This window comes from Lygodium microphyllum, chromosome 17, assembly GCF_053477565.2.
Source record: "Lygodium microphyllum isolate KBCC chromosome 17, Lygodium_microphyllum_v1.1.10, whole genome shotgun sequence".
NCBI classification, from domain to species: Eukaryota; Viridiplantae; Streptophyta; class Polypodiopsida; order Schizaeales; family Lygodiaceae; genus Lygodium; species Lygodium microphyllum.
Window position 1 is genome coordinate 8,835,025 of NC_141151.1, and position 72,089 is coordinate 8,907,113.

Consider the following 72,089-nt stretch of genomic DNA (forward strand, 5'->3'; position numbering starts at 1 on the left):
GATTAAGGGGTTGCCTCTCCCTAACAAGTCCTATTTTGTAGGCCAAATATTTGCTCATGACAATGCAAGCATTATTGAAGAAGACTCTAAGAGTATCAAAACATTATTTGGGTTGTATGATTCATTTGTAGAAGTATCAAGTTCAAAGGTCAATGTTGATAAGATTGAAGTTTTAAGGCTATTCTCATGACGACCCTAATACTCTACATGCTTTCTACTTGAAGATATCGGCTTGGGCAAGACTTTTAGGTATTTAGGTGCCCTTTAGGTGTAGGTGTTAGGCATGGCTTCATATGTTACACTTATCCTTATTATGGTTTATAACTTATTCTTTGATGTTTCTTGATGGGAATAGACTTAGCATGTCGTATGAAGTGTAGTTACTCATGTTGTTACACGTATGGCCTGAAAGGGTATCTTCTATGTGTCATTTTTTCTCGTTACGAGTTGATGTATGATGGGATTCCTCTCCAATAGAATGCTTTTGATAGTTGGTGGGCCATGAACAAACCCTATGTTTTCTATCATCTCTTAGTCGTATTCTCTGTTTTCTATCTTCGTTATGTTGTTACGATTCAATTGTGATGTAATCTTGTAGTCCGATAGCATTATCTTTGAGTTTTTTGTTCATTGCTTAATATGATATGATCTTTTTCTACATTGGCTACAAATAGTTTGTTGTGATATTGTATATAGCACTGCAGTCTTGTTATGTATTTTGCATAGATTAGGGACTCTAACACTTTGGCAATCTTGTTATTGTTGTCTTAAACCTCTGGTTTGAAGCTCTATTAAAAATGACTTTGTTTTATGCAAGAAACCAAAATTCCTATATGTGGTTCAAATGGTTTTCATGTTTATGGCTTGCCACTACTTCCCTAAACCTCAATTTTAAAAACGTAACCAGAAAATGACTCTATTTTGATGGTAGGTTTGACTTTCTTGTAGAACCTAAAGGAGTGATATATTTCTTGAAGCAGGATGTTGTAGTTTAAAGGCTTAATCTTGCATCCCTATGTATATGTCAGCGAATCATCCACACCCATCAAATGCCATCCTTACACAAAGAAATCTTAAAGAATTGAGAGAAGTATGGGTCCAACAATAGCAACAAGGAGAGGATTTACCACCTTGGATGAAGAAGTATTTACAAACTATAAAGAGGATTTCCAGGATGTGGGTATCTTTGCAAGTATCGCTATAGTTCATCATTCTCCTACTAGCTCTACAATGACTCCTAGATCCTCCAAATGAACCTTAGTCTTTGATGTTTCCTAATGGGAATAGACTTAGCATGTCATATGCAGAAGTATAGTTACTCATGCTATTATACGCATGGCCTGAAAGGGTGTCTTCTACGTGTCATTTCTACTCAAGTTGATGTATGATGAGATTCTTGTATAATAGAAGGCTTTTGATAGTTGGCACCACAAACAAACTCTGTATTTTGTGTCATTTCTTAGTTGTATTCTCTTATTTCTATCTTCATTGTGCTATTATGGTTTGTTTATGAAGTATTCTTGTAGTTTCATAGCATTATTTGTAAGTTTTATGTTTATATGCTTGATAAGATATGATCTTTTTCTGCATTGCCTACATTAGTTTACAATGTTCCTGTATACAACATTGTAGCCCTATTATGTCTTTTGCATAGGTTAAGGGTTGTAAAACATTGGCAATCATGCCATTGTTGTCCTAAACCTTTGATTTGAAGCTCTATTAAAAATGACTTTGTTTTATGGAAGAAAACTGTGGTTCAAAGGGTTTTCTTTGTAAATGTATAGCCACCATTGTTTCCTTTAACCTTTGTTTTAAAAACCCAACAAAAAAACGACTCTATTTTGATGGCAGGTCTAGATTTCTTGTAAAACCTGAAGGAGTGACATATTTCTTGAAGCAAAACGTTGCAATTTCAAGGCTTAATCTTGTATTTCTGTGTATATGTCAAAGAATTATCCACATTCGTCAAATGTCATTCTAACATAGAGTAGGTTCAGGGATTTGAGAGAAGTATGGGTTCGACAATAGCAGAAGGGGACATAGAATTTTGTAGCATGCGGGTACCTCTCTAAGTAACACTACAGCCTATCATTCTCCTATTAGCTCTACAAAGACTCCCCCAAGTCCTCCAAATGAACCATAGTCTTTGATGTTTCTTGATGGGAATAGACTTAGCATGCCATATGAAGTGTAGTTACTTATATTGTTATAGGCATGGCCTAAAAATGTGTATTCTATGTGACATTTCTGCTCATTTACGAGTTAACATCTGTGATGATTTCTATCTTCATTATGATATTATGGTTTGTTTATGATGCATTCTTATAGTTCTATAGGATTGTCTCTGAGTTTTTTGTTCATTGCACGATACAATATGATCTTTTTCCACATTGCCTATAAAGCAATTTGTTATATTCATATATACAACACTATAGCCCTATTATGTATTCTACATAGATTAGGGATTGTAATAGTAGGATCAATCAATAAAACAAATATTTATTTGGATTGTAATAGGAGTTACAATAAAACAAATATTTATTTGGATCACATAGAGGATTTCCCAAAAACATTCTTATTAGACCAATTTGCTACTGAGTATACCAAATAAGCTTGTTATTTTAAGGCAGGTATTCCAATCCTTTACATTTTTATAGAAAAGGTTTTCCCTTTCTCTTAATCATTGTGGTACCAAGTTGAGAAAAAATTCAATAGCTTCTTATGGAAGAATGAAGATAAGCACAGTTGGCATGCCATTTCTTGGACACAAGTGCAAGAAATGAAAACAGGATGCAGTGTTGGTCTTAAATCCCTTCATGATAGAGTGATCTAGTACAATATAAAATGGTTATAGAAACTTTTGTATTCAACACAACCATGGGATGTGTTGTTAAGAGAATGGATTTCATTGGCTCTAATAAAAAAGAAGCAATGGCATGGAATGCAGTGGTTCAATAGGCTATTGTTTCGGGAAGAGAAAATCAAATTTGTAGGTCTTAACACTACATAATTGATCTTAAATTATTGGAAAGTTATCCTCACACAAATATTCTGATATTTCCCTGAGAGGGGTGATGCATTGATGAACATATTTGTTTAGCTCTCTTCCTTTGTTACTTAGGGTGGGAAAGCACTATTTTGGTTAAGTCCCCAAAAGGTTATTCAATTCCATTATAAAGGTCTAACTACATGGAATGAAATATGGAATCCCAATCAGTTGGATTGGCTTTCCTTGGATGTGATTCAACAAAAGTTTAATCTCAAGGAGAAGGAGGTTTTATGGCTCATGCAAGCCCTTTCCTTGGTGCAAGATAGTTGGTCTTCTTCTCCAAGAAGAAGGTTGTTGGGGTCAATTTAATATTGAAGATATTCTTGTAGTTAAGTTGCATATCCTCTTAGTAAATCCTAAAGAAGACTAGATATTAAGGTTGCATGGCTTTTGGACCAAGTAAAATAGAACTCTTTCAGTTAAAAAGCTAAGAAGCTTAGTATTGGATGCTTGGAAGGCCACACCCTTTCTCATATGAAATTTTTTATGTGCAGTGTATTGATGAGAATTAGCAATTGGAACCAGATTGATCCCCCCATTGTCCCTCGTGTGGATGCTTTGAAGAGAATCTATTTTGTTTGTTTTGGTCATGTAGAGTGATTGGAAGATTTTGGAAGAAATCCCCAGATTGTCTTGTTAAGACTCAACTGCATGACATTGTCACCTAGAAGCTAGCTTTGCTAGGTCAAATAGGAAGACTGTCCCCTATGATCTTTGAAGTATGGCAAATCATTAAGAGTGCAGGGTTGTCCATGGCTTGTAATTCCATGCTATTTCAAAGGAAAGTTAGGATCTTAGTTGATTTGGTTGAATTTTTTGAAAAATATAACTTTACTCAAAGGAAAGAAAGGAGATGCTGATTGGAAGATCATAGTTGCTAGGTTACAAAGCTCTGTAAGAGCTTATGTCTCTTTGTTTGGTTTCGAGGCACCCATGCCTATTTAACTTCATATAAGGCTATTTATATTACTTCACTCTCAATACAATTTGCATCCCCCCCCCCCCCCCCACCAAAAAAAAAAAGAAAAAAGAAAAAAAAAGAGGGGTAGCTTTGCTAATATCATGCATAGAGTTATTAACATATCTCTATGGCAAAATAGAATATTCTCCACGTCAACAAGCTTCAAATTCAAATGTCATCCTTTTAGCAATACACGTTCTGATTTTTATCCATGTAGCTCTTAAGGTCATCATTGAAACAAAGCTAATATTCTAAAAACCAAGTGCTTATTATCAAAGAGGGGCTTTTGCAGTTTGTGTAGATTTTGAGGCAATTTGAAAAACACAACTTGATCTATATAAGACACTCCTAAGCATGACACTTCCACACACACACCCAAAAAAAAAAAACACATGAAAGTTGAGCTCCTTTTTGTGCATGCCCATATACTCTTTACAAATACACACCAACTATGGCCGAACACTCAATCCAACACCCCCCTTAAGACTCAATCCCAACATGCTCTGATATATACCTACAATTTGAATAGAATACTTATATGTGGGTGTGTATGTGTTTGTACTCACATTGATTCGCATGCATGCATACACAACTCATTTGCATTCTAACACATCCAAACTAGCATCCTTATGTAGACCCTCTTGACCACCCATGCAACACTCACATGAATACCCTACATCCACACCAACAAATAAATATGCACATATTAGCCTCTTTATATATGCTCCAACACTCAAAACAACACACACAATCTGCCATCATGCACACCCATATAAACTACCAAACCCCAACACCCATGTTTGTTTGGAAATATATGTGCAAAATGCATGGCAAGAAAGTTGTGACCAAAATATTTTTAGCAAGCTATGCTTCATTCTTTAGACATGATAACACAAGTTAGAGGCCATTACTTACCTTTAGACACAAACAAACACACTTGCACACATAGTGACCAAGCGAGTGAGTGTGTGTGCATGCATGCACATGTGTGTGTGTGTGTGGGGGGGGGGGGGGAATGGAGGGAGGGATTGCTAATGATCGTACCAAATGATGTTGTCCTAGTGGTCGATGTGTATGAGTATAAAGATGTTTGCATTGGTGGTTGCATGCCATATATATCCACTTGAATAGGAATTTAAAGATTGACATTGAAATGTAGTGTACGTGTCTACTAAAGTATTATCATGAGAGAGAGAGAGAGAGAGAGAGAGAGAGAGAGAGAGAGAGAGAGAGAGAGAGAGAGAGAGAGAGAGAGAGAGAGAGAGAGAGAGAGAGAGAGAGAGAGAGAGAGAGAGAGAGAGAGAGAGAGAGAGAGAGAGAGAGAGAGAGAGAGAGGGGGGGGGGATTAAACACCATTTCTTAACACATGCTCTAAGGACCGACCAGTCCTTGAATGGGTCCTCGCATGGAGCACTAGTTTGAATAAAGAATTATTGTTTGGTACAAGAACCCTATAGATCAGGTTCATTATACACCAAATTACCTTGTATCTAAGTAAATAATAGAAAATCCAACCTCTTTTTGCTTGTGAGATAACAAGCACTTGAAGAATCCTTTCCTAATGAAATAAACCAACCCATAACGTGCTTGAAAAGTAGCATGAAACCATTTCAAAAATCCTACTTAGAAAGTATTCATTCATGAAGCAAAGGAACTAGCCCAATTGTGGCAAAGCAAAAGTATTTTGAGCATAATGACTCAAAATGAGAATTGATATATGCATTGTGCCCTGGGAGAACATGAGGGTTTCCCTCCAACACATTAATATTTGCATGTTTGTTACTACAAGACATATAACAACTTATTAACAAAACTCTTACCTTTGACATAAGATGCAAGCGAATCTAGTTCCATTGAAGGATTTTTAGTAAGCTCAAAGCTTTATGTTGCTGTAGTTCTTTAGACCCCATTCTCGTTGTATTTGCTTTGAGGATGCAATACAAGTTGCCCAATGTGACATGTTGGACTTTCTCCCACCAACTATGTTGGTTGTCTTTCTAAGATGTGGAGAATGTGTTTCGATAGGTGGATTTCCACCATCAATATTGGCCTACATGCTACACTCCCTACGTGGCTCAGATTCACATTTCCAATGACAAGAACCCTTGGATCAACTTTGCCAAGACTTGATTCTTGGAGCTTACATACCACACACAGAGAGATGTCCCACTAATTGAGATGCTGCTCATGCTGTGTCCTAGGCTCTCTTTGACGAGATGTAAGAGAATAGATTTGTGCCTTAGGGGGGTGTGAGTTTGTCGATTCGTGCGTCATGCATCCACTAATGTAAGCATCCCTTTCATGCTCTTAAATTTGTTTAAGGTCAAGTGCTAGGCTAGTTTGTAAGAACTCACACTGTTAAGAATTTTTGCAGAAATTGAAAATCCCTAGAAAAACAGTAGATAGGTTGGATTTTTGATAGGTTAGTTGTTTGCGTGGTTTGTTTGTTTTGTTGTTTTGTAGTTGGATTTTCTATGATTGTCCAGCTTAGGATTTGTTTTTGCCATTTTCTTTGGATTTTTTGAGTGTGGAAATTTGATCTCCTTGGTTGAGATTGGAAATTTTTGGACAGGTTGGAGCTAGAGCTTGCTAGTAGCTCGGGGGTGGTCTCCTAATTTTATTAAATACATCCATGCCATGGGTTGGGTCGATACACAACTTGCACCACCATTGAGCACTAGCACGGCATGAGGCCTGCTGTAACTATATGCAATAAATCTTAGTTGCACATGCACTTGAGAGAGCACCTTTCATTGAACACACACTGTTTCTTGCATGCACAAGAGTTGGGAAATTCATCACTGAGTTAGGAATATCTGGTTGAGTGGGAAAGGAGGTTGGGTGAGTTTGAGAGTTGTGAAGGATGCCACCAATTGTGAGATGGGTTAATTTCTTGGTCAACATCTTGAGGACAATATATTTCTTGAGTGATTGTGAGATATTTGGGTGGGTGGAGCGGAGTATAATATTTTCTTTGCCGAGTGTTGGGAGGTGAGGTTAAGGATTTAATATAATCAAGGAACAATGCTTGCAACTTGCATGATGTACGCGCATACATAGATAGGCTATGCACTATTTTCCAGTGCATCCATGTTTTTTGTATGGAGCATCGCTTCTTTTATTGCATCGCATGGTCTTGATTTGCATATCTTCCTAAATCATATGTATGATTGAGCACATAGTATATTTTCAAAGGAGTTTTCTACTAGGTCATGTTGCATGAAAATCGAAAGCAGGAGGACAAAAAGAGATTATTATCAAAAGAGCAAGAGTAGGTGCTATGAAGGAAACAAAATTGTAGGATATATCAATGACAAGTTTGGAGTAAAGGGAGGTATTTGGAAGCATCAAAGTGCTCATTGTGGAATTAGCACTTATTTCTGTTAGCTGCGGGAGATTGTTTCATCAGCTTTGTAGAACTTATGTTGGTTGTACTAGCAAAGGGAGTTATGGGTCTTCATGCAAAGGGCTTAATGAGTGAAAGGGTGTTATATGGTGGAGATGCCAACATTGATTGATTAAAAAGGATAATATATTTATTATGTTAAACAATAAATCCAAATATCATGTGCTTTTGCTTGAATTATGATTTATTTTTGAGATGGTGGTGGTGATAGTCTTAGCAATTGTGGGGTGGATAATTTTTGCATGTGTTGGCTAGCCGGTCATTAGTGGCTATCTCTTAGTTGGATTGGGCTTAGTTGGATCGGCCCAATCAAACTCAGTGGTTTGAGCTTTGTTAGTAAGCTTGGTCAGGTAGAGACAATAGGCTAAATTTGGCATAGTATTCCCACTATTTGCCTTGGGTTTAGAATTTTCAGCAAGCAAGGCATTAATGAGATTGAAGGTGAAGATGCAAAAGCATTCGATGAAGGACTTGATGAAACAAGCAAAGCAAACGTCACTGCAACTTCCCATCCAAAAGAAGGAAGACTTGCTGACATGATTGATAGTGGTTTGGTTGTCTTGAATTTCTAGTATTACTAACGGTTTCATCAATACTTGGCCATTCTCCTCTTCATAAGAGTATCAATGAAGAGCTTGATTCACATATTGGGACTGTGAGAATATAATGGTAGCATTGCATACATTCCTGCTCTGGTTAAGAAGGTTCAAATGAACTATCCAATGGAGACTCTGAGCTAATCATTAGAGAGTGTTAGAATGTTACTATGACTACTGATAGTAGTGTGCAGAATTTGGATATGTTACCTTGTAGAGATCGAGCAGTTTAAAAGTATTCAGAGAGAAAGACGATGTATTAACCAATAACATCCGATCCGATGGTCTCATGTAAATATTGCCACTTAATTCAATTTATCTTCATGAAAGAAAAAGAAAGAGAGAGAGCAGTGTCGATCGTGCATGATGCGAAGCTTCCATGCGTGGCTGCTGGAATGGCTAGGGTTTTTTCTCGCATTTACTGTTCTCGGTGATCATAAGCTCTTTCCAGCGCGCCTACCTTTGTCGTACCTGTGCGTCTTCATAGCTTGAGGCGATGTCGCAAGTACCAGGTCATGTTTCTGTGCCGGGGCTCGGGCCTGATCCTCTACCTCCTCACCATGCGACTCCCGGATTTTCAAACAATCAAACTGCACTCTTCGGCCAACCACCTTCTTTCGTGCCACCAAGCAACTGGAGCTTTTCCGGAGGAATGCCACCTCCAATGGTGCAGCCAGCCCCCGTGCCTGGCTATAGAGTTACTGGCACTGGCACTGGCAACTTACTGCCAACAGGTCCCAACCTAAGCCAGCCATTCGGTCAAGTGCAGAATGGCTACAGTGTAAATTACAACGCTCTTTTGGTTCCGGAACATACCCACACACCAGGCTCGCAGGATCCCCCTGGGTCCGCACATTTTCCATACAATGTCGAGATTGGTGGACCTCATCCAGATAATCAGGTTCGAGTTGCTAAGGCAGACAAGATAGACTTGACTGCCTTAATTTCCAATTTGCGAGGGCTTATTACACAGACAAAGCAGACTGTGCGTCAAATTGTTGATTTGGCAAAGCTTAAGCCTAGCTCTTTGCTAGTTAAAGGGCCAAATTCAGAACTGCAAATGGCTGCCACAACCTCCAGGGAACCATCTCATTCAGAATCTGAAGGTCGTGTGGTAGGAAATTCTTATGGATCTTCTAGCCGTGAAATAGATACAGGGCCAAAGTCTGTATACAGTGAGGATCGCAAACAAGTGGAAGCTCGCAATGAAGGTGGCAGGAACTCCAATGATCTTGACAATCTTTTCCATGATATGCTGAAAAAGTGCAAGGATAGTTACAGCAATTCGAATGCCTTCTTTTATGATGATGCTCCTGGTGTAGTGCAGGCTTGTACAGTGCGAGATCTGTCAAGGACTGTTGCGACAACTTTGCCAGCCTTTGCCGCACAAGAAGAATGGACAGAATTATTTTCAGAGGAAGATGGTAAAAGATGTATTGATGATTGTAAGCCAATATTGCCATCTACATTTTGGCTTATCAAAAAAGAGATCGAGTCTTGGAAAGATTTTCCTTTTGAATTAAGCTCCCCCCTGCTTCAAGCAGCTGTTGGTGTAGCGAGAGTGAAACATGCTGACCTCAAAAAGTGGCTTTTAGGATCATGTATAGTACGTGGAACGGCCTTAGCCAACCACATTCTTGTTCTGCTGGTTTTTTGCTTGAGAGCAGTTCAGCGAGAAGCTAGAAAAACTTTATCATCAGAGAATTTCCATCATGATGGCAACTCTTCGGTATTACAGATGATAAAATTCAATGTCCTCTTTGTTAGTGGTAGATGGCTGTCTTCCCAGCTCTCCTCTTTTTGTGATGCAAAAGTTAGCAGTAATCTGGTCTTAGATATGTACAAGCAGGCACTGGAAAATGCTGCATACAGCCTTGTTTTCCAAAATTGTGGTGGTAATGAAGTGGATTTAGATAAACCAGTTTCAAGTGCCAACTTGGAAAATATGGCCGTGTCAACTGAAAGAGAAGAAGAGGAAAATGGACCTTCCCTGTGTGCAGAAACAGTATATTCTGAGAGACTTACTGAAGATGCAGTTATTGGTGAAGGACTTTTATGTTTGAAGCGTATAGCAGCAGCACTTGCTGCTGTTCAGCAGCAATCTGCCTTGGAGCAGTGTAGGAAAGCTGAGGATTTCTTCTTCACTGTCTTACCATCTCAAAGGCAAGTTATTTTCCACTCCAGAAAATACTAGGTGAAGCCTGGGAATGCTTTTGATTGGATTCATTTTATTACAGGTCAGCTATGCATGACTCTCTTGTTAAAAAGGCTGCAGAAGTGCGAGCAACTCGTATAGATTACAGAGCAGTATTGGAGCATGATGGGCTTGTTTGGCAGCGGCCACAGAATCAGGTTTGAAATCCAGAGTCGCCATGTTTCCTTGTTCTGCTCCCCTAAAAGTGACTGTTGTTTTGCCAGAACTGTCTTGTCAACTTGAATCGGGAAAACAAAAAATAATTTGCACACTCTTAGTTTCTGCACCAGATCCAGAGGATGTTTTCTAGGGAAGTTTTCATGAAAGGACTTTCACTGGTAGTGTGGCAGGGAAGAGGCCTCCAAGCAAAAGCATGCTATAGGGTTCTGTCTGTGATCTTTTACAGTATTTCTGTTTTCTGTTTTCTTTGCTGTTGTCAGTAAAGAAAAGGTTCTGTGCTGTGTTTCTGTCATTTTGCAAGAAAGAAGCCATGTATGTAGCCCTCTTACCTGTCACCCAGGTGATAATAACTAGCTGAAGGGATTCATATATAACAATTAGGAATAGGTCAATGCACCAAAGTATACCAAGAAACTTAACAGGCTCACCAATAACTACTCACCATAGAGCTGGGTCTATTAGATCCAGAGCAGCCCAAGGTTAGAGACACCCATTCTTCTCTTCTTTGATGCAGAAATTGCAGGTTTTAGCCATGAAATATGAACTATCAGCTCGGATGGAGTGTAGATAGCAGCCAATCTTCTCCTCTTGGCACGGGAATCCATTGGGTAGCTTCATAAGTTTGTTCACAACAAGGTAAGCTGCTCTCTTTTGAACTAAATATCAGAAAAATAGGTTATTACAGCACTACAGGCTGAGATCCTTTATCTTGAGGTCTCAAGCCTAGTGCATTTTTTGGGCAATTTTGTTGTGAAGTAAGTGATGTTCTCACAGTTTCATTGCAAGAAATCCCTTTCTTTTTGAGAGGAACATTGTGGGATTGCATGGGAACTATGCAGTATAGTTGTCTCATGCAAAAAGCAAGACAGTTGCTTTTTGCATGAGACAAGAGCCTTCTTATAGATCCATATGGTTCTGCAAAAAAGTTCAATGTGCACACCATGATTCATCGTGTCCCCCCTGATTTTTTTTGAGTCCTCTAGTTGTCGCCAGCCTGCTTGTAGCTTTCTTTGCTGTGTTTGGACTAGTTGCCCATCATTGGCTGCTGCTGCATCATGTTTGGAGGCTTTCCAGCCATCTGGACTTGATCAGCTGCTGCATCTCATCTTCTCTTAGCTGGTGACTTGCTGCAGACTCTCCATGATCTGTCTTTTGCTGATTCCAGCAGTTCATGATGAGTCTCAACATCATTGAGATCAGAATTCAGTTATTGTCTTTACTAGTTGGCCCTTGGCTATTGTGTGACATCACCCTCAGTTCCAGTCTACTGCATCCACATCAAATTTGATGGTATTGCTACACTCTAAATCCGTACATGGAGAATGTCACTCCTCATTACTCTCCCTTCGCTTGCTCACACGAGAGTCAATTGTTGTTGGACATCTTTGATCCTTGAGCATCTCCAAATGTATCATCTTCTTCACTCATACATTTAAAACATGCATTTGTTTAATAGATACTCTTCTTTCTCCTTTTTGCATTGTGCATTTTTGTCTGAGTGCATTGGGTTTTGGTTGTGCTCATACATTCTGTGTTTTCTCTATGCAATTGCATATCTTCAGAGAGGCAGCCATAGAGAATATTTGGATGTCATCATAGAACATTAGAATTTGTAGAGCATGGTTGGAGACTCGTGTGCTAGAAAGGTTTTATAGAAGATCAAGAAAGTAGCTCATAGATTAAGGCTATTGGATCATTGGAAGATCCATAATGTATTTCATATGAGTCTTTGAGACTCTCTCAAGGAGATGTGCTAGAGGATTTGCTTGATGAGCTTTCATTTGAAGTTGAGGTATTGTATGAGATTTTGATCCTAGAATAGACTTCCACACATAAGGAAAGGAAGATAAAGGAGAGTTTTCCATCGCTATCTAGTGAAGTTTTAGATGTATTCATTGATGGATGCAAAGAGGATGGAGGAGGGTGATTTAGTAGATTCACCTTAGTTGTTGCAACCTTACCTTTAGGCTTTTTAGTTAGAATTGACTTTTGTTGAGGCTCCTTTAAGTTTAGTAGAGCCAGAGAAATTTAGAGCATTGCTTGATGCTTAAGAGGGGGTAGGACTTATAAAGAAATGGCAATGCTTGCAATGAAAACAACCAAGCTTATGATAAACATTAGCAAAGCTTTTCTCGAATGAAATGGTACTAGATCTCAATATGCTTCGTCTGAGTATGAAACACATGATTCTTGGCCAAGGCAATGCAACTCTCATTATCGCACTGTAGAATAGTAGGACTTGTCTGTGGGCAGCCAAGCTCCTCCAGAAGCCTGCGAAGCCACAATGTCTCACATGTAGTAGAAGACGTTGCCTGATACTTTGCCTCTGTTGAAGAGAGGGCAATGGTAGGTTGCTTCTTGCTGCTCTAGGAAACAACACCACCACCCAAGGTAAAACAATAACTTGTGGTGGACCTTTGATGATCCAGATCACTAGCCCAATTTGAATCACTCCAACCTATAAGGACCAAGTGCGTAGTACTTGTACCAGCAAGATTATAGATCCCAAAATCAAGAGTTCCACGTAGGAACCGCAAAATCCTCAGAGCAGCCTACCAATGCACCATCTTGGGTTCACTCATGAACCTGGCCAGAATACCTATAGCATAGCAAAAGTCAACACGAGAATTAAGAAGCTAGATCAATGAACAAGCCAGTTGTCTATAACGGGAAGCATCCGCCAAGGGAGAATCGGAATAAGCGGTAGCCTTTCAATTCGGGTCCATAGGAGTCGTAAGAGACTTGCATCCCTCCATCTCACATGTAGCCAAGAGTTCTTGAATATACCACTGTTGGGAAATAAAGATTCCTCTCGGAGTCTAATGGATCTCATGACCTAGAAAGAAGTGAAGAAGTCCCATGTTCATCATCTCAAACTTCTTATGAAGTGTTGCTTTCGTTTGCTTGACCTTCTGAATATGGTCACCTGTCACAATCAAGTTGTCCACATAAAGGACAAACAACACATGACCTCCACCTGAGATGTGTACATACAATCGGCGGTCGGCTTTGGAACGCCGATACCCTAATTTCTCCTAGAGGAACGAGTCAATCTTCTCATTCCAAGCACGGGGAGCCTGCTTAAGGCCATAGAGAGCCTTCCGCAACGTGTACACCTTATCATAAGAAAAACCAAAGCCTGGAGGTTGCTTAATATAGATCTCCTCCTACATTCAAGTAGGCAAACTTCACATCTAGTTGATAAACTAGCCATCTCTTGTGGCTAGCCAAGGCAAGAACTACACGAATAGTGGCCATCTGAGCTGTAGGGGCAAAAGTATGATGGAAATCAATGCCTAAGCTTTGTGCAAAACCTTTAGCAACAAGGCGGGCCTTGTGCTTGTCCAATGTGCCATCACTGCGGTACTCGGTTTTGAAAACCCATTTGGCTCCAATGATCTTCTTATGAGGAGGCTTTTGCATGGGATAGTAAGCGCCATTCCTCTCAATCGACTCTAGCTCCTGCTCCATTGCTTTCCGCCAATGATCATACTGTAAAGTCTCCTTCACAAAAGTGGGCTCCCGATCCTGCATGACACGAGTCATCAAATAATAATTAGTGAAAACAAGCTTAGTGTGGTGTGCTTGGTTCCTCTGAGAAGGCCGCGGGCCATCTTGCGGCTACCACTCCTCAGGGACCCCCTTAATCCCTGCATCATGAAGAGTGTCACAAGCCCAACGAGGAGGTCGGATCTCGCCTTATCGCTCTCTATCTGTTGAAGTTTCTAGAAGGTCCATGGATTGTGGGGGAGCAATCGGCGAATCCGGTGGCTGGGAACTAAGCTCCTTATCCGAAGAAGAGTCCTCAAGAGGCACAGGCTCCAGAGGAACAATCACTGGGTCCCAACTATCACCAGGATCTCCAAGAACAAGGTGTTCCTCAACCCCCTATGGGGCTGGAACCTCCACGAACCGAACATCATGGATCGTGTAGACATCTCACTTAACATGATCATACAATCGGTAGCCTTGAGATTGCGAGCTATAGCCCACAAACACCTGTCTTTTGGAAGCCGCTTCAAATTTGTCACGCTGTGTCTTCGAGATGTGAACATAAGCATCATACGCAAAAACCTTGAAATAAGAAACATTTGGCTTGGACCCAAAGTACTCCTCATAAGGAGTCATATCAATAATAGTGGAAGTAGGGAAATGATTAAGGATGTGAACTGTAGTAGCCACAGCCTCAACCCATAGACACTGAGGGGTTTGACTATGCTCCATCATGGTATGGGCCATCTCGATCACACTGCGATTCTTCCTCTCCAAGATGCTCCTCTCCTGAGGGGTGTTTGTATTGGCAAACTCTTGGTGAATACCATGGTCTGTACAAAAACGAGCAAACTCATTAGAAACAAATTCTCTGCCCTTATCCGATCGTAAGGTCTTCAGCTTCTGGCCCGATCGGTTCTCCTCAAAGAGCAACCAATCCTTAAGGTTGGAGAAAGCCTTCAATTTCAGCTTCAAGAAGTAGCTTAGGTCATCCTGTTGTAATCATCTACAATTAGCATGAAATTCAAGCTTCCTCTAAGGGACTCCATCCTTATCGATCCACAAAGATCGGTAGAAACAAGCTCTAAGGGTGTTGAAGACCGCCTCAAAGCCTCGCTGGGAACAACATTACGAATCTGCTTCCCACGGATGCAGGATACACAAGGTTGCTGCCTCACCACAATATCTAGCAATCCTCCAACAAGTTGTCTCTTTGACGCCTTCCAAAGGTAATCATAATTGAGGTGGCCAAACCGAGCATGCCAAAGCTCGGAATGAGCTTGCGAGGTAAGAAGAAGAGAAGGCAAGGTAGAAGAAGACCGCAACTTGTAGACTCCATTCTCCTTATAACATGAAGAAAGAACTTGTCTCGATTCTCGATTAAGAATCCGAAAAGAATCCGCATCAAATTTGACCAAAAGGCCGAGGGCACAAATCTTGTGCATTGAAAGCAGATGGTACCCCAAAGCTGGCACATAAAGTACCTCGGAGGTATGAGCACCACCACGTCCATCTGGAATAAGATGCATATTGCCCGGTCCCTGCATAGGTATATACGAACTATTGCCAATGAGAATTTGACCTTGGGAAGGCCACAAATGAGCAACATCTGCTGAAGGAGTCATGTGCCGGGAGGCACCATTGTCTACAATCCACTCCCGAGTGTGCGGGACCGTCAACGCAGCATTAAAAGTTGTCAGGGTCGAATTTTCAACCACCTCCAAATGGAGGAAAGCAGTTGATGAGGGAGTAGCCATTGCTTCGGAATCCTTTGAAGATTTCTCCTTTTTTTCATTCTCCTTTTTCTCCTTGTCGGGGCAATCCTTCTTCCAGTGACTTGTTTTGCCACAAATGTGACAAGTAGACTCCTTGTCTTTGTCCTCCTGCTCCTTTTGGTCCTTCCCCTTCTTTTGAGAGGACTAACCAACCAAGGCCATAGATTTCGAAGCATTGGTTCCTTTTAGTTACTTCGCTTGGTCCAAGACCATAGGAACCGACACTTCCCACCGAAGAGTCTTAGACTGCCGTGAAGCAATCAAGGCGGAATAAAAACCAGTGAAGTGAGGCGGTAACTGTGAAAGAAGAGTTATCGCCATGTCTTCAGAAGTGATTACCGGCACCTTTTGGTCCATGATTGCATGAAAAACTGTCTCGGCCTTAGAAGACATCTTCACCTACAATGCCTGTACAAAACACAAAGAGCAGCCCCCTTTGATTGGGAAAATACAGCATGCTAGGGTTATGCTTCGCTCGTTCTGCTCCTTCTTTACCCGCCGGAGGCAATGAAAAGGTAAGATCTGCACTTGAAGGCCCAAAACACAGCCTTCTTCCTTCTCTAACAGCAAAAAACAGCAGCAGCTTCAGCAAATCTTCTCCTTTCTCGCAGGCCCATGCTCGCCTCAGCCTTGTTTTGATGGGCAGCCCACTTGCTTGCACCTGAACGCTGAAAACGCAGCCTTGTGTGCACTGAAATCTACTCTTCAGATGAGTCCATCCTTGGTCAATCCTTCAGTGCTCTGATACCATGTTAGAGCAAAGCAATGCAAAAGCGAATGACCAAGACAAAGAGTGAATAGAGAGAGAGAAAGAGAGTGAAACACAGAAAATCTGCAATGAAGAATGCTGTATAAGGATGTAGAATTATATAGGGGTAGAGAGGATATTTGCGTATGTCTCCACCTCAAAGATCTCGGTCTCCGTTAGCCCTGAGGGCAGTCTCCACGGTTTGTAGCGTGAAATCTGTGGGGGACAACTAACTGAGATTGCTGGAGACAAAGCCTATAAATAGGCTGAAAATAATGGCCAAAAGAATGCAGGCCGGCTGCAATCAATGCAGCCAATTGCTGCAGTCCGATTGCAGGCCACGTGGTACCTGGCCGACTACCTACCACGTGGCGCCTGCCTGTCCGGGAGATGGACTCGCTAACAAGTCTAACTCTACTTAGTTGGTGGAAGGATCGTTATCTCAACTCATGACCTAAACTAGGTTGTACTTTCACTCTTTCAATTCAATTTAGCAAGTACACTCTACTCTTGTTGCAACTCACTCATTGTCATCGTCTTGTTTCTCTCTCCTCCATTGGTCTTGTTTTCTCATAGTTGGTATTAGAGCAGCTTCTATGCGCGGATTTTGAAGAGCCATCGTTAGCCGATGCTGCTCTGCCAAGATCTTGTTGCAACCAATTGGTGCTCAACCCGAGGAAGAGGAAGAGCCACAAGTTGATTGGTCTGCTCGCACAATTGAGACAGCTTGATCTGGACGTGTTGCCACCACTGGCTGCGAGAGTAGCCACCATAGCTGCAATAGTGCGGCTTGCGGTTGCAATGGCCTATTGCCTGCCACAGCTCATCAGCCCCACAGCGCCGCAGCCCTGCTTCAGCCTGTCACCTTTGAAGCTGTAGGTGCTGCCTGTGCTTGCTCTGGCTGCCAACTGTGTCGCAGCACCGCCTTTGCTACCTGCACCAGCTTGTAAATCTGGCTTGCGCTTCTTTTGCCTTATGTGCCACCCTGATGCGTGCTCCAGTAGCGCGCCGCCACCTGCTGCCCAGTTGCCCCTTTGCAGTACTGTCTGCACCCCTTGCGCCTAGTCCGCCACCCTATGTTTGTTGCTGCCTGTTTGTCACCGCCTCCACCAGTGTGCTTTTGCTCCTTGTGCGGCCACCTGCATCATGTTAGCAGCCCCCTTGCTGCCTTCTGTATCTTCTTTGCCGCCTGCTCTGTTTGGTGCTGCCAGTGCTGCCCACTGATGCTTGTTTGCTGCTGCTGTTATCTGTTTCTCTCTGCCTACTTGTGACACCCTGTTCCTGCTGTCCCCACCCAGTCAGCCAGCAAACAACAAAGGCACTTATGCAGTCTGCGCATGCATCCTGAGGCACCCAACATTTGGGGCTTTCAACCAAATTGGTCTCCTGCATGCGATATGAGATTGAGGAAGCTGACATTGGACGATTCCCACTAGATTTGTGCAACAAATTTGGGGCTTTTTGGCATGGAAGCTTCGGCATGCATTTCGAAGTAGATTCCAGCCTCTGCTCCCTGTTGGTATGCATCCCGAGCTGGAATTCTACAGAAATTCGAGTGGCAAGGTAAAAATTTCCTCAATTTCTTTGAAATTTCAAGAAGAAATTTGGGGCTTTTGCCTTGTATGCATCCAAGGTAGAAAAATAGTGGTGTAGCAGCGTTTAATTGCTGCTACAGTCAAATTGAACAGTTTTGGAGGGAACACATTATGAGGCAAGTGTATTACAGCGGTATAAAGCAGTGCATTTCTGTTATTATTGTTGCTGAGTGCTATTTGAAGTGACATTGTGCACACTTTGGCATTTATGTGATAGTTTGGCACTTGTTTAATAATCCGAAGGGATTTCTGGTACTCTAAGGAGTACACACACAATACTTTAGCATCAAAGTATTTGGCTGCAGATTTTTGCTTATTCCCGACAGCATGGCATGTTAGGGGAATAATGATGAGAGCAGCTCCTTGGTATCCTCACTCAGGAGGACAAGCTTGATGACTCCAACTATGTGTTGTGGAGTTTTATGATCCACAACCTTCTTGTTGTGAAGGGCTTGTGGGACTATGTTATAGGTGACTTGCAGCAACCAGGACGTCTCGCAGCTCAGACACACGGTGGAGGATAGGTTGTTGGTGCTATTGCTACTACTGCCCCCTCCTCCCCTTCCTATGGAGGATTAGAGGAAATGGGATTCGAAGGATGCTCAAGCACTTTCTTTGATAGCATTGTCAGTGAAAAGGGCACACTAGTACCTGTTCAATGTTGATGAGATTATTTAGGATGCTAAATTGGTGAACATCACATTGAATTCCCTTCTAGAGTTGTATCTTGGTTTTTACATCTCTTTGATGTTGTCATTGAGGGGAGGAAGGGCAGCAATGTCAGAAGTGGTGTAATAATGGAAGCATAGACAAGTGCTGAAATAGATTGCTGAGCACAAGACGAAAGAGAGAGGAAACAAAAAGAACAAAAAAACATTGCAACGGAAGGGAACTTAGATGTGCTTGGGAAATGGAATCCATATACATGAGAATTATGCGTACAACAATGAGTCGTTGGCTGTGTGGGCACCGGCATCGGCTCCTCTCTCCATAGAAAAACCACTTGAAAAATGATAATGACTGAATGAGAGGAGGAGGAGCCACTGAATTAATAGACCCAAAATATGCCAAGTATGGCATTGGTCGGTTAGCAATAAATGCCTAAATAATCACTAAAATGACCACTATAAAATGTCTAAAATACCTAGTAATATCAAGCATAGCCTAGACTCACACATGAGCTGACTAGACTGCCAACACCTCTCTTAGATCATGTGTGATCCGATACAATACAATGAGACAATGATAATCATATACAACAAAGAACCATCAGGATAGAACCATGTATACCCAAGTAGTGGGTGATCAAGCCACCACCAAGGTGCCTCGGAGAGAACTCGAGGTCAATGTCGGTTGTACCATCTCCTGAAAATAGAGAAGAGTCGTAACAGATCTCAGTGTTTGTCAACGATGTCTCGCAATAGCATACAAGACTATCCTGTGAAAAATGCCTTTGAACATATGTGACCATGGATTCCCTGCCTTTGGCCAAGGAGAAGAAGAAAGACTCCTCCTCTCATTCAGTCATCATCATTCTTCAGGTGGTCTTCCTGTCGGAGAAGGAGATTGGCCAAGGAGAAGAAGAAAGACTCCGGTTTGATTGTCCAAGAGGCATCGGCAAGTAGATCAGTAGATGGTGATACTTTAGCCAACTTGGTAGAGGAGGATTATGCATTTCTCACATGTAGTCATGATTCTTCTATGATTGATTTTGCATTTAATGCTACTGAAATGCAATAAACATGGTATTTTGACAGTGGTGCTTCAAAGCACATCACTTCCAAGAAGTGTTTGTTTACTTCTTTGCATTCAACCCTTGTTGGGAAGTGTGTCGTATGTGTGAACAACAAATGGTTATGATGTTTGTGGCATTGGGATAGTCATTATTAATGCTGCAGATAGTTCAGACTTCATGCTTCTAGATGTATTGTTTGTGCTTGGCATTATAAAGAACTTGTTGTCTATTTCTACCTTCAATAAGCATGGCTTTTAGGTCATTTTTGAGGTGTTAGCTGTCATGTTAATCATGCCTTATCTCCTGCTTGTGAACCTCAGTTCGAGTCAGACAAGGACTTTAGGAGCTCTGACATGTTTGTCACTTGTTTTGATGGAGGAGGTAGCTCATTCTAGAGGACTTAGTTTATTGTCTTTCGGTGCATTTTCTCCTATTGTCGGGATTTTATATGCATTTCCCGGGCAGTTACTGCTTTCCATAGTCTGCCTACACTTGTCGGACATTGTTATTGTCATCTAGGATTTTTTCTAGGGTCACCCCTATTTTTTGGCATTGAATTTGTCATTGACCAGCATTTATTGCTGATCGGCCAACATTTATGGCCTCCCTTGAGGTAAGTTGGCCATATTTGGGTATTTTTGGTGCCCTTATTGATGCTACGGGTTGTGTGCAGGGATTGATCAGTCTCCCTTTGCTTTCCTATTTATATTAGCATTCTTTCTTGTCCAGTGCGGATTTTATTCTTCTTTTCTTGCAGTCTCTCTTTGTTCCTTTGTCTTTGTGTTTCTCTTTCTTTCTGTTGCGCACTCTCACATGGTATCAGAGCATGGTATCATTGTCTGAGAGAGACACAGAGTCCCTAATTCTTGTAGAGGATGCTATCCACATTTGCATTTTGTTGAAACACAGCTTTCTTCTTGAAGGTGACAACTTCTTTGTGTAGATGATAGTATTTCTCCCCTAGGCGGACCCTCTACATCAACTTCCCTACGATCGTGTAGCCATTTTCTCCTATTTTGGGGCTGTCCATCGCCAAAATGCAAATTTCATGTGGTTGTCTCGGAGGATTTTGAAGATGTCTTACCATTGACTTCCTGGCCTTGACAATACAAAGGAGGAGCTTTCTCATTACTCCTTTGAATGGCAACGAGCTTATTGCATGGATTCTAAAGAACGGAGATCACCTAGCCCATTTGTTCAGGAACTCTCTCCTCCCCGTTCTCTCTATGTTTCACAGAAGGCCTGTTTTGCTGGCCTTCATATGCCATTCATGGCACTCTCTATACAGGTGTCCATACTCCCTTCTTTATTCAAAGAGGACCGGCTTGATGGTAATCTCGTGTAAGGTCGAGTGTATCCTTGATACCTTCGATCTTTGGGAGTTTGTTACCCACCCTATCCCCTATCTTTTGGAGGATCCCACCATTGGATCATTGATAGATCATAGATTGTGCTATCTCCTTGGTTTGATGTCTTCTATACCAACCCTTTTACATTGAGGATTTGTGAAAGGCTTTTATGGAAGGAGCTTGCAGTGCATGCTTCACTTCTGCAATCTCTTTCTCAAGTGTACTTGTTATGATTAGGTCACCAACATAAAGAACAATAACCGCCATTCTATTTTTTGTGCATCTAACATAGAGTGAGTAATCATCCATGCTTTGTTGAAATTGCATGCTACATAAAAACTAGCTAATCCTTTGGCACCAAGTCCTAGGTGCTTGCTTTAACCCATATGAGCATGACAAGCGTGCCCAAGAGGTTGCCAATAGTGGATCCGCCTCCATTAAAGCTTTTGTTGCAGGTCTGGGAGGGGGGAAGAAGAAGAAAGGGAAGTCAAAGGCTAAAGAAGAAGAGAGTTCTTCAAGCTTTGACTCTGACTCGGAAAAGCCTAAATGCCCATATTGTGGCAAGGGAACACATCTAGAGGGGAAATGTTGGAAGAAGTATCCTCACCTTCATTTGAGAGTGAAAGATGGAGCTAAAACATCCGAGCCTTCTACCTTTACTCTAGCGGTTACTAATGAGTAAGTATTCCTTCATATTGTTTAGTTGGAGGAGCCTTCTTCAGTGGTTGCCTTGTCTTTTGAGAGGCCTTGGTTGGTTGATAGTGGAGCTTCTAGTTTTTTAATGAATTAAACCTGCTGAAAAATGCAACATCTAGTGATTTAGATAAAAAGAAAGTGAAATTTCAGCATGATCTGCCACTTGAACAGCCATCAGCCACTGAAAATTTAGCTCCATTCGATGCTGGTTTTGATAATCAGTGTGTTTTTTAATCCACTTGAATAGCCATCAGCCACTGAAAATTGAGCCAGATGAAAATGGGCAGCAAAGGGATGCTGAAAATCAGTTTGGGCAACAAAATCAGTATGTTGAAAATGAATTACAGCAACCTGAAAATGCAGTTTAGCAGCCAAATAATGAGGTCATTGATATTCCCTTAGATGTAGATCCATTGCCTGATATCACAAATCATTGGGTGAGAAGGTCTACATGTGTGAGGAGACCTATACAGAGGTTTGATCCCTCTTTGGGCTGCATTTTACTCATAGATGAGGATGAGTCTCTCACATATAAAGAGATATTATCATGTGAGTTAAAGAAAAAGTGGGAGCTAGCTGTGGAGGAAGAAATGAAGTCATTGTATTAGAATGATACTTGGGATTTGGTTCCATTGCCCAAAGATAGGAAAGCTATTTCTAACAAATGGGTTTATAAAATCAAGTGTGGATGGTAAACCCAAATACAAAGCTAGGCTTGTCACTAAGGGTTATATACAGAAAGGGGATTGACTTTCAGGAAGCCTTTTCACTTGTTGTTAGAATGACCACTCTTTGGGTATTGTTCGCTATTGTAGCATCTATGGATATTGAGCTTGATCAGATGGATGTTAGAACTGCATTCGTGCATGGTAATTTAGAAGAATATTGTACATGAAACAACTAGAGGGCTTTGTTATGCAGGAAAGGAGCATTTGGTGTGCAAGTTTAAGAGAAGTTTGTATGGTTTAAAACAGGCTCTGGACATTGATATAAGAAATTTGATGTGTTCATGCTCTCACATGGGTTTAAAAGAAGCAATGCAGATCATTGTTTATATACAAAGAAGGTTGATTATGGAAGCCTTATTATCCTTGTGCTTTATGTGGATGATATGCTTATTGCTGGTAAGAATAAGAGCCAAGTTAATGCACTAAAAAGACCGCTGAATTCAGCCTTTTCCATGAAGAACTTGGGTGAAGCTGAACACATTTTGGGCATGCATGTGACGAGAGATAGAGAGCAGTAGCTCTTATGTTTTTCACAAGAAAAGTACATTAGCAAAATACTTGATTGTTTTCCTATGGCAGATGCTAAGCCACTTGGTGTTCCATTACCACCATACCTTAAAGCTTAGCAAAGAAAATTTCCCAAAAGATGATAAGGCAACTAGCTCTATGAAGGGTGTTTCTTATGCTTTAGCTTGTGGGTCACTCATGCATGCTATGGTTGCCACTAGACCTGACATTGCTCATGCAGTGGGAGTTGTGAGCAGGTTTATGTCAAATCGTGGTGAAGCACATTGGGAGGCAGTGAAATGCATCTTCCGGTACCTCAAGAGCGGATATATATTTACCTTAATTGGTGGGGCAATTTCTTCGTGCTCTAGATTGCAAAAGATAGTAGCTCTTTCTACCATTGAGGTTGAATATATTTCAGCCACTTAAGCTTCGAAAGTTGTTTGGCTTGGTCGTTTGGTCAAGGATTTTGGGCTGCCCACTAAAACACCTGTACTTGGATGTGATAGCCAGAGTGCTATATGATTGGCTAAGAATGCCATGTTTCATGCGCATACCAAACATATTGATGTGCGATATCACTTTATCAGAGAGGTTCTGGGTGATGGTCTAGTCATAGTGACTAAGATCAAAACACAAGATAACCTTGTAGATGTCCTCACTAAGAGTCTTGCAAAGGCTCAACATGAGCATTGCATTCGACTAGTGGGAGTTGGTTAAAGGTTCGCTCAAGACTTTTAAGTGGGAGGTTGTTGGGTGTAAAGGCCTTTCGCTACACTTTCCATGTATATATTTACTTGTACATGTGATCGCACCCTTGTGGGTGTGAGTATACAGTATCCTAAGTATAAATACATTCTTTTATTCTTTGTGTGTACCACATTGGAACACATCCAACTAAAGTCTCCACTCTCTCTGCACTCTCTATTGCTGAACACACTCCATTCTCCTTACGTACATCACTTGGGCACTCTCATTTCCCTTCACATGTTCTGAAAGAGCTTTGTGGGAAGCTTGATGATAAGGCTGTAAAATGCATTTTTATTGGCTATAGTTCAGAAAGCAAAGGCTATCGCATGTATGACCCATGTAAAAGAAGGTTTTTGTTAGTAGGGATGTCATATTTGCTGAAAAGGCAGCATTTTCTCATGACCAGTTTCAAAGGCCAGCCACACATGACATGGGTGATGTTTTTGAAAGCCTTTTACCACTTGCTTTGGAGTTCGTGCGTGCTGTAAATGGTAGGACAGATTTGTTATAGCAAGCTGTTGCTGCTCCATATACTCCTGAACAGCAGGGTATTGATGAGGGTTTGCCACATGCAGTGGTGGCAGCAATTCAGCATGAAAGGGCTTCTGTAAATGCAGCAAAAAAAGTTCCGATATGGTTATTATAAACTCTCCAGGACAATAGAATGGATGCCCCATTACCTCAGCGTACTAGAAGGGCTGCTAGCCATGAAACACATGATGCAGGGGGCCACATTTGGCTGAAATAATGGAAGCAAATGATTGTGATGAGCATGTGTTATATGAGCTCATTGTTGGATGATGATGAGACTACTTCCTTGGACGAAGCTCAGTAAGATGTACATTGGATGCAAGCCATGCAGGAGGAGTTAGACTCCATAGCCACTAACTCTACATGGGATCTTGTGGATGTACCACTTGGCAAAAAGGCCATTGGCACTAAGTGGGTTTTCAAACTCAAATGTAAAGTTGATGGTACAATTGATAGGTACAAGGCACAGTTGGTAGCAAAAGACTACGTGTAGAAGAAAGGCATAGGTTATGAGGAGTAATTGCGATGGCTGGACATTATGGTGGGAAAGTACATCAGATGGATATTAATTATAACATTCTTGAATGGAGATTTGCATGAGGATATTTATGTGCTCCAATCTCCAGGGTTTGAGATTAAAGAAAAAACGCACATGGTATGCAAGTTGCATAAAGCTCTTTATGGTCTTAAACAAGCTCGTCGTGCATGGTGCTAAAAAATTGATGCATATTTGGCTAGCAACATTGGAGGGTACTACACCTATTCTTTTTGATAGTCAGAGTGCTATTGCAGTGTCATGAAATCTTGTGTTTCATGCTCGGATGAAAGTTGAAACACATTGAGGTGCATTAGCATTGTGTCAGAGAGAGATGCTATGTAGGAGAGATCAGCTTGATGTATGTACCCATCCACATAGGAAAATGTTGTAGACATTTTCACCAAAGCATTACTACGTGAGAAGTTTGAGGCTTTTCAAAAGTCGTTAAAGTTAGTACCCTTTGGTGATTGATCATTCTTATATTTCATGACGTTAGCATTGTAGGGGGGTGTTAGAGTTTGGTAATTTTGGGCAATGTCCAATGTATTTCGTGTTGTGTGGACACTTATACAAGTGCCAATGTAATGCGTTGCCTTTAGACATTAAGTTTGTGACACTAGGAACTAGAGTAAGTTAGCCTAACTCTAGTTAGTTGGTGCAAGGTTGGTTAGGTCAACTCATGACCTAAACTAGGTTGTACTTTCACTCTTCTAGTTCAATTCAGCAAGTATACCCTACTCTCTTGCTATAGCTTACTCATTGTGATTGTCTTGTTTCTATAGAAACATGGAATGGCCATTTCAGCCTATAAGAACGGCCTAACGTGTTCCAAACCCTTAGAGGAGGTGAAACGGCCAGGGAACGTTCCCTGTCGTTCCCTGCCGTTCCCCTTGCCATTCCCTGTTTGAAACGGCCGTTCCAAGCCTGTTGACCAAAAAATGACGTTTTTTTTAGTTTTTTCTTTTTGCTTGTGTGACATTCTTACCACATGTTCACCCATCTCCATTGTCTAATGTGCACACACCACTCTCTCTCTCTCTCTCTGTGGTTGAAGATTCAAAGTGTCAAGACAACTCATCCATTTATATTGCCTAATTTCAAGGGAAATTGGAATAATTAGGGCAATTCAAGGCAATTTGGAGCTATGGGGATAATCAAGTCAATTTTGGGACAATTTGGACCATTGAAGGGTATTGGGGCAATTAGGGGGACATTCTTTGGGGCAATTTGGGTCATGCAGGGCATATTTGGGGCACTTAAGACATGTGCCGTTCCCCTTGTTCCCGTTCCCCGACCTTGGATGTTCCCCCCGTTCCAAGGGGTCGGGGTCTCGTTCCCGTTCCTGTTCCTCGTTCCAGGTAACTATGCTTGTGTCACAAGACTGTGACAACTATTACCTTTTTGTTGATTTCTTTATTACATATTTTATTTGGTTTTTCTTTTTGGAAGGATCCCTCTTGAAATCTAAATGCCTGAGTTGCATGGCCAGTTTGTGAAACGGACAGGAATGTCTAGTGAGTCAAGACTGGACAGTTAAGGTCCAGTATGAGTCTGGAAGAGATTGATGGCACTGTAGATTGACAAGCCTGGAAGAGACTTGTGAAAGTGTATATGGACAAGTGTGTTGAAGAACTAGCTTGGAAGAGACTAGTTCAAAGTGAAGATGGACAAATCTTCAAGAGATTAGTCCATGTGGGGTCATCAGTGGAAATTCACTTTTAGTTGAGCTACATTACAGATTTGGATGTAGCCATAGTCTGCAAAGATGGTCAGAAGACTAGTGGGGATGCAATGGAAGCAACTCCTAAAATTTAGGGAGTTACTATTTTTGGACCCCAGAATCTGTTCGCGTCATCATCTTTGTTTTTGTACGAGGATTAATCCTCTGGTTTGTGCCAAGGTCAAATTTTGAACGGAGGATGGAGAATTTCAGACCGAAAGTTTTAAACAGGAAAATTGTTACATGTATGCCATGTGTCACAATTTGGGCATAAATTCCCAAAAGAAAGAGAGAGAGGGCAGCACAAAACGAGTTTCAATGCATGGGGGGACTCATTTTTTTGGAAAGGGAGATGGATTGCTGTAGATGGAGAGCTCTTGAGAGCTGGTCTACCTTGTCTATGATGCATAGAGGGCTGAGCTTGCTTCCTACTCTCTCTCTCTCTCTCTCTCTCTCTCTCTCTCTCTCTCTCTCTTCCCCTGACAGTACGGTTATGCTGTAGAATCAAGGGCTTTTCTTCTGATTCAGGTACAGCTGTGTGGAATATGCTGTTTTTGCATGAGGCAAGAGCCTCCTTTCTCCAGGAACAGGAGCAATTGTTTGCAGTTCCCAGCAGGGACAGGTGAGGGTGGTTACCTCACCAAGCACTTTAAACCGAAACTGATTCTGGACTGTTCAGAGGTTATTTCAAAGCCCAATTGATGTCAGAATGAAGGGGCACTTGGCCCAGATGATGCAGGACAGTGCAGGGAACAATATGAGCTGAGAACAGGTGTCAGAACAGGTCTGAACCAGTAATTACAGTGGGCTGAACAGTATGGGGAACAGTATGAATTGAAGACAGGTCTCAGAACAGGTCTGAACCAGTAACTACAGCAAGCTGAAATGGTCAATTCTGCATTCCAACCAGAAGTTTCAGTCTGGGGCAGAGTTTCCCCTCTTGGTCAGCTTGTTTTGGGTCAGTAATTGTACTGTTATGCTGCCAAATTTCACCCAGAATAGGTGAAAGACAGCCCATTGTACTTTCTCCTTTTTAAAAATAAAGAAATACCGCAAGGGGCGCCTAACTTAGGGGCCAACAGGGTGTCTGTGTGGCAACAGGAGCATTCTAGCTTCCTGTATTGCTTCTTGATTCTGTGTCTTAAAGTTCAGGTAATGTGGGCGACTGTTAATTGGGTGAAAGCATTTATATATATTTTGGTTGTACACTACCGCCCTTCCCAGTGAAGAGGCCGGTTACATGGTTCCGTTGTCGGGATCGAATCACTTTTTCCCTAAAGAGTGAGCCAGGGTCTGTTTGGGTGTAAGACACAGAATTGTGCATCATGGTAGATAGAAAGGAAGACACCAGAGAGAAGCGTCTTCATCACAGGAGATCCCTGTTGTTCATGAGGTGGGAGAGTCTTCTGGACCTCCACAGTTTGTTACTCCTCCTGTTATGGTTGAGCCACAAGTTCTTACGGCTTCTTCTATGGATGAAGACACTTTCAAGGCTCAGCTGGTTGCTGCTATGAGTATGTTTACTCAAGTGATGCAGAATCCAAGGTTTTTGGCATTTTTGCAGCCCTTCCTTCCTTTACAGCAAGTGGGGCAATCTGCAAAGATTTCGGATTCAGTAGAGGTCCAGGATAAGGGTAAGCATTCTGCAGATTCAGTGGAAACACCAAGGCAGCTTGTGGAGTCAATGGAGACTCCAAGATTGGTTCTGACTGTCCAGGAACAGGTGGCAGGGACGCTAGTTACACAGGCATTGCAAGTTCAGCTCGCCACTTTACAGCAGCCAAATGTTGGTTTAAATGGACAGGGAAACAATTTTCAGGCTTTACCACAGGTTTTCCCACCGACCTCTGTACATCCTGGGTACTTTGGAGGTGGATCTATATTTCAGAGTATGGCTGGTTATGCGCCTGGAAACTAGATTTATGTACCAGGAACAGTGTTTGGGGGTGCACAGGGTTTTATGCCAAACCCCATGTATGGTAATATAGGCATGCAGCCTGGATTTCAGGGAGTTCAGGGCAGTTTTGGCATGCCACAGGACACTTTTGGTATGGCTGGTTATCAAAATCAGCAAGCAAGTATTGTGTCTACAAGGCCTGTAGTCAGTGGTCAGGCAACTCCTATGCCACATGTTAGTGTTTCTATGTTGCAGGCATATCCTACGGATCCTTTGATGGCTCATGAGAAGCCAAAGCCATACAAGGAAGGTGGTGCAGCTGTACAGTTTGACATCTTTTGAGGATTTGAAGATAGGACTAAGGCACTCTCTTTCTTACAGCAGTTTGATGCCGCATTTGCAGGAGGTAATTTTACAGAGCCTTCTAAGGTCTGGAAAGCTACCACTTTCCTTAAGGACAATGCTAGTCAGTGGTGGAGTACACTTTTGATGCAAGGACAGGCTCCTGCTACTTGGACTTACTTCAAGCAAGTATTTGCTTCTGCTTGGTTGACCAATGAATTTGAGATCGATGTTATGTCAGCTTGGCACAATTTGGATGCATCTAAATGCAAGGATCTGGAAGACTATAATAAGAAGTTTTGGAAGGCTTTGCTTCCAGTCACTTCTTACAGGGTTGTGCCATTGACCGAGCAGATAGAGAAATATTGCTGTGGGCTGCCCAAGGAACTTCGGAATTATTGTACAAAGACAAAGGTCACCACTTTGATTCAATTAATTGAGAATGCTACCACAGGAAATGCATTATTGTTGGGACAGTCAAGTGGTTTTGGGGGCAGCATTAAACAGGACAAACCTGAAAAATTTTCAGCAAAGAAGCCATTTGGTAAACATGTTTCTCAGATTTCTCAAAGCACAGGTAAATCTTGGCAGTTCAAGAAGAAGCCAGCCAAGTTCTTTGGACGGCAGCTAAAGGACCAGAAGAAACCTTTTGTGCGCAAGTCTCTTGAAGAGAGAAAGGCTTTAATGGCTGAGAAGAAATGCTTTATCTGTGAGCAGACTGGTCATATTGCGTCTAACTGTCCGGACAAGAATAAGAGATCAGCTGATGATGATAAAGAGGACACGAAAGGAAAGAAGCCCAAACCTTCAGCAGGTTTAGTGCCAGATATGCTGGGAGACAAGCCACACTCGGATGCTAATGAGCTCTGCAGAGCTTGGGGTAAAGTTAGGGATCAACATGTACTTATTTTCTTTGATCCTGGAGCTAAGGCAAACTTTATCTAACCAGAGTTGGCTTCTACTTTGGGCATTAGAGCAGATGAGATGGGCTACACAGCAGAGGCAGGGTTGGCATGTCCTGGTCACTCAGAGTCTGTGACACCCATTCTTGGGAAGCTGCGTCTTCATATACAGTCTTATGTTGATGCAGAAGAATTTTATATCATGCCACTTGAAGGCTGTGATGTCTTGTTGGGAATGCCATGGATGTTCAGAAAGCATGGTGTGATGGATGCCTTTAACAAGACATTGATTTTGGAACATAGGGGAAAGACTCATGTGCTTGATGTGAAGCTTAAAGGAGAGTTTGTACCTGGTGTATCGGCTTCTGCCATTACATCTGTAATAAAGAATCATCTTTCTGCGTACTTGATTTTTACATGTGATGTCAAGGATAATGATGAGTCAAATTTTTCTATGTTAGATAGAGACAGGTCTGCTTTCTTGTCTCAGTTCAGTGATTGTTTTTCTGACTCATTACCATCACAGTTGCCACCAGAGAGGTGTGAGGATCATGCAATAGATTTGGTGCCAGGCAGTAGCCCACCAAATAGACCTCCGTATAGGGTTAGTGCAGCCCAATAGAAAGAGATATTGAGCCAGGTGAATGAGCTCTTAGAAAAAGGGCTGATTCAGCCAAGTTCATCTCCCTTTTGCTCACCAGTGCTCTTAGTGCAGAAGAAGGATGGCTCTTGGTGCATGTGCATAGATTATCGAGCGTTGAACAAAAGTACCATCAAGAACAGATTCCCCATTCCAAGAATTGACGACATCCTTGACCGTTTGGAAGGAGTGTCAATTTTCAGCAGGATAGATTTGAAGAGTGGATACCATCAGATCAGGATTAAGCAAGAGGATGTGCATAAGACTGCATTTAGGACCACGTTTGGTCTCTATGAGTTCTTGGTAATGCCATTTGGACTTATTAATGCTCCTGCTACATTTAATCGAATGATGGACAGGATTTTTCGTCCATACAGGCAGTTTGTTGGTACATTCTTTGATGACATGATTGTCTTTTCAAAGAATGAACAGGAGCATAGAGAACACTTGAAAGCAGTCTTTGATGAGCTTCGCAATAATAGGCTGCTTATCAATGGCAAGAAGAGCGAGTTCTTCTTGGAAGAAATCCAGTTTTTGAGGATAGTGTCAAAGGATGGTGTCCGAATGGATCCTGCTAAGGTTGAAGCAATTAGAACATGGCCAGATTTGAAAACTGTCCATGATGTTAGAAGCTTCTTGGGTTTGTGTTCTTACTACAGGAGGTTCATTCGCAATTTTGCAGAGATTGCTTCACCTTTGGACAAAGAAAGAGATTTCACCTTTTAATCTTCTTAAAGAAAAGATGACTTCTAGTCCAGTGATCATTCTGCCAGATCTTAGGAAGTCATTTGTTGTCCAATGTGATGCCTGTGGCAATAGCATTGGTACAGTGCTAATGCAAGATGGCCGGGTAGTGGCTTATGAAAGCAGAATTTTGCGAGGGCCAGAGAAGACTATGCAGGTCTATGAGAAAGAATTGCTGGTTGTGATTCATGCGCTTTCTTGTTGGAAACACTACCTACTTGGGGCAGATTTTGTTGTCCAGACAGATCATCAGACATTGCGTTATTTCTTAACTCAGACTAAGCTGTCAGAAAAGCATATGCGTTGGGTAAACTTTTTGTCAATGTTCCATTTTCAGATTGTGCATGTGGAAGGCAAAAAGAATGTTGTGGCTGATGCTTTGTCAAGGAAGCCACAAATTTCATTTGTGTCAATTCCTTATCATCATGAGCTTGATGATATGAAGGAACAATATGCTGATGATGAAGATTTTGCAAGGATCTTTGATCAGCTTGTCAATGGACAACATCATGAGCATTATCTTCTCAAGGATGGTTTCATGTTGATGCATGGTAGACTATGTGTGACTATGCCATTGAGACGGAAAGTTATGACAGAGAGTCATTCTCCACCGTATGCAGGCATCGTGGTATTGATGCAACAGTCAAAGCAGTAGAGACATTCTTTTATTGGCCTACTTTGAGAAAAGACGTGGATGCTTTTGTGCGGCAGTGTTTGATTTGCCAGAAGGTCAAGTTTGACAGGCAAAAAGCACCAGGGCTTTTACAGCCATTGCCTATTTTGGATAAACCATGGGAAAGCATAGCTATGGATTTTATCTTTGATCTTCCAAGGACACATACATGAAATGATGGGATATGGACTATTATTTGCAGGTTTAGCAAATAGGCTCATTTCATTCCTGTCAGAAAGAAGATAAAACCAGATCAGATGGCACGTTTGTTTATGTGGAATGTCTTCAAGTATCATGGTATGCCATAGTCTATTGTTAGTGACCGTGATCCACGGATGACAAGTCTATTCTGGAGAGGCATATTTGAGAACATGGGCACAACGCTTAAGTTTTCATCGTCATTTCATCCACAAACTGATGGACAGTCAGAAGAGGCAAATTCTACTGTCTTGGATCTGCTTAAGTGCTATGTGTCAGAGCACAAGTCAAAGTGGGAGCAGTATTTGCCTTTGGTCGAGTATGCATATAATAATACTATGCATTCGTCAACAGGCAAAGCCCCTTTTGAAATTGTTGAAGGTGGTAAAAAGGTTCCTCCCATTTTGCATACAAAGGATAAGATCTTTCAAGCAGATCAGTATGTGCAGAGTATGGGTGAAATGTATCAGAAAGTTAAGCATGTCCTTGAAAGGACTCAGGCAAAGCAAAAGAAAGCTGTTGATCATCACTATCGTGAATTGATATTTTCACTTGGTGATTGGGTACTGTTGCGGTTTTAAAATGCACGCTTAAAGAAGCGGAAAGGCAAGGAAAGTCTTTTCACTAAGCTTAGTATGCGATACTATGGGCCTTTTCAAGTAACAGAGTAGATTAGTGATGTCAGCTATAGGCTGAAATTGCCTGACAATTGGAAGATTCATAATGCTTTCCATGTAAGTCTTCTTAGACCCTATGTGGGTGATGTGCCATAAGATATGCCAGCTGAGGAATAGCCCGAAGTTGAGGAACTTGATGAAATTCTTGTTCCAGAACAGGTATTGGCACACAAGGAAAGGAAAGTGAAAGGCAAAGTTGCTAGAAGGTATTTGGTTAAGTTCAAGAACTATCCAGCTATAGATGCTAAGTGGATGGACGAAGGTGAACTTGTAGAGTCACCTAATGTGTTGGAACTTTACCTTGAAGCATTTCGCTTGCAACCTACCTTGACCCCTTGTATCTCTAAGCTGAAATAGATTGTCAAAGTGACAATTGCTTAAGAAAGAAATTATGTACAGAAACAAATTTTATACAGGTTAACACTTATTGTGTCCATATGGTTTTCTCAGTTCTAAAGAAGTAAGTATTGCTTGCAAGAATACAGTTTTTACTTCTATTGAATTTAATACATGTTGTAACAATGGTTACTCGATCGGGCATGTATTCTGTGAATTGACTCGGTGGGGATATCATTTTGATGTACCGGCCACTAGATCTCTAGTCAGGGTGATGTGGAGTCATCAAATGAGAATCTGCCACTATGGGGATATCATTGTGGTGTACCGGCCACTATATCTGGAAACAGTGATGTGGAGTCACATGATGATAGTCTGCCATGTTTCACAGTTAGAACATACATGTGTTAACAGTGTGTTCAGTTCACAATGTTGACTGATAGCATATATGTGTTGTACATGTGCTGCCAAGTGTAAGTTCACTGGGTTAGCTGGAAGCATGTATGACATTCATGTAAACAAGGACGTTTGCGATTTTGAAAGGGAGGTATGTCACAAGACTGTGACAACTATTACCTTTTTGTTGATTTTTTTATTACATATTTTATTTGGTTTTTCTTTTTGGAAGGATCCATCTTGATATCTAAACGCTTGAGTTGCATGGCCAGTTTGTGAAACGGACAGGAATGTCTAGTGAGTCAAGACTGGACAGTTAAGGTCCAGTATGAGTTTGGAAGAGATTGATGGCACTATAGATTGACAAGCGTGGAAGAGACTTGTGAAAGTGTATATGGACAAGTGTGTTGAAGAACTAGCCTGGAAGAGACTAGTTCAAAGTGAAGATGGACAAATCTTCAAGAGATTAGTCCATGTGGGGTCATCAGTGGAAATTCACTTTTAGTTGAGCTACATTACAGATTTGGATGTAGCCATAGGTTGCAAAGATGGTCAGAAGACTAGTGGGGATGCAATGGAAGCAACTCCTAAAATTTAGGGAGTTACTATTTTTGGACCCCAGAATCTGTTCGCGTCATTATCTTTGTTTTTGTATGAGGATTAATCCTCTGTCTGTGCCGAGGTCAAATTTTGAACGGAGGATGGAGAATTTTAGACCGAAAGGTTTAAACAGGAAAATTGTTACATGTATGCCATGTGTCACAATTTGGGCATAAATTCCCAAAGGAGAGAGAGAGGGCAGCACAAAAACGAGTTTCAATGCATGGGGGGGGCTCATTTTTTTGGAAAGGGAGATGGATTGGTGCAGATGGAGAGCTCTTGAGAGTTGGTCTACCTTGTCTATGATGCATAGAGGGCTGAGCTTGCTTCCTACTCTCTCTCTCTCTCTCTCTCTCTCTCTCTCTCCCTGACAGTACGGTTATGCTGCAGAATCAAGGGCTTTTCTTCTGATTCAGGTACAGCTGTGTGGAATATGCTGTTTTTGCATGAGGCAAGAGCAGTTGTTTGCAGTTCCCAGCAGTTTGAGACCAAGAACAGGAGCAGTTGTTTGCAGTTCCCAGCAGGGACAGGTGAGGGTGGTCACCTCACCAAGCAAGTGCCTGAAACAGCACTAAGCCAGAACTGATTCTGGACTGTTCAGAGGTTATTTCAGAGCCCAATTGATGTCAGAATCAAGGGGCACTTGGCCCAGATGATGCAGGACAGTGCAGGGAACAATATGAGCTGAGAACAGGTGTCAGAACAGGTCTGAACCAGTAATTACAGTGGGCTGAACAGTATGGGGAACAGTATGAATTGAAGACAGGTCTCAGAACAGGTCTGAACCAGTAACTACAGCAAGCTGAAATGGTCAATTCTGCATTCCAACCAGAAGTTTCAGTCTGGGGCAGAGTTTCCCCTCCTGGTCAGCTTGTTTTGGGTCAGTAATTGTACTGTTATGCTGCCAAATTTCACCCAGAATAGGTGAAAGACAGCCCATTGTACTTTCTCCTTTTTAAAAATAAAGAAATACCGCAAGGGGCGCCTAACTTAGGGGCCAACAGGGTGTCTGTGTGGCAACAGGAGCATTCTAGCTTCCTGTATTGCTTCTTGATTCTGTGTCTTAAAGTTCAGGTAATGTGGGCGACTGTTAATTGGGTGAAAGCATTTATATATATTTTGGTTGTACACTACCGCCCTTCCCAGTGAACAGGCCGGTTACAGCTTGTCTCTCTCTCCTCCATTGTCGGTCTTGTTTTTTGACACAAAGACCATCCTAGTAGCATTATTTGCTTAAAAAGAAAAAGTTTTGTATATTTTGCCAGAAACCTGTCACTCAAGAGTCAAGGCCAAGAGTATTAGACCCACATCCAAAATCACATCATCCACAGCTTCCACATCAAAGATGGATCCAATACCAATTTTCAAGCCAACCTTAGCTCCTTTTAACAATGGTAGTGCCACTCCAAGGTGGTTGAGAGGGGGTCTTTTCGAGGGAGATAGCATGGTTTCTCCATCCCCTGGTATTGGTTTTCATCAGTGGTTTGCTACTAGTGCCAGTCCCTTATGTCATATCTATTTGGTTCGATCATTGTTATACCCTTGGACATTTGGATGGGCACTGCTAGCCTTGGTCATGGTGGTTACGAAGTGACGTAGTGCAAATGCGCTAAGGACACTTCGGTTTTAGGACAATTGAGTTTTATAAAGAGGACTCAAGGTTCTATTGTGCATATTCATTGTATGATGACCAATGTTGGACTTTTGGTCCGTTGGTCAACACCTTTGTATAACAAGATGGTTTGGGTTGGTAGTATGGAATGCCAACCCTTGAGATATGGTTGTGACTTGGAGTGTTGCTAGCTCCCAAGCTCAGGGGTGAGCCCATTTGGCTCTGCGGTTGGGAGGTGAGTTTGTCTTGCGTTGTGTCTAGAGTGGAGGTTGGAGATGCATCAGTAATTTTCTTCCTATAGGCTAGTTTCTTAGGAGTCCTAGGTCGTCCTTAGGAACCTTAGGCTAGTTTCCTTTAGGCTTAACCATACTTTTTCAAGACTTGAGCTACACAACCTTTTTTGTTTTTTTTTCCAATTACTTTTGCTGCATTCTATACTTATCTTTCTTTTTACTTTAGCACAACATCCAAAGCATCTCAATATGAAACATTTGCTATCTGGGTTTCTTTCTTGATTGTTTCATAATGGGTTTCTATTTTAGTTAGGACTAACATTGTAGGTATGTTACTGGTCCTACTTGGGCTGAAGGTTTGGTTTTTCAGTTTTTGACTTGGTTAGTATTGCCACCATCAACATGGAGATGGAGATAGATCAGGTCTTGAGCATTCTTATTTCTCTTGGTATTTGTCTTTTTTTCCTTTTAGTTGAGGTGTGTTTGTAATTTAATTGTCATTTACTACACTTCTAGACTTTAGTTTGTTTACTTTTTCATTTAGGTGGATTACTACCATTGGTGGTTGTGCCTTTGCATTCTCGATTGGCATAGAAGGCGTCTTTGGAGGTCAAGTTTTAGACCTGACTACGACACTTGGTTAGCATTGAAGCCATCTTTTGAGATTGAGTATGGGACATGTGGATTGCCTTGGTGGTTGACTCTTCCCTTGCTCTGCTAGTTATGTCTTCCTTCTCTATCCATTAAATCCATTGCTTAGTAGATTGCTATGTTATTGCTTCTCTACTAGCATGGAATCCTCTCGCGAGGTTGAGATTTGGGCTTGCCTATACCACTTGGTTAGCATAGAAACCCTCTCCCAAGATCAAGTACGAGTATGTTGTGTGTACCCAAATGGTTGATTCTCCCTTGGCTATTCCAACTAAGGGGTGTTAGGTCTACCTTTATCATCGGTTTCATTCTTCATCATGGTTCTTGGCACTACACAAAGACCGACATCAGGTTTTTCTCTCCTTTAGCATCAACATCCATGGTTGAGAGGATCTTTCTACTCTTTCATGGTATTTTATAGGTTTTGGCACTTGTCTTCGATATTAACCTCCATTCCTTGTTTGCCACTTGCATTTGCATGATTATCATCATCTTTGTAAAAGGGCACTTTGGATACCATCCAAGTGGCATCTTGCTGCATGCACATTCTCATCATGTAGTATTACTCTTTGCATCTCATTATGTAAAGCACCCTTAAGCGGATCCTAACATGTCTCCATTGACGGTTTGTTTACCACCTTACAACCATACGTCCATACTTCTTCACCCTTTTCTTTCATCATTGTCACTGAGGGGTGGTTGGGTAGCCTTTGTAGATCTTGGTAGGCCATCGGGCAGCTAGGGAGCAACCTTTGTCTGATGCCTCGGCCTCTTTGGGGTGACCCTTTGGCTCTCGATGTAGAGATAATAATTGCCTTGGTAGTCTTGGTAAGCCATTGGACAGCTGACGTGCAACCTTTGTTTGATGCCTTAGCTGCTTTGGTGTGGGATGCACTAGGGTGATTACGGGCTAGAACTACACTTGTAGTCCCTTTCTCGTTCTAGTTTTGGGTGTGAGAGGGGGCCTTGAGCTAAAAAATGCATTATAAACTGATTAGCTCTTTAAAATAGCCCCAAAACATGTAAATCACCTAAAGTTGCATTAAACAACACAATCCTAGAGAGTGTTTGTGTCCTATAAGTCAAATCTTGGAATTGGGAGGATCCACTAATCTATAAATAGATAGGCTACCCACCATTCAGCTCATCCCTTGTCTTGTAGGTTTCAGCCACCAGCTCTCTCTAGTGGCTGTCCAGCCCATCACGATTGCTGCCATGTCATCAACAGCCCATGATGCCATGTCCCTTGCTACTATTGACTGACTCCGACTCTTGATGACCAGTTTTTCTCCCTCTTGAGTTTGAGCAGGCCATCTTGCTATCCAGCCACTTCCAGCGGGTGGCTACAGCTCTCTTTTATTGTGATGTAGACCCAGTCAGCATCGTCTTCATCTTCCTTTGATGTTGTTGTGCCATAGCCTCCGATGATCAACTACCATCATCTTTAGGTGGTTACATTGCTGTGCTTATCAATTCTAACCCCAAAGACTGCTCTGTTTTGGTTTCCAGCCTATTGCCCTTCGATTTTCAGCATTATCTTAGTACCAACTGGTGGTTACAACACTTACAATCTATCTCTTGTGGATGCCACACTTGGGACTACTCCCTGAGCTTGCTCCCACAAGAGCCATTGGCTGCTGGACAGCTCTATCTTTTAGCATCTTGTACACTCTTTCATTAATTTACAACATTCATTCATTCACCAAAGAGTTTTCCTTCTCTGTATGTGCTTTGTGTTTTGCATTTTTGTATTGGTGCTTGAGTTCCCGGTGTTTCAGTTGTGGTGATACATGCAATGTTTTCTGTTGCAAACCCTAGCATATCTCCACATTGACAAGGCAACATATGTATGGCTATAAGCACAAGTGGAAAGTAGGGAGTATAAATCTCAGCGTGTTGTCATTGCATTGCTTTGAGTTCAGCATGGAGAGTTGCTATGCCCATGCGTGTGCTTAGGATTGGGAGAAGCCAATTGGACGTTTCCCCTGTGTTGGTGTTTGATTATGATAGGAATCTCAATGGGAGTGCATCGTAAGAGGTCATTATGATGAGTAGTAGTGGTGATGAACGGTGAGAGTGTAAGAGAACGAGAAAGAAAGAGTTTTATAATGAATTTCTAAATAATCATAACAAATATCCTCAAATATGAATCATAAAGAGGAGTAATAACATGCATTGAAAGATCAAGGAAGCCCGAATCATGATGCATTGGCTTAGACCACGCAAAAATAAGCTAGCTTGCTATATGGAGGAGGATTAACAATAGTAGGTGAAGTGGTAAAATAGAGGAAATCTACTAAAAAAGTGAATGGGAGGAATGAACGTCACTAGGCAAGCTTGTACAGCTGGTTAAATAGCAAAGGAGAGGAGAAGGATGATGGTGTTGAAGAAGGAAAGGGAGGGATAGGATGGATGGGATAACCGTTCACAATCAGGTAGGGAGATTCATCTTGTCAAGTATAGGGCTTCTCATTTTGCGAAGTTTGGAAAATAGAGGTCCCAAGGTAGTCTTCCTTGGAAGAGTACTTGTTAGAGACCATACCTTGACTAGTATTGACCATTGAGGAAGGAGCTTCTAAGTGATGAAATATCATGGGGACGTGAGATTTTAAGATGCTATAATCTTGTCGATAACATTTGATTAAGTTACTAATCAAATGTGCAACGTTGTTTTTTTTACATGTGATGCACATGTCAGTTATTTTATGGTAACAAACTGTCATGAGGACATGTATTTTTGAAACCTCACATAACATCTGGATTAATTTTTAATCACATGGTTAAGTAAATGTAGACATGTGAGGTTAATTGGGGTTAGAGTAAATTTACGAGGCTGAGACTCCAGGCAATTACAGAATGTCAAAGGCAAAAGTTACTATAAGTTATGTTGCACAGGTATTTGGTGGTATCTGGTGCCAGTTGTTGGTCTAGGTCATTAATTTGATGGTCAAAGATGGCGTAGAGACACTCGGAAATGAAAGTTGTCTAGCCAATTTAATTATTGGCCAATTAGAGTTTTTTTCAGGGCATCAAAATAATTATTAGATTAATTTTCAGTATTTAAAAATTGAAAAACCATTTGGGAAGGTTGTCACTTGTCATAAAATGCCCATGCAAGACTGAAAAACGTCTTAGAGGCTGGAGAGACATATTTAGTGCATTCAGCTTGCAAGAGAGGGGGAGGAGATGCTGTTGCTTTGATTTTGCCATTGGAGAACCTTGTGAGGTAGCCAAGGGTAGGAGAAGACCAATCAACAGTAAGTGGTAGCATCTACAGGCTGTTGAGACAAGGAAACAAGAGTAAATGATTGATTTTCTTCAGTTCTTTGCATTTACAAGTTGTTGAGACAGGGCAACAGCAGTTGATGGCAGATTTTCTTCAGTTCTTCACGAAGAAAGTCTGAATTTTTTCTATCCTCAACATTCTCTCTCATCTCCCAGCCTTTCTACAGTCTTGCTCCGAAGATTACAGCATTGAGATCACCAAGGGCTGAGAAATTTCAGATTTTTCTGCTGTAAACCCTAATTTGTAGGCATAAATTAGGGTTTAGCAGCAGCCTCAAGAATCGTGCAAGAAACTGGAAACTCCAAGGCTTCGATTCAATAGGGCTGAAGCTGTTTTTAGCCTATTTAAGTAGAGGGACCAGCAAATCATTGAATTTGGGGTATTTTCCATCTCCATCAAAGCGGGTGAATGCCAATTGATTCCGCGAATCAAGGGGCAAATCAGATTGAAAACTTGCTGGTCATTTTGGACAGCAAGGGGAGTTGAATACGGAAAGGAATTGAGAGAATCCTATTGTACATCAACTTGTTCTTCAATTAAGTTAAATAAATACCGAAAGGAGTGCCAATTTGGGACCAATAGGGTGTCCAATGTCCAAGATTATATGGTAAAGTGTGCATTTCAGTTTTGTGAATTTGTTAATTGTTGTAAATAGTGCTTAATTAGGTTATTTACCACCCTATCCGAGGAGGAAGGTTGGCTACACAGGCCAAGGATCTTGAGGATGCAATGGGTGTCAAAGAAAAGAGTCGTGATAAGTTATGCCAACTAGGTTTGGGTGGTCAGTTGGTGTCAATTTTGACCCTAAGATAGTTGTTTGATCAATAAATGTTAGTGGTGACACTAGGGGCTAGCTTTAATTAATTAAATAATACTTGTCGAAAGGTCAATAGAGATTGGGAACCACTCCAGATTGCAAATGGCCTAGCCAATTTAATTATGGATGAGCACATTTAATTTTGGGTAGGACCAAAAGAGCTAAAATTAGTTTTCAAGATTATTTAATTCTGAAAATTAATTAAATGATTGGATAATGCTGAAAAATGGGTTTAGAAGGCTGCACTACAAACCAGGTCTCAACCATTCAGCTAGTTTACAACTACAACCTATGTGTGTGTGTGTGTGTGTGTGAGAGAGAGAGAGAGAGAGAGAGAGAGAGAGAGAGCTATTGGTCCATTTTTTGATCGAAGAATATCAATTTGCTGCAAAAGATAGCCATTTGGGAGTCTCAGCAGGTAGGGGATAGTAGGGAGGCACCTTCCAGGTATTGGCAACAACCTTGTTAATCACGTGACAACGTTTTGGAGGTTCTTAGTAGTAGGTGACTACATTAAATGCAGGTTGGATCAGGTAGTAGGCAGGTTATAGGGTTTTCTTGTGAAGAAAATCAGATTTCTCTCTCATCTTGGCTTTCTCTCACCTTCTCCAATCCCTTCTCAGGAGATCTCAGATTTCTCTCATCTTGGCTTTCTCTCATATTCTCCAATCCCTTCTTAGGAGATCTCAACATCTCTTAGCCAAATTTGGTGGAGAGTAGATGGATCTCTGTTGTCAACACTTTTTGTGAAAATTAGGGCTTAGTAGCCACCTTGGAACCTGCGCCAACAAGAGAAGACATTGTACACCGAAATCAAGATCTAAAATTCGTGAAATTGATATGGATTATAGATGCTAAGCCATCCATTGTGAATTGGGGCAACATTTGGCCAGATGTGCTGGTTCCATTTGTGCAAATCTTGGGTGAAAATCAAGGGGCAATTGGCCTAAATCGCTTGTGATTGTTTGTACAACAAGAGGCTTTGGATCAGCAAAGGAGATTGTGGAATCTAAACTTGTATTTAATCCATATGCAATTAAAGAAATACCGAAAGGGGTGCTAGTTTTGGGGTCAATTGGGTGTCTATTGTCCAAGATTGATAAGGTAATGTGTGCATTTCAGTTTATGCTCATTTATTAATTGCTATAATTTAGTGCTTAATTAGGTCTTACCATCCTCTCCAAGAAGAAAGATTGGTTTCATGGTTGCCCTCAACAAATAATGTTTGCATGTAGACAGTGCATGGATTACAACCAAGAGCTCTTTCTTATAGACATGCAAATTTTTCTCTGCATTGTGGAGAATCTGGCTCTCATAAGCCACAACACAACCATGTTGCATAATAATAGCCCTAATATTGTTAGCACATGTATCACACTAAACGACGAATGACTTCCTTAGACTAGGATCGGAAAAAGAAGAAAGGAAGAGTGAGATTGTATCCAAAGTTAAGTATGAGATACTATGGGCCCTTTCAAGTGTTGGGAAAGATAAACAATGTGGCATATCGGCTGAAATTACCTCCACATTGGCGGATACACAATACCTTTCATGTTAGTTTGCTGAGGCCTTTTCATGGTGATGTGCCAAAGGATATGTTAGCTGAAATTTAGCTTGAGGTTGAGGAGCTAGATGAGATTTTGATACATGAGTAGATCTTGGCACATAATGGAAGAAAGGTTAGAGGTAAAGTTTCTAGGAGATATTTGGTAAAGTTTCAGAATTATTCACCAATGGATGCAAAATGGATGGAAGAGGATGACTTGGCGGACCATCCTCAGATGTTGCAGCTTTACCTAGTTGCCTTTGAGTTAGAGCCGACTTCAGTTCAGGCTCAGTTAGGTTCAAAGTAGGGGTCCGAAATATTACCTGATGCGCAAGGGGAAGGTAGCACTTCCACTTCTCTAGTTGTGGACTGCTCTCATATGTAGTGGATCTCGGATGTATTTAGCATGCATCCAAGGTATTGTGTTGACAATATGTCTCCCATGAGGAAACTACTTGGTATACTAGTCACTGTGAGATATATACAGATGACCATGGTTGTGATTGTGGCTTTGAGACTATACTTTTGTATTAGTTTGAGATCAGTTCATGATAAGTTGGACATGAGCTTTTCTCTTAGTTTTGAGATCAAATTCTGATTAGTTTCAGCTTTTTGATGAGTTTGAGAAATGTTTATAGGCACGAGCGTTTGTCTCAGTTTTGATATCAAATTTTGATTAGTTTTAGCTTTTTGATAAGTTTGAGAACTATTTATGGTCACTTTTGGGATTAGTTTTGCATCAATTACCGATCAGTTTTTGTAATGAGTTTGTGATTAGTTTGGGGTCACATTTGCAACAGTTTGTGATCAGTTCTCAAATCAACAAATAATCAATCTATGATTAGATTATGCTTAGTTTTCAATGGTTTAGAGCTGGTTCCATGGACATCAGCATGTTAGTTAATGCCATTGATAGTTTCAGCTATGGTTTATGTTGAGTTTATGCTTTACTATGGTTGTGAAGTTAGAATAGTTGAGAAACATGAGTTATTGATGCATCTAATGGGTTTCTAGCAATAGTTTTGGACTTTTTCTCAATATTATTTGATGCTTATACAGGCTGGAAATTTTCAATAAGCTTTGGGGCATATAGCATGGTTAGACAACAGTGGCCAATGTTATGACTATATCGCCTTATGAAAGTTTCAGTACATTATGCTTTTCCTTTGGCACAATGCGATGCAATCAAGAATGATTGCAGGGATTTCAAGGGAGAGGTCTATCACGGGAACATGAGATTTTGAGATGCTTTAATCTTTTCAATCACACTTGATTAAGTTATTAATTAAATGTGCAAGGTTGTCTAGCACATGTGATGTACATGGCAGTTATTTTGTGGTAACAGGCTAAGGACCTTGAGGATGTAGTGGATGTCAAAGGTAAAAGTTATGATGAGTTATGCCAACTAGGGTTTGGTGGTTAGTTTGTGTCCATTTTGATCCTAGGACAGTTGTTTGGCTAATAAATGTCAGTGGTGACACTAGTCTAAGGGTCAACAGAGATTGGGGACCACTTCAGGTTGCAAATGGCTTAGCCAATTTAATTATGGATGGGCACATTTAATTTTGGGTAGGGTCAGAAAGGTTGAAATTAATTTTTAGGATTATTTAATTCTGAAAATTAATTAAATGATTGGAAATGAGTTTAGAAGGTTGCCACTTAGCAAAAATGCCCATTCAAATTGAGAAAGTGTTTTTGGGGGCTGGGTCTCAGCCATTTAGTTAGTTTACAGCCAGAGAGAGAGAGAGAGAGTGTGTGTGTGAGTTAGTGGTGCATTTTCTGATCAAAGAATAACAATTTGTTACAAAAGACAGCCATGTGGGGACTTCAGTATGCGGGGGGTGGGACAACAAGGAGATACCTTCCAAGGGTTGACAATAGCATTGTTGATTAGGTGAAAACATTTTGGAGGTGCCTGGCAATGGGGACGACTGTATTAAATACAAGCTGGAGCAGGCTACAAGCAGATTTTAGGGTTTTCTTGTGAAGAAAATCAGATTTCTCTAACCTTGGCTCTCTCTCACCTTCTCCAACCCCTTCTCAAGATATCTCAGCATTTCTTAGCCATTTTGAGCAGATCTCAGCCAAACTTGGTGGATAGGAGAGGGATCTCTTTTGCAAACCCTAAATTTTTGCGGAAATTAGGGTTTAGTAGCCACCCTAGCTCCCCTTCCAACAAGAGAAGGCATCATCCTTTCATCCCTGAAACGTTTCAGCCGTGAAACATTGCGCTCCACCCCGAAATGTTTCACCTTTGGGCAAGTCCCAAGCGAAATGCGAAGTGAAAGAGTTGAATATTGCATATCAAATAGTTTTCTTTATAAACAATCAATTCAAACTTACACATTTATACGTCGTAGATCCTTTCATGCCAACCAAATTGTCTTTTTTCAGATGCCATCCTATATTGAAGTGTACAAAAAGCCCACAAAAAGCAAGAATTTGTTTTTCCCATTTTTAAAATCATGATTCAGTCAGCAATTTCACTAAGGGTGTTCTGCATTTCAGTGCAACATTTTAGGCGTTTCACGTTTTAGTGCCAGTGAAATGCGTTTTAGGGTTACCCTGATCTTTTTGTAGGTAGAGCATTGCCTTGAGGAGAAGAGGTTCCCATCCAAAATGGAAGATTGGGAGCCAATAGAGGCTGCCTATCCTGTTACCTCAGTAGGTCTCAAAACAACATAATCCCATGAGAGAATCATGCTCCTATAAGAAGCATCAAACTCATCCTGAAGTGCAGATCGGATTGGAAAAGAAGTATCCATCAAGTTGGTACCTTATGGTACCAATATGTAAGGTACAATACTACCAATAGTACAATACAGTATGAACTCTCTCTACATGAGAAGAAGAAGTAATTTTTACTTTTTTTCACACTAGCAAGAGAAAAATGCACTTTGATACATTGTTTTATAATATTATGGCCTAACAATCTAGGCAAAACGGTGTGCTTTGGGGTCTTTTACTCAAAGCTCCAAAGTACAATTTTTAAATGGTATAAAAAGGAACAAGCGAGCTATTGAGTTACTTTTTGTCTAAGATAAATGTAGTTTTTAGCATCTTCTTGATATGACGAGAGGATTTGATAAGGAGTAAGGTCAAATGCAACAACGCATTGACCTTAAGAGCAAATGGAATCAACTATGGGTCAGAGTACCTACTGTTCCCAACTGACCCCAAAAAAAGTATTTACAAAACATACCACTACTTGAATTTGTCTTGGAGGGTTCTCATCTTAGATGCTATTGATTGGGTGAACTACTAATTCTTCAGTCAAAGGGTAGTTGATAGAAGACATTGTCTTGCTCTAGGAAAATCTAAGTTTGTTGCCTATTTTGTGTTAACTTGAAGTATTTGTTAGTTAGTTTTACCATGTGAAATCAGTGGCAGTGAGTGTTGCTAGTAGTTTCTTGTTCAAAGAGTTGCTTTGCTTTGGAGTTTATCATGTTAAACATGAGGTCTGCTTATGCAGGAAGGCAAGAAAAACAAAACAATGGAAGAGCTCTTAGCTGAGGAAAGAGATTATAAACGGCGTAGAATGTCATACCGGGGGAAAAAGGTGAAGCGAACCCCAGTGCAGGTAATTACCTTGATGTCCTTACAAAGTTTTCTGTGGAGGACAGAGGATCTGGTTATGAGCTTGAGTTTAAGCTGTGTTAACCTTAACAGGTGGTTCGTGATATCATTGAAAGTCACATGAAGGATATTGTTGCTGCTGGTGGAATTGGATGTGTTGGCAGGAAAAATGAAGATCTGATAGCTGTACATCCAAAGGCAGGTGTCATTGATCAGGATGTTCGGTCATTTGACATTCTGAACAGTGGACAAGTATTAAATGGAAAGGCATGTGCAGATGGACCAGATGTAAAAGATGTTGAGATGGCACATGAACAGAGCCAGAAAGACAGCTCTTATGTTAGTTCTGGTAGATTCAGAGATGATCGTGATTATAGACAATATGATGGTGATGAGAATTACAGGCATACAAGTCGGAGATCTACATCGGTATCATATAACTCTGGTAGTCATACTTATCATGACCATGCAAAGGATGATTCACATCATGGTCTGCATAAGTATTACTCGCATGATAAATACTGTGCACGCAGGCATGGCTATGATAAGCATGATTCATATCATGATAAGTATGGTGCACACAAGCATGGCTATGACACGCATGATTCACATCATCACTTATTACGGTATGATGTGCACCAGAGGTCTTCGTACAATGGGTCTGATGATTCTGACAGTAGGGAAGTTGGCTCTGAAAGAAAGTATGACAGATGGGAATATAAGTCAGTGAAAGGGACGGATAAAAACAGATAACATCAAAGTAGCAAGGACCAAGATTGATATGAAGAGGTGGTTTCAAAAGCACTGTTTTGCAAACTAATTTTCACAATTTGTGTGAATTGACATTTTATATGTAACCATGGCATATTCCATTGTTTTACAGGCTCAGTAAACGACAAGTTGGTGGTGGAGAGAGATCGAGGAGATGGGTATTGTATCCTTCTCGGTATCCTTGAAAAAAGGGTGCTCTTTTTCTTGCAGCTTGTTTTGACTTTGTGAAACAGAGGCTACAGGTTTCACCATTTTATCAGGGAAAGGCATGGCAAGCTTTTTGGGACCTGTATCCTATTCAGTATCCTTACAAATATAGCCGATTTTAAGATTGAGAGGTGATTGTGTTGGGTGTTCCTTCCCTGAGACAGATTGTAGTTTTTGTTATGATTTCCTTTGCTCTGTTAAGTACCCAATTGCACTAATTTTGTGTCTTGTAAGTTTGCATTATTTCAATGCTGGTTTTGTCATGAAACCTCTTGTTCTTGAATCTCAATAATAATAGTTGAACCCGTGGAATGGCTTTTGTGCTTTTAGGATGCATGTTTATTTTTATTTAGATATAGACATATGTTTGCTGCTCTTTTCTTGAAGAAAAACTTGCACAGTTACAGATTTGCTCAGCTGAAAGGGGGTTGCAAGTCAACAAGAGTTCAAGCAGTGACCTCATAATGTACATTTGTATGTTAGGTTTCTTTGGTGGAGTAAATTCACTAGACTTCATAAGTATAGCTTTTGCACTGACTGTATGCATTTACATCATGAAGTTGATCAAGGTGGCTTAAGTAAAAGTTTTGAGGGACTAATCTCTTAGACTGACTCCAATGAAGTCTAAGGTTCTCTTGGTTAGGCTTTGAGGTGAAGCCACTGGCTGTTCTTTTACTACTGTGGTGGAAAACAAACAAACAGCCCTTTAAGAACTTGTCATTAGCTCAAGTATTCAATGCCTGAAGTCCACCGCGTGGTTGTCAACAGCAATAGGAGTTCCAACTCATCAAGCTGCTGCACTTCAGATTGACTGGAGTCTTGCAGTGTGATAGTTTTTTGGAAATCTTTTGAATTCCAGCAAGGAACATGGACATCTTTCAGAGGAGCGGCTTCTTCTGACTGTATCACTAGCCATGTCTGTTCTAAACTTAGAAGGCCTTGGAAAAGCTTAGATGAAACCAAAAATGTTAAGTGCAGTGAATTTTTGTCAGACGACGGACCTAAAACTACGAGTATAATGTCTTTGGGCAGTTTGGGGCTTGTTATGATGTATGGATCAGTTCGTAAATTGAAATTTAGTAATTGCAAGGTTCAATTGACTCTGAAGATTTGGCATATGAGTACGTTTTGGAGGAAGGAGATGGAAGTAAAAGAATGATAATAAGCCTAAACAATATCTCATGAATTTTAGAGTTCAGAGTCTAACATTGGATACAAGTGTGTTTTAGTGCAGAGTCTAACATTGGATACAAGTGTTTTTTAGCATTCTATTACAGTCGTTAAATCTTATGCATCTGCAAAGGCACTTAGACCATTTATTTTAGTGCAAGGAACACAAAAGACTTGTAAAGGGCCTTTATTCAGGAATACTCTTATTTTTCCCTTGGGTAATAAGATATTTGATATTGTGGTCGGGCTCCATTCCAGTCCTTTTGCCCACTCATTTAAGGCACTATCCAGTCCCCCAAGACACATAATGAAATGAATGGACAATTGCGTTTGTTCCATTGAGTTTACTTCAGTTTGTAATCTATTGGTGCTTCCTGAAATATTGGAGATATGTCTGTCTTTACATGAAGAATTTTGAAGAGCGATAACATATTATGAAAGCATGAACTCCTTTTTGGGACTCTCTAAATCCGGACAGTGTGAAAGTGAACCCATGTACAAATATAACACCCAGGTTGTTAGCAACGAACGATTGGGATTCTATGGTTTTCTACTAGCTATATATTGTATGCAAGGTACAGGTCCACACTTTTGATCATGTAAGATAAGTCCTTTATGTTGACCAAATTAATGTACACCCGTATTAAAATTAATAGTCCATCTTCATCATATGCTCAGTTTGCTAGAATTTGTAATGCAAGAGGGTGAATGATTAAGTTTTGTGATATCAGGGACGATTAAGTATACTTACTTCCCCCTGAAGGTCTCTAAATACACTTCACTGGAGTGGGCACAATTTTGATATCTAAGCGATGGTTAGTGACAAATCTACAATAGATAACTAAAAGTATAACAAAAAGAAAAGTGTTTAACTTGATCTATTTGCTTCCGATATTTGTAATTAGTTCATGTGCCCAGTTTGACTAGATGGAAATTGGGATGTATGTCAAAGGTAATCAAATCTTCAGCCCTGAAGTGCAGCATGCTGTCTTTGTATCATATTAAATACATTCAAATGATCGGATTGGAAAATTACATGAACTAGTCATATAGAAGTTCTTTTGTAGAATTCAAGATGAATCGATAAATGCGCAATGAAGCAAATGTTGGGTTCATGGAGTGAAATGAAATGTAATCAATCCCTTTGCATTAGGAGCTGTTTTAAGTCAAACAAATAGCAATATTAATCAATGCTATTGAAGAAGCAAGCTAAATGTACTATGAATTGCATGTACCTTGGACAAGTCGAGTCTTCTTGATATTAGAGCGTCACTCTCTTTTGTGATTTAGTATCATTTAATTATGGGGTTTAGCATGTATCACATTACGTGAAAGTATATCTTATGTTGTGGATTGCTTCTCTCGGCAAGATCATTCAAGCCATTGCCACTATATATTCTAAGCAAAGTAGTGTAAGTGCCTAAGGTGGGCAAGTAAGGGGGAGAAGGTAGGGAACAATTTGACGAGGGCTTAAGAGAATTTGAATGAGTGGGTGGTGTTGGTTTGATTGTGGTGGTAAATCACATCTTCATAATGTTGAGATGAGGCAAGCCAAATAGGAAGTCCCATGTACTCTTGTAGGCTCAGGTTGTAAGCTTGTAGGGTTTGGGGTTAACAATAAGGCAAGGTCTAGTAGTAAGGCATGTCTACTTGTTGATTGTATAAGAACATGTGCGTTCTTGGAACATTGCTTAGGTGTCTTGTATAAGAAACACAAAATTCCATAGAAAATCGAGTATGAGTATGCTAATATTGGGCCAACTCTAAATGCCTTAGTCTTGTAAACTTAATCACATGCTCAAAAATATGATTGGTAAGGGAGACTCCCCGAAAACCTTTTTCCTTCTTCTCGGTTACCTATGATAAGACCAGCCCCTTTCTTCAATCATGCTAGGCTTAGGTATGTTTTGAGTGCATGTGGTGGGCATTCCATCTAGGATTGTCACACACCATGTTGAATGCAATCCGTATCCAAGATGCTAATATGGTTAGCCTTGAGTTTATTGTTTTGACTCTACACTCTGATGTATTTTGGTTGTGGCTTCATGAGAATTGATGCCACTATGGGCATCACAAGGCTACCCATACCTTTCCTTTGGAAGCAATGGTGATAGCCACAATATTATAGATCAATGAAGAATATGAGATACCAAACTCAATCCTTGTTGTGTAGCACTCAAGTAAGGTCCTCACATGATGAGGTGTGGAGTTAGCACTTGTAATATGCAATTTATGCTCATGTATGAGCTCAACATATCATACAACATGGCACAATGCAACCCACTCCAAGCATAAATTGGATAAAATGGAATGTGTACTAGTTGCCACCCCCCATAAAAACCAGTAAGTCACTCAAGCAAGTATTGATGTAGCGTTAATGTTTTGAACCTTAAAAAGAAAACTTACACATAAATGATGAATTTTTCTTTGTGATTTAGGTTACATTAGTTGAGGGACAAAACACATGGATTTTCACTAATCATCATGACTTAATTGTAAGAAAAATAAGGTGCTTGTGGAGTTAATTTAGAGGTGGCCTTTGGTAAGGGACAATATGATTACATTTTTGAATATTGATAGCTTGAACTTTTGACCTAGAATGACATATATTTGATTGCCACTCACATGATGTTCAAGTGTCTCTCTTTATAATAATGGAAGTGTTTATGGTATTTGCCACTAGTGGTTTGTGAGCATAGTGGCCTCAATGTTGTCGGTATGCTCACGTGACATCAATTATATGTTACATCTCAAGTGGTGCAAAGAATGGAATTCCAGGTCTCAATGCTTTTGGTAGAAAGTATTGAGGATAAGCTTTGTAGATGCTACTTTTATAGTTACATGCATTTGAAAATAACCTATAAAAGCTTCCTTCAATGCCTTGTGAAGTTGCTCTATGGTGAGATTGATTCCACAATTTTTTTGTTTCTTTTAGCATTGATTGCCTTATCATCACATAGCCTATTGGTGAGTTATAGATTAAGATTTCCAATGTGTGCTTATTGTGCATATTTTTGCTGCCTCGATAGCATTATGGGTACCTTCATTGAAACTACATCCCAAGCAAATTTAAAGGCGTTGAAAAGACTCATGGAGCATTTGATTTGTCAACATGAAATTATCCTTCCATTTTGATATACCCAATGACCTATTGTAAATAATCCTTTCATTGCCAAATATCTCCCTTTCCTTCGCAACTATATAGGTTATGGAGGATTGGGTGCCCATGTCCAAAAAGACCCTCCTCTCTAGGTGTCATCCCTCCAAGGTCTTCATCTTCTTGAGAATTCCCCTCTAGCATTCTAGCATGTTTTTAACTAGGCCCAAGGCTCTTAGCTTGTCAATTGCTTGAGAAGTTGTTGCCTTCTTTGCCATCTAGACCCCAACTTAGATAAAAATTCTTGTTTTGAGTGAAAATCTCCTTGGTCATCATTTCTACCCATGGATTTAATTGCTCTAAACATTTGTGAAGTAGCTTAATTCTACTCATGGTGGCTACCTCTGTTTTTATCCACCAATTTTGGGCCTTTGCTCTTGTATAGCTTCATTAATTCTATCATAGAGATTGGTTCAAAATACCATTCCTAGCCTTGTATTTTCCATAGGTAAGAAGCCAATAACGAGCTCTAGGATTTCAAGAGGGTCCTATTCTAAAATATTAGAGAAATACCAAAATCTTAATGCATGAAAAATGAGAACATGAAGTAATTTTTAACTTTGTGTAATGGCCAAGTTATGCTATTCCAATTGTTAATTTTTTTTTTTGAGCTTATTCAAAATCCATTTGGTATTGGGGTTAAAGGCGCCTCTGCCTAGCTGGCCGTGTATTACTACACTGACAGTCATCACCACTGCACACTGCAGGTGGCGGGCGCCCGTCACCGTTACTTTATTCTTTATTCTTTTAGTGATAATTTGAATAAAGGAAGGTCCGGTTACACATTGTGACGGTTGGAGTTCCCATTTCTAGTCTCTCCCTTTCTTGCTCTTGCTCTTCCGTCATAGCTCTGGAGTCCAACCTTCGATCCGTCGCTCCCTTTCAACTGGTATCAGAGTTCGGCTTTCCGACTCTTGAGCTTGGTTCGTGGCATTCTCAGCTTCCCATCGACTCCCCACTCGCATTGGGTCTTCTTCTCGGCAGCCATATCCGACTCCTTCGAGCTCCCGTCACCCCTGGCTTCCCGAGCACCTTCCCGGCATTGTTGGGTACCTTCAGAGCATTACATCAGAGGTATTTGCTTCATTATTTCAGAGTTTTACTTCAATTCTCAGGTCTCACAGGTTGTAAACAAGTTGTGGGCTACCATAGCTCACACCTCTTGGAGCTTCCTTCACTTGGATCTTGCTTTCAATCTATCAAGGCTTGCTGAGGCTTGGTGTAGGCATTCTTTGGCTCTCATTTGTGCCCCCCTTTGGGCCCCATTGTTGACACGTGGGATAGCAGACTCCCCTAGTCAGTTCACGTTTTTTTTTGCGTCTGTTTCAAAATCTGGCAAAAAAATCACTTTTTTTATCATATCTCAGGCATTCGGAACCTGATTCAGGCAAGGTAAGAGTCTAAGTTGGGATTTTGGTATGCTTTGGATGCGATGGTGATGTCGAATTTGCCAAATTATGATGATAGAATCTTCTGTAACAGATTTTAGGTCTGAGACAGCATGTATTTGTATGCCTATGCTTGTTTGGGTATGACTACATAACCGGTTTGATGTCTATTGCATCCCAATTGATTGGGGGATTGAAGCTATATGTAATACTATGATTTTGGCTTGATACACAATTAATAACAGTCAATGCATGTTGAATACTCTTGGACTAAAGCTATCTTTCATGCTTTGACATATGCCTATTGGCTCCAGATGTATGTCTTGGGTTATGCTATGATGTATTAATTATCGAGGGACGACTTTGAGCTTGTCATTGAATCCGAATGCTTTTGGAAGCTTGAGCTTATTTTAGCCCGTACTTATTGACATTTGTATATGCTTTGACGGTGATGCTTCTTGGATTTATGTATACCCGTTGCCTACGGCTTGATGCTTATGTCACGGTTGATTACCCTATGCATACGTTGAGCTTGAGTGCTCATTGAAGCTCCACCTTGGATGCATTTTGGATTATTTGGAGTAGTCTTGGATGTTACTTGGCTTGTTAGAGTTTGGATTGGGATGTACTTGATGTCTTACATGCTTATGGATGCTACATACGGATGCTCTACTACCTACATGTTCGGGATGTACTATTGATATATTGTCTTGGACTTATGTCATTGGCACTGTGTCTTGCCTTGGCTTGAGCTCTTGAGCTCGTACATACGGCTTTTGTGCCAGTGGGAGCATTCTTGAATGCTTATTAGACATTGAGCAAGTGGTACTTTTATGCATTGAGCCGTTACATGCTATTGAGCAGTTACAGACACTTGAGACTTTGGGACTTCTTACCTTTTGGGACGATACATCATATGTCTTGGTTCAGTGTATGCTTATGAGCTAAGTCTCAATTTTGGATCCGTATCTTTGTGAATTGACACCTACTTGTGTCAAGTTTTGGTAGTGGCAGGAACACTTTGCCCCGTTGCTAGGGGGTTGTGCTTACTCACTGATAGATGTTTGTATGACATACTTGGGTATTGGTTTCATGCTTATCGACCGTCATATGCTTATGCTATGCCCGCATGATGTCGGCTTTGGTCTTGGCAGTATCTGATTGCCTTGGGATCCTATTTTGGCACTGTTAGCTCTTTTTTACTAAAATCTAAAATTTATTACAGCAAGCATATATGGACTGACATGGATTTTTCATGCTGAAACACTCTAAAATGATGTACTTTTACTAGTACTTGGTGGACAACAGCTGTGGTTTCACTTTCTTCACCATTTTTCATTGATTTTGATGTTTTTTTGGTCATTTTCTGCAATAAACAAGCAGTTTTGAACTGTCTACAGTCTTCCAGCTTGCATTATGGCGAGTTCATCCACTGATCATGCTATTTGCAACATTACTAAGCTTGATGGTACAAATTACTCTTATTGGAAGAGCCAAATTTGGCAAGTATTGGTGCAGAAATCGTAGATCAAACCTTTGAGGTTAAGCGGACATCCGCCTGCAACTATACCAGATGAGGAATGGCTTGAGCTTGATGAGTTATGCAAGTCCACTATTGTATTGTCTCTCACAGAACAGGTTCACTATAATGTCTTTGAGGAAGAACAGAGTGCATGGCAGTTGTGGAATAAAATCAAGAATCTCTATGACAAGAAAAGTTCAGCGAGTCAAATGTATTGGCTGAAGCAGCTTATGGATCTGCGCATGAAGGAGAATGTGACTATGTCTGCTCACTTGAGCCAGTTCCATGCTATACTCAAGAACTTGACTTCATAGGACATCACTTTTGTAGAGAATGTCACTCCTCTTTTCTTGCTTAGTACTCTTAATGAGTCGTGGGATGTATTCCGCACTGCATTATGTGCCTCTACTGCTACCTTGAAATTATCTGATGTTGAGAGTGCTCTTCTGTAGGAAGAGGTTAACCGTAAGAATTTGGATGCCTCTCGTGTGTCTCATGCTATGGCATTTAGAGGCATGAATGATGGATATGGAAAGCATGGTAGTGGTAGTGGCCGTAGACCGGATTCTCAGAAATCTCGGTCCAAGTCTCGTGGGAAGTCACGTAGCAAATCCCATGGTAGGAATGCAGATGTTACTTGTCACCATTGTGGGAAAAAGAGCCATATTAGGCCACAATGCCATGAATTGCGCAAAGATAAGGGGAAAGACAAAGTGCAGGATAAGTCTTCTGATTGTAGCACAGTACCTACAAAGTCCAGTGTTAAAATTGAAGAGATCAATGTTATGCAGCCTGAGAATGTTGATGTTGATGATTATATCCTAGCAGCTTCTTCTAGTGCTTCACAGATGACAGAGATACACTCTATGTATGCACAGTGTTGGCTCTTGGACTCAGGTGCATTCTTTTAGGTGACACCTTGCCGAGACTGGTTTCATTCATACCGTACTGTTTCGGATTCTGTGTGCTTGGGTGATGACAACTCTCTTGATATTGTGGGCATTGGTGATGTTAGACTGCAGTTTCCTTCTAGCAACATTTTTGTTATGCAGGATGTACGTCATGTACCTGCTTTGACACGTAGTCTCATGTCAGCTGGACAGCTTGATGACGCAGGATATCATGTATGTTTTGGAGACTCTGTATGGAAGATCACTCGTGGCAGACTTATGATTGCGAGAGGTGCCAAGACTGGCAGTCTCTACCCCTTGATTGTATCAGCTTCTTCCCTTGATCATATTTTGTCTGTGGGTTCTATCCCACATGTATCTCTTTGGCATGCCCGTTTGGGCCATATGTCTTTGAAGGGAATGAAAATGCTTTCTGGTTTGCAGTACTTACCGCCCCTTGATTATGCATGTTTTCATTCATATGAGCATTGTCTTTATGGCAGGTAGACTAGGTCTACGCATAAGAAGTCTGGTAGGCCACACATGAGTGAGCCCTTGGCATTGGTACATTCGGTTGTCTGTGGGCCTATGCCTTCTCAGTCTATGGGTGGTGCAAAGTATTTTGTTACGTTCATAGATAATCGTTCACGGAAAGTTTGGGCTTATCCCATTAAGCTGAAATTCGATGTCTTGGCTGAGTTTCAGAGATGGCCTGCATTGGTTGAGAACTAGTTTGGGTATAGGCTAAATTGCCTAAGGACAGATAATGGAGGTGAGTATGTCTCACGTGCTATTGAGCAGTTATGTGATGAGAGGGGTATTAAGCGTCAGTTGATCGCCCCCTATACCCCCTCCCTCCCCCCCCCACAGAATGGTTTGGTTGAGTGGATGAATAGAACCATCCAGGAGCGTGTACGCAGTATGCTTAGCCATGCAGGCCTACCACAGAGCTTTTGGGCTGAGGCAGTTAGTACAGTTGTGCATGCCATAAACAGATCACCTTCTAGTGGTTTGGATTTTCAGGTTGCAGAGGAGGTATGGACTGAAAAACCTCCCTCTTATGCGCATCTCCGTGTCTTTGGATGTGAGGCATTTTGCCATGTGCCCAGTGACAAGAGAAGTAAGCTAGATCGCAAGAGTGTCAAATGCATTTTCCTTGGTTATGGGGATGCACGCAAGATGGGTTACCGTCTTTGGGATCCGCAGGCACGAAAAGTCATATGCAGTCATGATGTAGTCTTCCATAAAGACAAGATGCATAGGCAGCTTGAGAGAGTTGTTGAGATCCACAGGGTCATATTTCAGGAGGAGCCGAGAGCTCCCGCACAGCCAGTTGGACAACCTACAGCTGCAGTAGATGCTCATGGTCAGGGCGTTGGACAGGCAGTTGGGCAGGCATCAGAGCTTGCCGTGAGACTGTTTACTAGAGACAGACGTCCACCAGATAGATTTCAACCCTTGATGCATTATGTCTTGGTTACAGATACAGGAGAGTCTTTCACTTATGATGAGGCTATGCGCAGGGGTGATAGTCACTCCTGGGAGAGGGCTATGCAGTCTGAGATAGACTCCTTGCATAAGAATGACACTTGGGATTTGGTTTCCTTGCCTATGGGCAAGAAGGCTTTGCCATGCGAGTGGGTGTACAAGCTAAAAAGTACCCCTGGATACCCCAAGCCGGCATACAAGGCTAGATTGGTAGCAAAGGGTTTTAAGCAGGAGCATGGTGTGGACTTTGATGAGGTCTTTTCTCCTGTGGTTAAGATGACTACCCTGTGCTTAGTCTTAGCTTTGGTTGCTCAGCTTGACGTGGATTTATACCAGATGGATGTCAAGACGGCTTTCTTACATGGGGACTTGCATGATGAGATTTATATGGAGCATCCTAAGGGCTTTGTAGAACCTGGCAGGGAGTACCTAGTGTGCAAATTGAAAAAAAGTCTTTATGGCTTGAAATAGGCACCTAGGGAGTGGTATCATAAGTTTGATGGCTTTATGCAGTCACTGGGCTACAGTCGGAGTGCTATGGATCCGTGTCTTTATATGAAGAAATCCCGTGATGGTTTTTTATTGACTTTGGTACTCTATGTGGATGATATGTTGATAGCAGGGAAAGCTCATGATGAGCTAGATACTCTTAAGGCTCAGCTCAAGAAGAGCTTTGAGATGAAAGATCTGGGACAAGCCGCTCATATACTTGGTATGCACATTAGACGCGACAGGCATCAGGGACTCCTCTACTTGTCACAGAGGGAGTACATTCATAAAGTCCTTGAGCGCTTCCGCATGCAGGATGTAAAGTCTATTGGCTGTCTATTGCCTTCTTATGTGAAGGTATCATAGGCTGATTGTCCGCAGACAGATGAGCAGAGGGCCGAGATGGCCAAGATTCCCCATGCATACGTAGCGGGCAGTCTTATGTATGCCATGATAGCCACTCGTTGAGATATTGCCTTTGTAGTTGGTGTTGTGTCACACTATATGGCTACACCTGGCAAGAAGCATTGGGATGCCGTGAAGGGTATCATGAGGTACCTGAAGGGCACTGCAAATATGTGCATATGCTATAGCATCCAGGATACAGGAGTTGTGGGGTACACTGACTCTGATTATGCAGGACATGCAGATAGTAGGAAGTCCACTTCCGGCTATGTATTCACCTTGGATATCCAGGGTGCAGAAATGCACGGCCCTTTCTACTACCGAGGCCGAGTATGCTGCAACCACTGAGACTTGCAAGGAGGCCATTTGGTTGGGTCGTTTAGTTGCTGACCTTGGTATTGATGCTATCCCTACACTGCATTCGGATTCTATGAGTGCTATTCAGTTAGCCAAGAATCCGGTCTTCCATGCGAAGACGAAAGACATTGAGTTGAGGTATCACTTCACATGTGGGGTCGTTGAGAACAAGTCTGTTGATCTTGTCAAGATCTCGACTAACCAGAATCCTATAGATTTGCTCACGAAAAGCCTCTCTACAAAGCGCTTTGCCTTCCTTAGGAGGTTGATGGGCGTGGGATGAGATGACGTCTTTTCTCATCCTATTGTACATGTGTACATGTTGTACTGTCTTTTTTCTTTTTCTTTTCACTCCTCACTGGGGCAGATTCGCCTTTAAGTGGGAGGTTGTTGGGGGTAAAGGCGCCTCTGCCTAGCCGCCCGTGTATTACTACACTGATAGTCACTGCCACTGCACACTGCAGGTGGCGGGCGCTCGTCAGCGTCACTTTATTCTTTATTCTTTTAGTGACAGTTTGAATAAAGGAAGGCCCGGTCACACATTGTGACTATTGGAGTTCCCATTTCTAGTCTCTCCCTTTCTTGCTCTTGCTCTCCTGCCATAGCTCTCGAGTCCAACCTTCGATCCATCGCTTCCTTTCCTTTGGATCATGTTCCTTTTGTCATCCCTACTCCCACATGAAAGGTTAAGTAGTGAAACACACCTTCTATTAACCACTTTTCCCTTCTAGCCAAGGGGTTCTAAGTTATCTTCAATTACATTAATTAAAGTGGATTTTTTGAAATTAAATTTGAATCATGCCGCCTTTTCATAGATGTTGACAACTTGCATTGCCTTGCCCAAATTTGTTGTATCAACCTTGAGCATCATAAACAAATCTTCTGTATACCCTTGGTTGGTAATACATTTATCTTTATACCTAAGCCCCTACAAATCCCCATTAGTGTTTAGCCTATCAAATTGCATAAACCATAGATTGGAGTATAAAATTTGAGCAACTATTAGAGAGTACACAACAAATAAGAGAAGAATAGAATTTTCTTTAATTTTAAACAAACTAATACAAAGATGGCCTTGGCTAACCATGTGCTTTCATTGTGAAGCTTAGATGGCAATCTCGACAGATGATAAGTGAAGAGCTTAGCACTAGTCTTACAACAAAAAAGCCACTTTTGTTGCAATTTGGAACCTCTACAAAAAATTCCATCTCTTATTAACAAGAAAGATTGAGAAGAGACGGTTTCAAGAAAATGTGATCAACACAAGATAGTAGTTGAAAAACAATAGAAAGGATCAAAACAAGCTAGGAAGTGTATATTTCTATGTCCACCTTTGAGACCATTTTTGCAGAAGATCGAAAACTTTGTGTTTATAATCAAAACCATCTAAAAAAAATCATACCAGGGTAAAACTTTAATTAGAAATACTTTGATATATATAGTGTGCATTTCCATTAAGAGATTTGAAATTAGATAAAAACTATCAACTTTTTTAAGAGCTCCAAATCGTCTTACTGAGTGTTTTTTGGACCAATTTTCATATGCTTTTGAAAATCTAGTTTTTGTAGAAAACAAATTTTCACTTGAAACTTGTTCCAAAAATTTATTCTACTATCTTACAATGTTGATAAAGTCCCATCAAATTTTGGTTTCATATACACGTTCTTTCAAAGATAGTGAAACAAGACCTGAATAACTAAAGTAGCTCTTGAAGCCACATTTGTGGCAAACTACAAGACTAGTGTTAAGGCTAGCTAGCATAACTTAGATGGAGTTAGACATAGATGATGATAGGTATGAAGGGGTCTTTCTTTTGGCCTATGAATACAGTGAGGTTGGCTTGTTTGATATACCATATTATGAATCTTGATTAGGTTGTAAGAAAACATTTTAGGAAATATTGTTTTTACTATTGGCACCCCGCCCCCGCCCCACTCCCCTAGTCTTGTCCCCCCCAACCCCCCTTTGAGATCCCCCAAGCTACTTTTGTGGTTCTCAGACTCCAAAATAGGAGTCATTGATAGCTCCCACACCCTGCAACGTAATCAGTGTGCCTTTTGGATTCATATACACATATTTTTTCAAAGATAGTGAAATAGGACCAGAGGTCACTAAAGTAGCTTGAAGACACATTTGTGGAAAACTACAAGACTAGTATTAAGGGTAGTATTAAGGCTAGCTAGAATAACTTAGATGGGGTTAGACATAGATGATGATAGGTATGAAGGGGTATTTCTTTTATAGACTATGAATACGATGAGGTTGACTTGTTTGATCTACCATATTATGAATCTTGACTAGGTTGTAAGAAAATATTTTAGGAAATATTCTCTTTAATATTGGCACAACCCCACACCCCCCCCTCTGGTCCCCCTTGAGATCCCCCAACCAAAAGCTACTTTTGTGGTTTTTAGACTCCAAAATAGGACTCATTGATAGCTCCCACACCTTGAAATGCAATCAATGTGCCTTGAGTAACAACCAAATGTGGTCACATAGACCTCATTTGATATATAAGTCATGACCCAACCACCATGCTCACACTTGGATTCTCCTCATAATGGAGACCTTGAAACTTTGAGCATTGTGGATCATTAGTAGCATCTTATGATGGTGGGGCATTGAATCTATCTAACAAATCCCTCTCTGCTCTTCTCCCCCTTTCCCACCAATTCCACTCGTACACATGAACTACATTCTTGGCCCAATTTTGAGTCTCTACAGATGATCTCAAAGCAAATCATTTGTAAGATCTGGTGAAAATGTCTACTCCATTTTTCTTTGTTGGACAATAGCACAATTGGAATATCTCTATATGTTTCATATGTGGCTAAACCATGGGATGTTTAGCAATGGTGATGCAACTTTGATTGTCACATCTTAGCACAATTGGATCTTTGTAAGATCTCTATATATTTCATATGTGCTTGGAACATTGGATGTTTAGCAATGGTGATGCAAATTTGATTGTCACATCTTAGCACAATTGGATCTTTATCTTATACTTTCATATGCCATAGGATTCTCCTTAACCATACTGATTTATATGTGTTAACATAAGTTTCCTTGACCTTTGCTTTGATAGAAGACAATGCCATGATTTGTTGCTTCTTACAAATCCAATAGAACATTCTTAATCCCAAACAAAAACAACAATAAGAAATAAAATTTGTGGAATCATTGATGCTTGTCTAGTTTCAGTAATAGTTCCCTACAAGAGAAGTTCCCGAATTGTGTATGATACCATAGTTAAGAATTCCCTTTAAATATGTGAGCATATGCATCCTAGACTTTTGATGACTTTAATGGGGTTCATTTAAGAACTTGTCAAATTACAAAAAACGAAACTGATAGTCTTTCGAATATAAAATGATGAATGCAGATCTATCACGTAGAGTTTCTTTTGACAAGATGAACGAGCTTGTTTGCAAGCACCATAGCATGGATGGCAACTTAGCTATGTCTCCCTTAGAAGGAATGGAGCCATGTCCTATATGATCACTTTGTTACATCATGTAGATCATATAAAGCTATTTGTTACTAACCCCACTTCATAATACCTCAACACATCTCTATAAAATTTGTGGTACTTATGATATTTATTTGTTGCATTTTTGGAATACTACATTTTTTATGTTTAAGACAATGCATTTATCTGTGATAAACTACTAGTTTTTAAGTGATGCAACAACATATTACCTCTATATTGCAATTGTCTCATGTTAGGAACATCCTAGGCTTTTAAACTTAGTCAATGTGAGAAAGTAAGAAAAATGTATTAGTGAATTTTAAATCTTGTATGCATTTGTAATTGTATGTACTTATTATTTGTGATAAACTACTAGTTTTTAAGCGATGCAACAACATATTGCCTCTATATTGCAATTGTCTCATGTTAGGAACATCCTAGGCTTTTAAACTTAGTCAATGTGAGAAAGTAAGCAAAATTTATTAGTGAATTTTAAATCTTGTATGCATTTGTAATTGTATGTACTTACTTTCTAATGGATCACTCTTATTAGATGGATATCAAAGCTTTTACTAGATGGACCGTTTTCATAATTGTGAACAAAAACAACAAAGTAGTTTTTACTATGAGCAAAAATTGATGCTCATGTTATATAGTGGAATCACTTATTATACTTGTGTTGTGTATACTACATTCAATATAGTTACTTTTTTACCAATATTATTGTAGCTTTTTAGTTTGAAAATTACAAATATTATTTTTAATAGCTATTTACTTTTTGCTTGAGAATTATAACTACCATGTTCTTCAAAAGTGTGAAAGAGAGAAAATGATACACAAAAGACAAAGGACAACACATGTTTCCACTACTCATGGTGTCTAGGTCTCATGACCATATGGCTTGGTACTAAGGGACACTATACTTGGTGTATACATATTATTACCTTATGGCTACACAAAGTATGGTGTCTAGGTCCCATGTCTTAATGGCCTAGCACTAAAGGATACCACATTCATATTAAGACACTCCACCTTTGTATTTTTCATCAACTCTTGCTAAAATCTGGCCTTCCTAGCATTCCAAATTTTCAAAAATTTTCCAATGATAGTAGATATCCATCTAGTAGCAACAATATCCAAGTTTATATCTTTAAGTAAGTGTCTCGAACCTTGATTTTCTACCATTTTTCTAGTATGTGAGATTACTTTGCACCTTAACATATTCCTCTTTCCAAGATTCCAGCAAGCATCTCTCAGCTCCTCTTCTTCCATGGATGATATCAATCTAAAGAACTCATATTTTCATGCTTCTACAAATCGTTTTTTTGTCTAGCTTATTTATATTTAAGGAGTCTACACATATGAAATTTGTTCATTCCTCCCCCCCCCCCCCCCCCCCTCTCTCTCTCTCTCTCTATAAAAAGATAATGTCTATAATAAGGATAGTGTCCCTTAGTGCCATATGGTCATGGGACTTAGCCACCATGCTTAGTAAAAACATGTAATGATCCTATCTTTTGTGTATAATTTTGTCTCTTTGACACTCCTATAAAGAATGTGGTATCTATAATTTTCGAGCTAAAAGCTAAAAACTATAAGGAATAAGATCTATGATCCACAAGCTAAAAACTATAAGGAATAATATCTATGATCCACAAGCTAAAAGTAGCAAATATCTAGAAAAAAAGATAGCTATGCTAAACACGGTACCTCTTGGTGCCAACTCAATAAAACATGGGACCTAGACGCCATCTTGTGTGCATGCATAAGGTAATAATGTGTCTACACCAAGCATAATGTCCCTTGGTGCTAAGCTATATGGTCATGGGACCCAAACACCATGCTTAATGGGAACATGTGACGACATTTTATCTTATATATTTTATTTTCCACAATTCTCAAGATAAAATATAAAAGCTATACGGAATAATATTTGTAAAGCACAAGCTAAAAGCAACAAGAATCTAGGAAAAATAGTAGCTACACCAAACATGGTACCCCTTGGTGCCAAGTCAATAAGACATGGAACTTAGACACCATGTTGTGTGCAAACATAAGGTAATATTGTCTACAACAAGCATAGTGTCCCTTGGTGATAAGCCATATTGTCATGGGACGGACGCAGATGCCATGCTTTGTGGAAACATGTGGTGCATTTTGTCCTTTATGTATCATTCTTTTTTTTATTTCTAAAATTGTTATTACGTCTTCTATGAAAAAAGACGGATAATCATTTCATATAAGGTATGAAGCACCATTAGCCCATAAAACCCTAGTGTGCATGTTGACACTTCATTGTTAGGAACTTAAAACAAATTAATAAGTAGCCCTTTCATTTCTCTACTAGGAGTTCTTGAAGTTAGCCAATCAATAGGTTTTTCTTTGGCTAGCATGATACTCAAATCCCCAACTCTTATCTATATCTCTTTTACACATTCCACTCTTAAGCCTACCCCCTCAATATCAAATAGTATATCTCATTCCTATTAGTGACTTAGATGATGTATAAGTCAGTGAGAATCGACTTTAACTCATCTCAAACAAACTGCATAAACACAATCTTAAAACATATTGGCAATGAAAGCGTAAGCAAGAGAGTGGGAGATGAGCACAAGTGGAAGTAAGAGCAAGAGCTATGGAGGTTTGAATAAGAGAGAGTAAGACCCATGTGTGGAAACTTTCAACAATCACACTGTGACCTGCCTTTCCTTTATTATTTTATCATAGAAAAGAATAAGGAATAAAGATGGGAGTGATGGGTGATCACCACCTATAGTGTATATGTGTGCAAGCAAAAGGAGAATGTGCTTGGAGTGAGAAGAAAAATAGACTATGTATGTATGAGTACAACTTGATGAGAGAAGATGTCATCTCATCCTACACCAATTAACTTCCTAAGGAAGGCATAACGTTCCATTAGGATACTTTTAGTGAGAGCGGATCAATAGGATCCTTGTTCGTAGAGATCTTGGTAAGTTCTTTGTGCATGTTCTTAATCACCTCTTTGATGAAGTAATAAGGCATACCTCAATGTGCTTAGTCTTTGCATGAAATACTAGAGTGTGTACCACAATTAGATGGCACTTAAATAATCCAAATGCAAGGTAGGAGCAGTGAATTTTTTTTTTTCAAAGACCTCTCTTCAAAAATCGATCATTATTTGGCAACAAGGTTCTCAACTTGTGAGATACCTTATCATATGTTGGTATATACTTTTGTATGGATATTTATGGATATCCATACTTTTCCTCTACCGAAATAGCCATTTCATGTGATCAAAACTTAGTTTTTATGCCAAAAATTTCAATTTTAGGCGATCATTATGATTTTGGGGGCTTAAAAACGACCCTACTTTTTGTCTAATTTGTCCAAGAACCCATATTTTTAGCCTAAAAAGCAAAGATTTTCCTAAAAGAAAAAAAACTAGGTAGGAGTCATAGAAGGAATACTAATGTGTGTTAGCCAAGTGGCCTAATCATATGGCCTTCTTGTAACTCTCAATGGCTACAATGCACTCAGTCTCAATACTAGACAAGGCAATGCATTTCTACACACTAGATATCGAGGAAATAGTACAGCTAGAGGTGGATTTCCTACTATTTGCATGTCTTATATAATTAGAGTTAGTGTGACCCATGAGTCTAGAATCCTAGCTACCATAAAAAGGCACAAGTCTACAATGCCCTTAAGTTATCACATGATACCTTTCAAGGCATCCCAATGTTGCTAGCCAAGTGTTTCCAAGTAAGATGCCTCAACTCCCAATACAAATGCTATGTCACGCCTAGTGGCTATCATGGTATACGTCAACCTGCCCACTATGGATGCATATAGAATCTTGGCTATCTCAACCTTCTTGTCATCTCAGTAGGGACAATGATTGGGGACAATATGCCTGATTGACCTTCAAATGAGAAGATAAAGGGATGCCAATGGCTTTACCACTTTCTATATGCAACCGCTCAAGTATCTTGTGAATGCACTTCTTCTACACAAGTAAAGGAGTCCCTTAGAGAGTGATTGCACGTGAAGCATGTCGCATGTCCTTCATCTCAAAGCTCCTCTTGAGCTAAGTCTTTAAAGCACTAAACACTCCAAGAAATCATTGTATCATCAACATACAATACTGAAATAATAAGGCTACCATCAGGGCCTTCTTCATGTTGAGACCTAGATCCATAGCAAATAAGAATGTGAATGCATATAGGCATCAAACATATGATACCTTTCCATAGGTGCTTGCTTAAGTTTATAGAGACTCTTCCTCAACTTGCATACTAGGTTTTCCCTATCCTTTTTCATATAGCCCTTAGGCTACTACATATAAATGTCCTCATGCAAGTCCCCATGTAGAAAAGTTGCCTTAGCATCCAAAAAATACAAGTCTATATCTAATGATGCAACCAAGGACACAAAACTAAGGGAAGGATAGTCATTTTAACCATGGAAGAGAAGATCTCATCAAAGTCAACTCTCTTTTCTAGTTTAAAACCCTTTACAACCAAATGCAACTTATATGGTGGCTTAGGGAAACCATAGGTGCTATTCAACTTATGCATCCACTTGCATGGCAATGCATGTTTTCACTAACTAGGGGAACCAAATTCCACATATGGTTTTTCTACAATGAGTCAAACTTAAACTGCATAGCTTTCTTCCAGGACAAACTATCATCTTTGTACAACATAGCCTCTATGGATATGAGAGAGCTTAGAATCAAAGCTCAAGTCTCAAAAGAGAGCATATCCATACATGGTTAGCAATGTCAAGCATGCATATAATCAAAGAGCATTCCTAGATGGCATGTAAGCATAGAGTTCAATGACTTTCAAAGTAGCTCTAATCAATTCGTACCATATCCCCAAGTATTAATACATCATCCCAACATTAAAATCTTAGTGTGAATAAGCATGCATGAAGCATAAATATTCAAATACTTGCTATTCCAAACTATGAATAACAAGTTTGTTGACAAATGATATTCAATGGCTGATTAACTCTTTCCTGAATGACTACTTGATTAGGTAAAGTGGATGAAAACATGTAGATTAACACTGGCAAGGTGAAGAAAGGACTATACTTGGAAGATGAAGAAGAAATGCTTGCTTTTGCTCAGTGGGGTGGGGCCTTAATATGATGGTGGTGACTCCTTATTTGTGGGGTGGATGGGGGAAGGGGGTATATCTAGGAGCATATGCAGAAGGGGAGGGAAGGGTCTGATGTGTAGATGTAAGGAAGGGTCAGGGAAATGACAATAGTGCTAATGGTGACAATGATTATAGTACAAAGGATGGGATGATTGGGGGTACAACTCTCCTTCCTTAAGGGTCATGGGAGAAGCTCTTCTAGCAAGTGTAAGAGATGATGGAGCGAGAGGCAAGGGAGATGTTGATGTTGTAGTTGGGGACAATGTTGGAGTGGTGGGAGGAGTTGTTGAGGGTTTTGACGCAATCGAGGAGGGTGACAGTGGTGCTGAGGTGGAGGATGCTAGAGGAGGAAGAGTAGCAGGCGAATTGGTTAGAGACGAGCTTCTCTCATGTCTTTCTAAGATCTTCAACTATATCCCATGGTCCTAAGTCTTCATTTACAAGGCCATGTTCTAGAGGAGGAAGAGTAGTGGGTGAATTGGTTGGAGATGAGCTTCTCTCTTGTCTTTCTAAGATCTTCAACTATATCCCATGGTCCTAAGTCCTCATTTACATCGCCATGGTTAGTTCAATTCTACTCTAAGAGTGTTCCACTACTCCATAATGCATCACCATGTTCAGTTCAATGCTTAAGCTAACTTCTAGGGAATAATACCATGTAGTGTGTGATGAGATATGAAGGAATTCTCTTGTTTTCTTCAAAACATGACCATACTTTTGTGCTATAAATACATTTCTTTGAAAGAGCACAAAGGACTGCCCACCATAACCAACTCTTCTTTAAGGGGAAAATGACAAAGGAATGTCCAGAGTATAACCAACTTTTTTAAGGGAAATAAGGCTTTGTGCAAATAGAAAACAACTTGTTTTTAATCATTTACATGCCACTATTGTAGGTAGCTTGTAAATAGAAATCAATAGACCATGGAACTTTGCAAATATGGATATAAGAGAGCTTAGAATCAAAGCTGAAGTCTCAAAGGAGAGCATGCCCATACATGATTAGCAATGCCAAGTATACATATCATCAAAGAGCATTCTTAGATCATAGAGTTTAGTGATATTCAAAGCATATACTCATAATCCTTTGTTTATGATAGCAAATATCCTTCCAATGGTTGAGCAAAAAGAGCTCTAATCAATCCGTAGCATATCCCCAAGTATCAATATTTCATCCCAACATTTAAATATTAGTGTGAATAAGCATACGTGAAGCATAAATATTCAAACACTTGCTATCCCAAACTATGAATAACTAGTTTGTTCACAAATGACATTTAATGGTTGATGATGTCTATCCCAAATGATGCCAAAGACGAAGCCAAAAGAGCAGGGTGAGTGCCCAATAGCTAAGTAAGGATCAGGAAGAAGTGCTTGAGCAAATAGATGATGCATTAAAAGTTGTGGGTTGTTATCTAGGGGATTCTCCTGTACTGCTCCCAACCCTCTTGGTTCACTTGGCAGCACTAATCAAAGGTTATGATGAAGTTGAGGAAAAAGTTGGGAAAGATAGGGAGCATAGATTTACCTAAGATGATTGAAGATATGGGTGCCATGGAAGTTGGGATTGAAGCTCTCTTTCATGGAATGAAGTGGAATGGATGAAGCTCCTTAAATGCATGCTCTAATACCTATTGAAAGGGTGAGCATGAGTGTGAAAAAAGAGCACGAGAGAAAGAAAGAGCAATAGCTATGGGGGTTTGGACAAGAGAGAGCAAGACCCATGTGTAAGAACTTCCAATAGCCATAATGTGCGACTTGTCTTCCCTTTATTATTCTATCATAGTAATGAATAAGGAATAAAGATGATAGTCATGGGCAGCCACCACTTGTAGTGTATAAGAGTGTAGGCACAAAATACAAGGTAAATATAGGTGGTTAGGCAGAAGTGGCCTTTAACCCCCAATAGTCAACTTGTCTCAAATTTTCCAAGCCACGTAAATATAAAATTAAAACACTCCAACAACCTCAACCTAAAAATTCTCACACTTCACACCAAGAGTTTTATTAACCCCACATCAAATAAAACCACATAAAGTATCTAAGCCAAGTCAAAAGAGAATGACTCAAATCAATTTAATGCTTGTAAAGAGAGATTCATTGCAAGCCACTCAAGTCTCTTTATATTTTGTTCAAAATTCATGGTAGAAATTGCCAATTGTTTCAAGTCCAAAATAAACAAATTCTTAGTGGAAATATGTGGTTGCATTTTATCACTCATGTATCATTTTCTCTCTATTTCTAAAATTATTTGTATAGATTTTCAAAATTATTAGTACACCTTCTATGAGAAAAACTTAAGACATATAAACCTTTCATATAAGGTATGAAGCACCATTAGCCCAAAGAACCCTAGTGTGCATGTTAACACTTCATTGTTGCTAGGAAGTTAAAACAATTTCATAAGAAACCCTTTCATTTTTCTATTAGGAGCTCTTGACATTTGTCAATCAATAGGTTTTTCTTTTGCTAGCATGATGCTCAAATCGCCAACTCTTATCTATATCTCTTGTACACATTCTACTCTTAAGCCCAACCCTCAATCTCGAAGAGTATATCTCATTCTTATTAGTGACTCTTAGATGATGCATAAGTTAGTGACAATCAACTTTAACTCATCTCAAACAAGCACATAAACATAATGTTAGAACATATTGTCAACTCATCTCAAACTTTTCTAAGCCACATAACCACAATATTAAGACACTGCAACAAGCTCAACCTAAAAAAGCTCTCTTTTCCCGTTGAGATTTATATTGACCCCACATCAAATAAAAGATTCAAATAAACCCACATAGAGTATTTTAACCAAGTCAAAAGAGAACGACTCAAATCAATTCAATGCTTATAAAGAGAGATTCATTGCAAGCCACACAACTCTCTTTATATTTTGTTCTAAATTCATGATAGAGTTGCCAATTCTATCAAGTCCCAAATGAACACCATGCCGAGTAAAGACATGTGGCATTTTTTCTTTTATGTTTCGAATTATTTGTGACATATAGGTGGCTAATGCGTAATCACAAGTGAGATTGTGAATCATGCAATACCAAATCTATGCATAAATATCATGCATGCAATACTTTCATAGCACCTACTAGTCTATTTGAATGAATAGAACAACTATTTTTATGTATAGCATGTCTACATATGTATAGAATCAAATGACTATAATATACCTATGATGGAGAATACCATACTTATAGTATGTAGATCAAAGCCAAAACCAAATCAAACTTGATAGAAAATTGGAAATGGAAAACTATCGTAGGCATTGTAAAGTGAGGGTAGCCTTCCCCTAAGGTTCCATTTGCTCTCGCGAGTCCCATGATTTCTAATTTGGAGTCATTGAGGTACTTAGTTGGAATTAAGGAGGATAAAACTATGTAACATAGCCATAGTTGCATTAACTATAGGCATCATGCAACATAAAACAACAATATCCAATGAATTGTTGATGGTAACGGCATTTTTAAATGACACGTTGAATCTCTAGGAGAGCTCATTGCTTATGAACTACAACTATCTTTCATGCATTAGCATATTTTAATCATCATCCATGCATTATATGAAGAGGCAATACCACGTAGACACACTCTCATCATCTTGCTTATTGGAGATAATGCTCTCCTACTTTCAAAAGCATGTGATACAAAGGGACATCCAACGTGAGAGATCTTCATGAAATCGAATCGAAGATCCCAAGATGGAGAAATGGATGGAGATGCATTTGATGAAGCTGCTCGGGTTAACAAAGCTATTTTTATTGGTTCGGTAGGAGAGGCTTGCGTGTTGATATATGCATGCTATCGACTCCGTCAGCATTTTGAGGATAAAATATATCTAACTTTGGAACGCGGTTGCGAAATCTTCCAAGGGCTCCCGGTCGACAACCGCAACAAATATATCCTCGAGCTTAGCTCAAAAGCTTGAGAGAGCACTTGTTATAGTACAATGCATCGCCATGCTCAATCCAGCGGTGCTCTGAGAGGATTCATCACATCACCATGTTCACACACAGTCCAATTGGCTACTCCGATCTGAGGGCTCCAGTAAAAGAAGCCCTAGCTTTTTTCCTTCTTGGAATGTTATTATAGTAACACAAATCTAGTACTTATCCTCTCTAGTATAAGGAGAGTTCACATGCTTACTTCTCAACACTCCCCCTCAATGCCAGTATGCCAGGTGGCATTGGATAAAGCATGATAGGATGCCCCCCCTTAACCCACAATGAGATGCCTTTATAAATCAGGCTACAAAAGATGGTTATAGGTAGAGAGTACTACAAGGCTAAAAAAAGTCGATCATCTGTGGATTGAGAGGTAAAATTGGCCTCCAATTCCTTAGGTACTTCTAGAACACTGGGACACTTATTGGTGATATGCCTAGCCTTTTTGCATTTATTGCACATCATTTTGTCAGGATATTTCTTCCGACAATTGCTTACAATATACCCTTTTTTGTGACAGAAGGAGCACTTTGTAGAAGCTATATGGACTAACACTTGCTTAGGGAAGTAAATGCTGAAGTCCCTTCATAGACTTTAGAAGGATTGATGCTTCATCATGAATTGGTCAACTTCATCATGAATTGGTGCTTGAACAGAGGCCAACTGTGTCACGAGCCCCTTCATGTGTGAAATAAACTTGCTTAGATATTCTCCCTGTTTATACTCTAAGCTAAAAAACTCAATCTTTAGAAAGATCTTGGAGTTCTTTCCTGTAGTGCCATAGAGCCTTTCAAGCTCATCCCACTTCTCTTGGCAGTGGTGGAGAGTCGGTAAATATGACGAATTAAAGATTCATCCAAATGAAGCATGAGGATGGTGTGAGCTCTTTCATCATTTTCTACATCAAGGGGATTGGATGGGTCAATAACTTTGGTCCCTTTTATGAAGGGCCAATAGCCTCGTTCCATCATTTTATATTTTATGAGGACTTGCGAGTGATGGAAATATTTTCCATTGAACTTGAAAATTTGAGGCCTTACATCTGTATAGGTCATGGCCATTATAGAAGGTCTTACCTATTGCTTTAAGCAATGGCAGTGTCTACTCCTTTACAGGTGGCCAAGTACGAACCAAATAGTAGAACTGATAGCCCTACAAATGATAACCAACTTTAAAATCGTAAAGATGAAAAAGGTTGGAAATCATATATATGTAATATCTCAAGATAAGATTTTGGAGGTCCTATTCTGCGAACAACCCTTGATTTAAGTTTTATTATTTTCCTAGGTTTGAATGAGGTGAACTTTGACTGGACTTCTAGCTCCTCCCCTCCTTGCAGTTTAGTATACAAGCATTTGGTTGAGCAAGGTCGATTAATGACCTTGATACTTGGTGAAGAGTCCGAGGAGATTTCAATCACATCAATATTTATAGGACAGTAGTACTGATGTCATTGAATGCCTTTTCAATGCTTAGAATCACTCATCTCAAGATTAAGATGTTTAGGTATTACCTTGTTAAGTTTAGTGAGACACTTGACTTATTACCAGTATTGAAGTCATGCTTCTCGGTGAACTTATGATGTCCCCCGAGTATTGGAGCTACTCATAGACCAGGAACACACTTCAGAGTATATGCTTCAGTGATTAGAATCACTGTTAATGATTAGAGATTTGAAAAAATTGAAAATGGGAAAGCTTGAAGCTTTTTGGTTATCAACAGAGGAGGAATTTATCCAAACCCTCTTAGAGGGAGATGACCCACTAGGGGGGCTATGAAAGCCATATGGTGGACGAGAAGAACGCACTAGCAGCAGAGCAGACCACGCCACATGCAGATATGCCACGTTGCCTAGACTGCACCTTTTCTTGTGTTTTCAGCGATGTCGTCCTTCTGCGTCCATGATGTTGGGGTCTCTCATGCTATGCTGCTGCGCCTTGAGCTGGGGAGCAGTTCCTTAGAAGAAACCTTGAGAGCTGAAATGCCCTCCTTTGTTCTCCCCAA

General features: G+C 40.4%; 1 protein-coding gene and 1 pseudogene across 1 annotated transcript; both read left to right on the forward strand.

Annotated features, from left to right (window-relative positions):
• The first annotated feature begins 8,298 nt into the window (after nt 1–8,298).
• Nucleotides 8,299–46,922, forward strand: LOC148021552 (U11/U12 small nuclear ribonucleoprotein). Its single transcript, XM_087696973.1, has 5 exons — nt 8,299–10,175; nt 10,250–10,364; nt 45,573–45,680; nt 45,770–46,465; nt 46,560–46,922. Exons 1-4 carry the CDS (start codon nt 8,509–8,511, stop codon nt 46,427–46,429), a joined length of 2,550 nt encoding a protein of 849 aa, XP_087553099.1. The 5' UTR covers nt 8,299–8,508; the 3' UTR covers nt 46,430–46,465; nt 46,560–46,922.
• On the forward strand, nt 28,844–30,313 carry LOC148021553 (uncharacterized; annotated as a pseudogene).
• Nucleotides 46,923–72,089: the final 25,167 nt, after the last annotated feature.

Bases quoted from the DNA above. Each gene is read 5' to 3' on its own strand.
- LOC148021552 (XM_087696973.1), top strand. From the start codon at position 8,509: ATGTCGCAAGTACCAGGTCATGTTTCTGTGCCGGGGCTCGGGCCTGAT. The intron at 10,176-10,249 runs GCAAGTTATTTT...ATTTTATTACAG, and splicing joins ACTGTCTTACCATCTCAAAG to GTCAGCTATGCATGACTCTC. The intron at 45,681-45,769 runs GTAATTACCTTG...TAACCTTAACAG, and splicing joins TGAAGCGAACCCCAGTGCAG to GTGGTTCGTGATATCATTGA.